This window comes from Rhipicephalus sanguineus, chromosome 8 (assembly GCF_013339695.2).
Source record: "Rhipicephalus sanguineus isolate Rsan-2018 chromosome 8, BIME_Rsan_1.4, whole genome shotgun sequence".
Taxonomy (NCBI): Eukaryota; Metazoa; Arthropoda; class Arachnida; order Ixodida; family Ixodidae; genus Rhipicephalus; species Rhipicephalus sanguineus.
This window is the reverse complement of record NC_051183.1, coordinates 54,366,597-54,437,494: the sequence shown is the minus strand read 5'-3', so window position 1 is coordinate 54,437,494 and position 70,898 is coordinate 54,366,597. Positions and strand designations below refer to the sequence as shown.

General features: G+C 47.6%; 3 protein-coding genes across 10 annotated transcripts in view; all 3 read left to right on the top strand.

The window, feature by feature from the left end:
• The first annotated feature begins 15,047 nt into the window (after window positions 1-15,047).
• LOC119401914 (uncharacterized) lies at window positions 15,048-35,236 on the top strand. 3 transcript variants are annotated; one of them, XR_007417115.1, is made up of 8 exons: window positions 15,048-15,683; window positions 20,235-20,552; window positions 22,640-22,877; window positions 25,097-25,182; window positions 26,442-26,679; window positions 29,913-29,998; window positions 31,371-31,577; window positions 34,438-34,651. XR_007417115.1 is itself a non-coding variant. In XM_037668926.2 (7 exons), the coding sequence occupies exons 1-7, from the start codon at window positions 15,528-15,530 to the stop codon at window positions 34,998-35,000; spliced, it is 1,806 nt and encodes a 601-aa protein (XP_037524854.2). In that variant the 5' UTR covers window positions 15,048-15,527; the 3' UTR covers window positions 35,001-35,234. The 3 variants fall into 3 exon arrangements, 2 of the variants coding, with proteins under 2 accessions (XP_037524854.2, XP_049274382.1); XM_037668926.2 differs by lacking the exon at window positions 29,913-29,998 and having other exon boundaries at window positions 34,438-35,234; XM_049418425.1 differs by lacking the exons at window positions 22,640-22,877; window positions 25,097-25,182; window positions 29,913-29,998 and having other exon boundaries at window positions 34,438-35,236.
• A 3,760-nt stretch (window positions 35,237-38,996) lies between these two features.
• LOC119401916 (zinc finger protein 2) lies at window positions 38,997-64,630 on the top strand. 6 transcript variants are annotated; one of them, XM_037668930.2, is made up of 7 exons: window positions 38,997-39,437; window positions 52,263-52,422; window positions 53,867-54,101; window positions 56,585-56,670; window positions 56,832-57,072; window positions 59,679-59,758; window positions 62,051-64,630. In XM_037668930.2, exons 1-7 carry the CDS (start codon window positions 39,217-39,219, stop codon window positions 62,780-62,782), a joined length of 1,755 nt encoding a protein of 584 aa, XP_037524858.1. In that variant the 5' UTR covers window positions 38,997-39,216; the 3' UTR covers window positions 62,783-64,630. The 6 variants fall into 6 exon arrangements, with proteins under 6 accessions (XP_037524858.1, XP_037524859.1, XP_037524856.1 ...); XM_037668931.2 differs by lacking the exon at window positions 38,997-39,437 and adding an exon at window positions 40,465-41,072 and having other exon boundaries at window positions 62,051-64,629; XM_037668928.2 differs by lacking the exon at window positions 38,997-39,437 and adding an exon at window positions 47,975-48,344.
• Window positions 64,631-69,805: 5,175 nt separating this feature from the next.
• The window catches only part of LOC119401917 (zinc finger protein 19), a 75,097-nt gene continuing 74,004 nt past the window's right edge, over window positions 69,806-70,898 (top strand). Inside the window, exon 1 of the mRNA XM_037668937.2 lies at window positions 69,806-70,443. Coding sequence (XP_037524865.1) covers window positions 69,985-70,443 — 459 coding nt within the window. The 5' untranslated portion in view covers window positions 69,806-69,984. The remainder of the gene's footprint in view (window positions 70,444-70,898) is intronic.

Genomic DNA, 70,898 nt, shown 5'->3' with positions numbered 1-70,898 from the left:
AGGTCGTTATAGTGAAAGCCCAAAAATTTACCATAACAATAGAATTTCAGTAACGCAAACGGCCTACCTTTGCAACGGTACGCCCTTGAACTCGTTTCTCACAGCAATGCACACGTGAACGTCAGACAAGGCACGTTTATTTGAAATAGTCCGTGATCGTTTTTTTTGACGGGTGCAGCACAAACTCTGCGTCACGAACGATTCTAGACCGTCCGCATTTTTATCCGCCGCTTCGGTCGCTGTTCCGCTTTTTTCTATGAATATGCGGAGTTTCCTCAAGTAGGCCAACGCATCTGTGGCCGACACGGACTCGTCGCGATCTTCGGGTGCTACCGTGACATCGTCGTCCATGTCATCGCTGCAATCCTTTAAGGCCCAACTGCATGCACGCGAGTTTTGAGCGACGGCGACAGGATTTGCTGTCGCGGAGGGCCATCCATCGCCGTCGCTTGTCGCAGGGGTGCAATCGCGAAACGATGCTATTTCCGATTCCACACGGCTGGCTCAGAGCCTGTGCTGGCTGATCGCGCTGATAACGCGGACGGACCGTCGTTCTGACCACTGGCCAAGCGCGAAAAGCACGAAAGGCATTGGAATCTGAAATAGAATCGTTCCGCGATAGCATCCCAGGGGTGCTATCGCGGAACGATTCTATTTTTTATTCCAATGCTTTTCGTGCTTTTCGCGCTTGGCCATTGGTCAGAACGACGGTCCGTCCGCGTTATCAACGCGATCAGCCAGCCACGAGTGGTGGATGATAAGAATAGCATAGAATATGGCATTGGAATCGGGAATAGCATCGTTCCGCGATTGCACCCCAGGTTTCTGGAAAGCCAGAAAACATCGCTTGTCGCCCGGAAGTGAGCATGACGATATCCAACAACATGGCAGCATCTCTGACCCTTGCTTCGGTTGCAATTTGCTCGTGATGCTTCCAATCGGCGCGTACTTCAAGGAATGCAAGTTATAGACTACCTTATTTACAGCCCCATCTCACGCGGAGAGCGAGGCAGCGGCCGTATTTTGTCGTTATTTATGATCGACGGTTCGTTTTGATGTTTCGGTGGTAGCTTGCTGCAGTGGTGGTAGCTTGCTGCAATGTCAACATCGTCGTCGTGTCAGATAGCCCTTCTCCCTGCGAAGCAACGATGTGAGGCGCTGCGGCTTTTCTTAAACGTTCTATGACAGCAAGAGGAAACGTTGTCGAAATGCGCCTCGTGGACTAACCCCAACATAACGCAGTTTGCAAAGTGCGACGTAGCGTAGGCAGCGTACGCTTCCGGGCGCCCCATGGGATCACAGCAGATACTTGCCGCGGTTAAACATAAGATTGCGAAAAAAGGAAGTCCCGAAACGCTTTTATGGCATCTTTATCTCAAACAAGACAATAATAAATTTTGCATGTTGTCATTCATCTACTCTGTAATTCTTTTTCGTAATTTGCCTGCGTGCGCGCAATAGTTTTCAATCGAGCAGCGCGACGGAGCCCGTTTGTCGCAGTCGCCTTCGCTCGAAAGTCGCGTGCTATGCATCAACGTTCTATAAACGTTGCTATGCATGCGGTTGGGCCTTTACAAAACCTGATGCGTTGTCGCCTCCGCAACGAAGGGAAAAAAAAAAAGTTCTCCGCCCGCGTCTTTCTCCTCCTGTGCCATCTCAGGTTTTAGCGGAAGGGCGTCCGCTCTTCGCACTGCGTCGTCTGCTACCTTACAGCTCCGACTGCCATGACCGATACACTGAAATCTAAGAATCCTCGCATTTCGGGATATAAGTTCGTAGTACTGAGGCGTTGTTAAGATTACACGGGAATTAAATAACGATCGTTATTCTGAAATGTTCGTTAATCTGAAGTTCGTAGTAGTGAAATATTTTTACATTGAAACTATAAGCAGTCGGCACGGGATTTCTTAAAAGTTCGTTAATTTGAAATGTTCGTTAATGTGGTGTTCGTTGTAACGAGATTTGACTGTAGTTTCTTCCTCGTAACAATATGTACCGATCGGATCAATAATTTCTCTTTACCAAACCCAGTCTCATTACTTTACAGACAGACCCTGTATTTCTGCAATTTCCACCATTCACGCCCATATATTACCATGGGAAAGACTAAGGCACTTACCAGACATATTGTAGCAGCACGGAATATCATTCATATTGTGTGTTTTGACAGTACTCTAGATCACTCATTTACTGAGCAAGCACTTCGGCGTGAACCCTGCCCAGCCTCCAATTTGCATGCTAGCTGCCCAAGTTTGTGTTAGCTCAAGTCGATTTTACAGTCAATGTTTTAAGCAATGCGAAAAAGAAAAAGAACCCGAGTACTTTTGAGCTATAGATGAGTTGGCATACAGTTTCGAAAATCCCGTGGACTTTCAAATGAACGAACATCTCAGTCGCAAAGGATGTTTATTCCAAAGTTTCAACGCAACAGTGCAAACTAAATTAATTATTTCGGTCACATCACGAACAGTACTATACAGTTGGGCACAACTTTAGAAGGCAGTGGCGTTTCCTCCTAAAAGGCAGATAAATATGAGCGTGCGCCTATGGGCGCACACTCCAGACTGACGTCATGAGCCAGACGGCCCATGACTCCGCTGCCATTGGGGAACATGGCTGAGAACGTCAGCGGGACCATTTATTTAGTTGCGGAGGCAATCGGTCGATGAGCTCCAGTCATCTGGGATATGCCTCCCTCGCCATCTTACGCTGCACCGGACTATAGTTCAATGGAGTCAAAATTTGTGCTAGCAAAAATGGAAGGGAAGAGAAAATAAGGTCACTGTGCATGAGATAATCAGATAGTATAGCAGCGATGCGCCCCGCAGAGAAGCGGTTGGAGATGATGGAATAACAGCCGATTTGATTAAAAATGGAGGAGATTTTATATGAACAAAACTCGCTACACTTTACACTCGGTGCCTCGAAACACCAAAAGTTCCAGAGAGCTGGGACAATGCCAATATCATATTCATACACAAGAAAGGAGACATAAAAGACTCGAACTATAGGCCCATCGGCTTACTTTCCGTGATGTACGAAATATTTACGGAGGTAATTTCAAACAGGATAAAATAAACACTTGACTTTAACCAAGCTAGAAAGCAAGTCAGTTTCAGGAAGGGATACTCTATGATGAATGCTATATGAACCACGAAATTGTGAAATCTGCCTAACAAACCCCTATAATTTAGCTTTCATAGACTACGGAAGGGCCTTCAACTCAGTAGAGACACCAGCAGTCATGAAAGCACTTGGTCAACAAGGAGTACTTGTAACATAAGGTATATAAATGTCCTAGTGAACATCTACAAGAACTCTACAGCCAGCTTACTGCTTCACAAAAAGAGCATAAAATTTAGATTAAAAAAGGAGTTAACCAAGGAGATACAATCTCTTCAATGTTGTTTACGGCATGCTTATATGAAGTAATTAAACTTGATTCGAAAGAAACGGGAATAATTAGCGGAGATTATCTCCACACTCTACGATTTGCAGATGACGTAGTATTACTGTCCAGCAATGATGCTGACGAATTGCAAAAAAATAGGGGTGTGCGAATAGTCAAATTTCATCTCGAATCGAATAGTGCCGAATAGTAGCCAAAAATGCCGAATGTCGAATACAAAGGATTTTGTTGAAAATTCAAAGATAGAAGAACGGTAATGCTGCGCTTCATCGCCATGAGTGCTCCGGGCCCAAAAATCTTTGGCCGCCCGTTCACAGGAGCATTTTAACTGCGCGCCGGAACGATGGGAGTTTCTGAACGAGTGGTGAGGTGCAGCAGTGGCGACTGCACAGCATCAGCAAATTTTCACGTCAAGCCAATCACCGAGGGTTTCGCGGGTCAAATTCGGGACGTTTTATGGCGTTTGCGGCATACGCGACCGAACTTCGCAAGAAGTCCATGTCTTCGTTTCGGAAGCGAAGTTGTGAATGACTCGACAGTTTTCTCTTTTCTTTTTGCTTACGGAAATGGCACAATCTCCTGTAAAAGAAAGGCATACTGTAAAGGCGTTAGCGTTAGTTTTAGCTACCCCACCCTAACCAAGTTGCACCGTTGGCCTTTGTCGCGTTTTAGATATTATTCATGTCGAATTATTCGAAACTTCGAATATGTACTAGCTATTCGACAGTCGAATCGAATTATTCAATTAGGTATTATTTGATTCGAATTCGACACTCGAATATTCGCACACCCCTACAAAAAAATAATTGAGGACTTAAACCGAGAAAGAATTAAAGTAGGGCTAATAAATGAAAATGCTGAAGACAAAGATAATGCACAATAACCTGGCAAAAAATAGAGATGACGATTGGAAGCCAGCAATCAGAGTCTGTACAAGAATGTGCAATACCTAGATTAATTACTCGCAAAAGGGAAATTCATCAAAGGATGGGCTGGACCACACACCGCAGGCACTCGCAGCTGATGACCGGCAATCTGGCGCCGTCTTTTTAGAGTGAGAGGTACTACAATCACTGCATTACTGCCACTTCTAACATAACCTCTTCAGCGGCGGTGTGTACACTTGTACATATCAACTACGGAGGCGTGTCACGCATAGCATATTTTTCAAACAGCTTGAAACACAGTGTGAACATTTGTACAGGCTTCTTGAGTGGACAAATAGCGGTCATTTATCAATTGTGCTGCGTTTTGCTGCAGAAGATCACTTTGCTGGAGACACTACCGTGTTCAACAATCGTTCGACATGCCGCGTTCCAGGACCAACGTAAACTGGGCATGCATTTCGAGCCTAATATTTTATTCTTTTTATGCTTTAATGGAAGCGAACTGATGACACAATAATTAGATATATAATTACATGTTAATTAACATTATTTGCTGCACAGAACAACATATTGCCTCATTTTCTTTATTGCAATCTAATATCGAGTTCCTTGGAATTATGTTGTGTGAATAGGACACATGTCTAGACAGTCCATCATAATTCGCACCTGAAGGGAATAAGGGGCTCGAATATGGAGGGTAACAATGAAACTAGAGAAGTTAAAGACCATGCAGCATGCAATGGAATGAAAAATGATAGGCGTATCATTGAGAGATCGGAAGACAGCCAAATGGATCAGGGAACAGACAGAGGAAACGGATATTCTAGCTGACATCACAAGAAAGAAATGGACCTGGGCCAGTCCCGTAATGCATAGGCAGACAATCGGTGGGCATTTATAGCAATGGAACGGCCCGAAAAATGCACTCCAACAGTTTGGTTTGGGTGGTGTGCACTGGAACTCCCTATCCTGCAGATAAAGGCGGACCTGTAAAGTCCTTAGATAGGGAATATAGGCACAACGTGCACAGTCTTTTCATGCAAAGTTGGTATTGCTTCGCAAGTGTCGCTAAACATATTCGAAAAACAGCACAAACACAACATGAACAGAGAAGAAGAAGGGACAAACCACAGTGCTTTCTAGGAAGGGTTGACACTTCTGTTCAAGATAGTCTTAACGGTTTAGCTTTTAAAGTAATTAGGTATGTAGACGACTTTGTTTTTGTTAAGACTTGTAATTTTCAACAAAAAGTGCTTGATATATATGTTAACCAGGTTCCGTGTGCTACCAAAGAACAACCACCTAAAGAATTCCTACAGTGCTGTGGTTCGTTCCTTCTTCTGTGTTGGCGCTGTTTTTCGAATATGTTCAAGAACCATCACCAACTGGCCCTACTTTCGATTCCTAATTCTATCGGTGTCGTTGTAGGTGTGACCCAAAACCCCCGTCTCGCATAGGCGAGTGAAATGGGAGAGAGAGGGCTAAGAACATGTTAAGGATAGTTGGCGACTCATACGGAATGTCCTCGACGCGCGGCCAGCCAGACATGTGACAGGAACAGCCAATCAGAAGAGGGCGTGGCCTGTTTGGGCTAGTTGGTGATTAAGGCAATTAAGCATCGACATTTTCAGCACAAAATGAACGAGGACCGATGAGGGAAAAGGGCTTCGCGCACTTAATTCGCGTCACGTCTCCTTCAGTGCGCGCTCGGCAAACGGATGGGAAGGCCCCGCGTTGTTCGTTCAGCGGCGGAACAGGCAGCTTTTGACAGACAGCGCCAGTGTCGCAGTGATCCGGCTCGATCGCGCTCGAGGTGCCGATCCCGCGTTTGAGGCAGCCCAAGCCCAGGCTAAGGTACCTAGATAAAACAAGTTTAACTATAGGACCTTAGCCGAGGCTCGGCTACGGCGGCACGCAGCGGATCCCAGAATAAAAGCCTGTCTTACCAAAGCCCAGTGTCAACGAAGGGCGTCGAACCCGGGCTCAGGGGCCAGCTAGGGAATGCGACACTCAATTGCAATGCCAGCGAAGGGCAGCCAACCGCGAGCATCGCGCGTCCCACTGCTCCCGGTATTAGATGCGAAAGCATCTTATGCTTGGTGCAGTGTCCGTTCTGTGGCGTCCGCACCCATACTGCGCATGCGCAACTCTCCCTCAATTTCCTCTCCTACGCAGGTGTGCGCTCTCCTCTCCCCCTCTCCGCCACAGCTGGTGCGGCGCAGCAAACCATTGCATATAACTCTCTCTCGTACTCTCCCCTCTAAGGGTACGCCGGTAGGCGGCGTAAGTGTCGCGGCGCTGTACAAAGCGCGCGTTCGCTGTGCTTCAGTCATTCTCTCTCTGTGCAACGGTGTGAGAAACGCCATGAACAACGTCAACGTAGGCGCTAGTTGCAGCGGCAGCGCCACCGCCGCGGAGCAGAGGAAGGCTCGGGAAGCCGAACGTAAACGTCAGCGTCGGCAAGCGGACCCCGAACTTCGGGCCAGGGAAGCCGAACGTAAACGTCAACGTCGGCAGGAAACTTCTACGGAAGCAACACGGGCTCGGCACGCCGAAGTGCAACGTCAGCGTTATCAAGCCGACCCCGAATTCCGGGCACGGAAAGTCGAAGCGCAACGGCAGCGTCGAGCGGTAGCTCCCGATCCCGAAGCGACGAGGCAACGCGAGTCTGCGGCCAGAGCAGCAAGACGTTCGAGACTACGCCCGGGCTTCGACGGTGCTGACGCGCGGTTAAAGCGCGGCTTCCTCGATCGGAGCTTCGGGCACAGCGAGTTCAGCAACAACACCGGCGACTTCCTGCAGTTGGCGGTGTGCGTCTCCTTTCTTCTTTCATTTGGGAAGTGCACTGGTTGTGTTGAGATAACTGATATTTATTCTCCAACCAAAGTTACGAAGACACGTAAAAACCCGACGTTTCGGAACCAGCTCGGTTCCTTCCTCAGGGGGGACTGCGGCGGCTTGGCAGCGGCCTCTTTAAGGCACTCTCGCGGCGGTTAACGACCCCACGCATTATCGAGGAGCGTAGCCCATGCGCATACACCGGGGGGAGAGTTCCGAGTGAACGGTTGATATTTTGAGTGGTCCTCTGTATATGCCACGACTCCAGTAGTAACCTCCTCCTCCACTTGGTTTCACTTTCGAGGATGGCGGTTCCGTTGAAGTCTATTCTGTGGTCAAACGTCTCTGCGTGCTCGGCGACGGCGCTGCGTTCTTTGTTGAGTTTACGGACGTCGTTGACGTGTTGCCTAATCCGTTCGGGGAAGTTTTTGGTCTCGCCGATGTATGACGAGGGGCAGTCGGCACACGGTATTTTGTAAACGACGCCGGGCGCCCTGTCTTTTGTTGGTCGGTCTTTCGGGCGGGGAAGGAAGCGGCCCAGCGTGCATGAAGGCACGTGCGCGATGTGCACGCCTTCTTTCCTAAAAATCCGAGCCAACGCCTCGCTGGCTCCCTGGACGTATGGGACCGACACGCGTTTTGGAGAGCTGTTCGTCAATGCTGGCTGGGAGTCGCGTAACCTCTTTTTCTCTGCGCGGCGGGCGACGGATCGAATGAAATTTCTGGGATAACCGTTTTTTCTGAGGTCCGCAATTACGCGGGCCTCTTCTTTCCGGCGTTCCGTGTCAGTGGAACATATCTTTTTGGCTCTCTGAAGTAATGTGGACACAACGGAGGCCTTGTGGGTGGAGGGATGGGACGAATCGTATTGAAGGTACCGGCCGGTGTGCGTCGGCTTCCTGTAAACGGAGAACTCCAAGTCACTGCCCCTTCTTGCCACCTGGACGTCGAGAAAGGGGAGGGTGCGGTCGCGTTCACACTCGACCGTGAACTGTATGGCTGGGTGAACGGAATTTAGGTGCAGTCTGAAGTTTTCAATTTCAGATGTCTTCATGACACAAAAGCAATCGTCCACGTAGCGAAGAAAGAGCTTGGGTCGCGGCGAGAAGGAGCCAAGTGCTTCCCTTTCTATATGTTCCATGGTCAGGTTTGCCATTGTGACGGAGATGGAGGCTCCCATTGCGGTTCCACTGTTTTGCCTGAAGATTGTTCCTTTGTAGGAAAAATACGTGCTGGACAGGCAGAATTCCAGTAGGCGGCAGAGTTCGTCAACAGTGAGTGGGGTCCTTTGACTCAAGCCATCGTCACCCTCAAGAGCAGCACGGGCACAGGATACAGATAAGGGTACCGGCACATTGGTGAACAAAGATACGACGTCGAACGAGACCAGGCTCTCGTCTTCGTCGATGCTCACCTCTGATGCTAGCTGCACGAAATGGCTGGAGTCGCGGACATGAGTTGGGGTATTCCGGGTGAGAGGGGCGATGATTCGGTGCAGGAAGCTTGAAAGGGCTCGGCATGGAGAGGAAGTGAAGTCGACGATCGGTCGGAGGGGGGCGCCAGGCTTGTGAATTTTGGGTAGTCCGTAGAAACCCGGTGCGGAGCCGTTGCGGCAGATTAGACTTAGGTAGAGTGCTTTTAATTGTGGGTGGTGCTTGAAAATTTCGGAGAGTAGCTTGTTTAGCTGAGTCTGAGTTTGCTTCGTCGGATCCTTTTTTAGCTGCGTATATGCGTCACCCTCTAAAAGGGCCGAAATCTTCCGGTCATAGTCCCGGCTGTCCAGCACCACCGTTGAGTTGCCCTTGTCAGCGGGGAGGATGACAATGCTCTGATCTTGTCGGAGTTCCCGAAGGGCTTTGCTCTCTTCTGCGGTCAAGTTCTTTTTCCCTTGTGACGGCAATTTCGAAAGGATTCCAATTGATTTTAGTCTAATTTCTTCTCTGGCGCTTGGCCTCACACTCTGGACGGCTTCCTCTACAGCCGCGACGACTTTCGATAAACGGGGCGTCGTTGACACGTTATACCCGTGTCCCTTTGCCAGAACAGAAGTTTCCCGATTAGTGAGTGGGCGGGATGACAAATTGGTCACAAACCTGGGATTTGGGTTGCCTTGGGGCGAACCCCGGTCCAACAGGTGAGAAAGTTTCCTATCCTGCGCGGTCCGATGCCTGTCTGCAGACGACGCCGCCACGGAGTCCGCGAATGCGTCGATCGGAGGCATCAATCCAGGAATGCGGTGCTGAAGTTTACGCTTGGCGAAGAACAGGTCTAATTCCTTTTTCCGTAGAGAGGCGTTGATTTCGTGCAGGCGGGCGTTGACCAGCCGTTGTTCTGCTCTCATGACGATTTCCATACCTTCGGGGGTCGAGACAGGGCGTTTCAGGCGTAGGCTTTGAGGGACGACTTTCCTATCTTTGCAGGTGCGATTGAAGTCCAGATGAGTTTTGAAGACTGATATTCCCTCCTTGATGCGTATGTAGCGCTTGACTAGCTGCATGGTATCGCGGCCGAAGTCCTGGCTGATTGAATTGAAGGTAAACATTAGACAGAAGTCTGTCTGGTTGGGTAAGTAAACTGAGATAACTGATATTTATTCTCCAACCAAAGTTACGAAGACACGTAAAAACCCGACGTTTCGGAACCAGCTCGGTTCCTTCCTCAGGGGGGACTGCGGCGGCTTGGCAGCGGCCTCTTTAAGGCACTCTCGCGGCGGTTAACGACCCCACGCATTATCGAGGAGCGTAGCCCATGCGCATACACCGGGGGGAGAGTTCCGAGTGAACGGTTGATATTTTGAGTGGTCCTCTGTATATGCCACGACTCCAGTAGTAACCTCCTCCTCCACTTGGTTTCACTTTCGAGGATGGCGGTTCCGTTGAAGTCTATTCTGTGGTCAAACGTCTCTGCGTGCTCGGCGACGGCGCTGCGTTCTTTGTTGAGTTTACGGACGTCGTTGACGTGTTGCCTAATCCGTTCGGGGAAGTTTTTGGTCTCGCCGATGTATGACGAGGGGCAGTCGGCACACGGTATTTTGTAAACGACGCCGGGCGCCCTGTCTTTTGTTGGTCGGTCTTTCGGGCGGGGAAGGAAGCGGCCCAGCGTGCATGAAGGCACGTGCGCGATGTGCACGCCTTCTTTCCTAAAAATCCGAGCCAACGCCTCGCTGGCTCCCTGGACGTATGGGACCGACACGCGTTTTGGAGAGCTGTTCGTCAATGCTGGCTGGGAGTCGCGTAACCTCTTTTTCTCTGCGCGGCGGGCGACGGATCGAATGAAATTTCTGGGATAACCGTTTTTTCTGAGGTCCGCAATTACGCGGGCCTCTTCTTTCCGGCGTTCCGTGTCAGTGGAACATATCTTTTTGGCTCTCTGAAGTAATGTGGACACAACGGAGGCCTTGTGGGTGGAGGGATGGGACGAATCGTATTGAAGGTACCGGCCGGTGTGCGTCGGCTTCCTGTAAACGGAGAACTCCAAGTCACTGCCCCTTCTTGCCACCTGGACGTCGAGAAAGGGGAGGGTGCGGTCGCGTTCACACTCGACCGTGAACTGTATGGCTGGGTGAACGGAATTTAGGTGCAGTCTGAAGTTTTCAATTTCAGATGTCTTCATGACACAAAAGCAATCGTCCACGTAGCGAAGAAAGAGCTTGGGTCGCGGCGAGAAGGAGCCAAGTGCTTCCCTTTCTATATGTTCCATGGTCAGGTTTGCCATTGTGACGGAGATGGAGGCTCCCATTGCGGTTCCACTGTTTTGCCTGAAGATTGTTCCTTTGTAGGAAAAATACGTGCTGGACAGGCAGAATTCCAGTAGGCGGCAGAGTTCGTCAACAGTGAGTGGGGTCCTTTGACTCAAGCCATCGTCACCCTCAAGAGCAGCACGGGCACAGGATACAGATAAGGGTACCGGCACATTGGTGAACAAAGATACGACGTCGAACGAGACCAGGCTCTCGTCTTCGTCGATGCTCACCTCTGATGCTAGCTGCACGAAATGGCTGGAGTCGCGGACATGAGTTGGGGTATTCCGGGTGAGAGGAACCGAGCTGGTTCCGAAACGTCGGGTTTTTACGTGTCTTCGTAACTTTGGTTGGAGAATAAATATCAGTTATCTCAGTTTACTTACCCAACCAGACAGACTTCTGTCTAATGTTTACCTTCACTGGTTGTGTTGCCTAGTGAAACGAAACGGAAACATCGATGCGCACCCCACGCGATGCTATCGCATTCCACCATGGTTGCCCGTAGGGGGAGATGATGTGTAATTGGTGTAATTTCGAAGATGAGCCATGCATGTTCGCGGAATGACCATACATTGCTCAGTAGTGGGAACAAAGCTCGCGCCTTCAAGTCACACACTTGTTTTTTTTTTTTTTTTTTAAGGCCGCACTGGCGGTTATGCACCGTACGTGCCCCTCGAGAAGAAAAAAGAACCCCTCGATTATTTGTAAGCTTACTTAATTTTGCAAAGTTTTTCGTTGTCAGCTGATCACGCTGAAGAATGCTGATATATAAGCAACCTCGCACAAACATTTGGTTAGCTCATACTACCGCCCTCCCGCACGGAGTTCTTTCCTTCCTCCGTGTACTACCACAACCGGCAGATGCCTCCATGGGTCGATGGCCGCTAACTTAGTAATGGCCGCTAGAGTTACTGTAATGGCCGCCAAAGCGATTCCGAAAGCGAAAGTATCTAGCGAAAGTAGTCTCCCGCTGGTTTATGGTGGTTGATGTTTTGGTGCGCGAGTCGTACGTTGACGGTATGTCTAGTGCGAGATGCTTCGCCGCTAGCTGTGTTCGATGAAGAAGCGCCTGTGGAAGATTTTGTTTAGGTCTGTGGTACAGTCTCTTCTCAATGAATGAGTTTCAGTGTTCAGTTATTGCACTGCGGATCTGTGGACGCGTGTATAGAGCGCGCACCGAAGAACAACATGCGTGAAAAGAGCATCGGCGTGAGCAACAGCGCGAGTGGACGTGAAGGCAAGCCGCTACTGACCAACGCGCGTCGTCCGAAGCATACGGAGCGTCGGATAGCCGCTCTGTGAGAAACCGTGCTCGTCGATCGAAAACCTCACCCAGCATCGCCATGGCAACCAGGCCAACTGCGAATCGCCTACGACCTTCGCCAAGCTCCGCCCACGCGCCTGTAATTTAAACACGGCGCACGACATGGCACGACTGGCACGACCGTTCCGCCGGAGCGCGTGCTGCGCCTTTACTTCGCCATGGGAAGGCCTAAACGAACTCTGGAAGAAGAATCCGCGTACAAAGAGCGCCAACGTGCCGCCAAGCTGGAATATGCTCGGAAACGTCGATCCGATCCTGACCTTAGAGCCGAAGAGGCTGCTGCCAAGCGTCGCCTGCAAGCAGAAGAGTCAGCTGGATATGCCGCTCGGCGAATCCGTGTCCGGTCTGCGTGTGGTCGAGAACTTCCAGCGCAGAGTCCGGCAGAGTACCGCTTCAGCAGATAACAATTAGTTTCATCATTCTTTTAACCGAAACAAAAGCCAAAACAATAAAATCCACAAGTGCATTCAAAGATACAAGCACGAAGAATAGGCAAATTCATATACTACCCATCATTCCCATACTGAGCTGTGTTCCCAACTGGGAGACAGAAATAAGTGCCTTATTCTTCCTCCAACAATCACATTATATTCCCATAGTGGCTGAACAACTGCTGCGCCGCAGTTGCAGGAAACTCTGACAGGCACTTGTCACTACGCAGAGGGCACGACATTTACACACCTGCCACCTCGCTAAGATGTCAGCAGGACACATAGACGCGCTCAAGCGCCTCCCCTCTATGTTCCTTTCTTATGATGGCTTTCTGGATGCCGCCGTAACATCCCCTCTCGGCGGCTGTAAATATGCGTGACTCCACCAAAAGAATCCACTGACGGCACTGATTGTGCTGCTTCTGCTCACTAGGCTAGTTCTGGCGCTACTGTCGCACCTCGAGAACTGCACTGATGGTTGCAGTGAGGGCGGCCATGAGTGTTACATGCGAAGCAGCTCTTTGACTCACGTGTGTAACGCCGTACGTTACGTGCGTCCGTACGAATGCGCCGCAACGCGTTCCCCTCGCCGTAGGTGTTGGAGCGTTGCCAAGTAGGTCACGCCACAGCTCGGCGTTGACGTCACGCCGGTCACGCTCCCCTCGCACGCTTTCCTCGCAGGTGCGCGCTGACGTCACTCTCTCCCTCACCCGCAGCAAGGCGCTGCCCGCAGCTGCCGGCTAGAGTTACTGTATATGCTACCTTATATACAGTAACTCTACTGCCGGCTGCTCCGCCCGCTCGCAACACCTCTGAACGTGTCATTTCTCTCTCGCTTCACCCTCTCCACCGCCCGCAACGCTCGACCGCACGTCGAGTGGAAACACTCTATCGGCACTTTCGGCTCGTTCATAAGTTATCTGCTATGGAGAGGACGCCGGAAGACGACGCTCCTTCGCCCGCTGAAACATCCGCCGATGCGATTAGGCCTAACCCGGCCGTCGCCGGCGTTGCTAGGATTAGCGAAGCCGAGCGCGTTCGCGAATGGCGACGTCGCTTCTGCAACACCGACGAGGCGCGAGCCAGGGAAGCCGAACGCAAGCGTCGGTCGCGAAAGGCCAACGACACCGACGAAGCGCGAGCCAAGAACGCCGAGCGCGTTCGAGAATGGAGACGGCGCGTGACCAGCACCGACGAGACGCGAGCCAAGGAAGTCGAGCGCGTTCGAGAGTGGAGACGGCGCACCGGCAACACCGACGAGAAGCGAGCCAAGGAAGCCGCGCGCGTTCGAGAGTGGCGCAAGACCAACAAACCCTCGACCTCGTCCGCAACGTCTCGAAAGCGTCGCGCGCCCTCCGCCGAATCGTCCGCCGAAACCGTTCTTCCAGCACCCGCGTCGACGCCCGTTTCAACCGGGTCAACGCCGTGCGCACCGCTGCTGCTTCGCATCCCATCAGGGTTCCCTTCGGAGAGATGGTCCAAGTTTTTTTTCTGCTTCCTAAGTTAAACTTGGTGCTGCAGTGCAAAAAAGCAGAATTCTTGAGATTTGCGGCTGGTACTTAAATTGTTGCACGGGGCCAAAAAGAAAAAAAAGGAAATCTCTAGGGCAGTTTCCAAAATTTGGCGGTCTTCACACTGAGACTGTAAGGGCATGCTTTTGTGTGAACTGAAAGTGGTGTGCACGAAAGCCAGGAACGCATTCAGGGCCAATTATGTCCTTCGAGATCATGTCCTTGTGTGGCCTTTTTTTACAACTGGGGTCACTGGAATGTGAGCTTTGGAAATGTGTTCTAGCTTTGCAAACTTTACCTTTGGACACCACGAGCAGTAACAAAAACAATAATTATTATTCGTAGCTTTGTTTAAAAGATTGTTTCATTCAGTAATGCGATGAAAACAATAATATATGTAAGCAACGCCCTGTGCACATCCTGCCGAGCATGTTGATTGGCCATGTGTCAAGTCCGGTCTGCAATAGGTCCCACACTGGATCTTGTGTTTAAAATCTGTCGTGGGCATTGTGCTGCGGACATGCATAATTCGCCCCACAACAAGATAGGACGTTCAGATCTTTCCCGGACAGATGTTTCGCATTGTCTGGGAACGTGCAGAAAGTTGGGTTTGTGAATTTAGAGAATTTTACGCTTGTGGAGCCTCCAAGATAGTGCAGTGTGTTCGAAAAGGCGTAGAACACAAGATCCTCAGTGCATAGCGATGCATGGAGGCCATGAACAACCCTTACCAGGCACGTAGGCAAGGGGGGGGCCCGGGGGGCCCGCGCCCCCCCCCGAAATTCGTCCGGCCTTCTATATTCCCGGGCAACTTTTGTTTTATTTTGCATGGAAATACTTTCTTTCGAACAATTAGGCCTTGGGCCCCCCCCCGAAAAAAAATCCTGGCTACGTGCCTGACCCTTACAGTAAGGCGTATCTGTTGTTTCTAAAGTTTTTCTCTAAAGATTATCACCATTTCTAATCCACTCTTCAGAAAAGTGTAAATATTCGTGTTCCTGTGTATGTTTTCCTGCAGGGAGGTTAGTGGGGTTTTTCTGAGAATCTCGAGGGCAAAAATAGAAAATTTTTGGTGTTGAGAATGGCAATTCAAGCTACTTAGTAGGGAATGTCACTACTTGTTAGCCGATGGTTGCGTGCCCGTTCAAGTTTTGGCTGTGTTGTTCTTCCTTGAAATGTTGTCATGTTTTGTGCAGCATGTGTGCAGTGTGCAGATTGCATGAAAAATCAGTCAACTAGAGGAGTAGCAATGTGCCGAGCTTTTCAAACGACGTTGATACTGCAGGGATCGTGATGCTGGCAGCCAGTGCCTGCATTCTGCAACATCAGTATCTGCAACGCCGACTGGCGAGGTCTCTGCATCGCTGCCTTCATCGAGAGAAGCCATGGGTCGCTGTTGCATTCCCTACTGCCGTGGGAACTACGATAACGGCCCTAAAGTCCGAGTGTTTTCCTTGCCACGCGACGCTGCCCGCAGAATCGTCTGGCAAAGAGTGATCCCTCGTCGCGACGTTGACATCAACACATTACGTGATCCCAAGGTACACTACATTCTTACGTTCTTAAAGCTGAACATTTTGACAGGATTGCCTGTCTGGTTGGGTCAACTCATCAAGACTTTGTAAAGGCTGCAATAAAAAAATGGGTTTATTTCTCGACATTTAGGAATCAACTCTATTTCTTCTTCAGGCCAAGTGACGTTGGAGATGTTGAGGTGCAACTTTAAACAAAAATGGCGTAAGGACGTTTTCAAGACAATGAAACCCCCTTGTAGAACACTCGGAAGATGCAGACCAGAAGATTGCCTTAAAAAAACCTAAATCCTAACGACAGAAACTAACCAACAAAAACGACTGTCACAGGAGTCGTGGTTCCTTAAAAACACCTTGAACTCTTGCAGAGGAACTTACATGCACGGCTTAACCGCAGCAAGAAAACCAAGGGAAACTGAGCCTAGAGTTAACTCGGTCGTCTCCAGCCGCCCCAGCTCATCGATCCCAATTGTAGAAAGCACAATCCCCTCAACGCATCACCACCAAAGAAGACGCGCCTTCCCTCCTCCTCCCCACCTGGTCCGTGAAAGAAGTCATAGTTGCACCACGACATGTCCAGTGTCACTCCCCCTGAAGAAGGAATCAAGCTGATTCCACAATGTCGGTAAATATACCTCGTTTTTGGTTGGAGCCTCTTGAAAAAATCTTGGTTCCGATGTTCTCTTCTGTACGTGCAAATGCTTAACGACAGTTGGTGCACTTCATTCTTTGAAAAAGTGCAGATTTTTTTTTGCGTGAAGGGGGGTGGGTGTGGTGTTTACCGTTTCACAAGGGAAACGTTTCACAAGGTAAACTTTCTCAAAGTAACTTGCTAGCATCACAGTGCATGCGAGTTCACGAGTTGTAATGCTATCATAACTTCTGGGGTTTTACGTGCTAAAACCACAATATGAGGCTCACCATAGTGGAGGGGTTCTGGAAACTTCAACCACCTTTGTGCAATTACATCACACAGACAGGTGCCTAGCGTTACGCTGCCATCGAAACACAACTGCCGTGGTCGGGGTGAAACCTGCGTCCTTTGCGTCAGCAGCCAAGCACTGTAACCACTGCACTACCTCGGTGAACATGTTAGTTTCGTGCTACTCAAATAATAACTGGCATCTTAAAGTTTTTTGGTGAGCCGGTTCAGTGGGCAGTTGTGCTCTCTGTACTCATTTTTAGCGTAGTGGTGCATTGTTGGGTTCCTTGCTGCTGCTGCTCTACTCAGATTTGATATCTGATTTAGCCCTGCTTGACTGCTTAATTTTTTAGATGCGAAGCAGCCCATGAACGAGGCCTGTCCTCCCGGCGTGACCAGTGCCCCGCGTGCCACTAGATGTATGGAAGAAAGAAGAGAATGAAGTGCTGGAACGAGAGGAGAGCTTGGGCATGGTGTGCAGAAAGGAATGTTTGCCTAAGTAAACGGTGCCACTAGATATATGGAAGAAAGAAGAGAACGAAGTTTTCGCACGAGCGGAGAGCTCGCGCATCGTGTGCAGAAAGGAATGTTTGCCTGAGAAAACTGTGCCACTAGATATATGGAAGAAAGAAGAGAACGAAGTTTTCGCACGAGCGGAGAGCTCGCGCATGGTGTGCAGAAAGGAATGTTTGCCTGAGAAAACGGTGCCACTAGATATATGGAAGAAAGAAGAGAACGAAGTTTTCGCACGAGCGGAGAGCTCGCGCATTGTGTGCAGAAAGGAATGTTTGCCTGACATATGGACGTGTGATAGAGCGCTCGCTCCACTGCGGCACGTGCTCTAGTATAAATCATGCAAGGTACCCACTATGCCGTAAATCATGCAAGGTACCCACTACACCATAAATCATGCAAGGTACCCACTACGCCATAAATCATGCAAAGTACCCTTAGATGCGAAGCAGCTTATGAACGAGGCCTGTCTCCCCGGTGTCGCGTCGACATAGCCAGTGCCCCAGGCGATCTGAAGCGGCGGGCTCGCGAAGCCGAAGCGAAACGGGCGCGTTGACATCACATTCTCAAACTTCAAGCTGCAACCTTTGCAGCAAGAGCCAATAACTTTATGCTTTACGGACCACAAGGCCGTTATACTCAAGGGAAAACGTTCCTCTGAGCAGTCATATATGACGAGTAACAACATCAGGGGAACCGTTCCCCTGAGCTTAAAGTCATATATGACGAGTAACAGCATCAGGGGAACCTCGCATAGAAGGACCATGAACAGTGATGAAGAAAATAAGACATTTACAGAAATCTAAGTTGGCTCATGGCTGCTTCGCATACTACTCAGGGTTCCCTTTACGGGGAGATGGCGAGATTTTTTGCTGATGTGTGGATGTGGCGTACTTACATAAGAAAAAATGCAGCTGGAGAAACCCTATTATTGATAGTTTTATAGCGAAGGTGTGTATGGCTTGGCAAAACCACAATTCGTCTGTCCTATGTATGCAAAAACTCCTAGCACGTACGTGCCACAGAAATTGGGCAAGCCTCACTACTCGCCACTGGCCCCCTAAAAATAAGAATAGCAGGTTTGAATGTGGAGCAAGCGCAAAAATAATAAAAGAGAGAGAGAGGTACGCCATTGGCTGCTCCGTCAGTGACTTTGTTCTCTTCATAAGAAACACAAAAACTTTAACCCTTTCCCTACCAAGTTTTTCGGCCAAGAATGATACAAGAATACCGATGTTTTTTTATTTTGCTGTTTGATTCTACGTGTCTTCAAACAACTCAAAAACTATTTGAAACCACTTTATTTGCAAGATACAAGCAAAATAATTTTTGGAAATATGCAGTGCATTGCCCTCATTGCACTGCACCATGGAAAGTGCCCTAATGTCTCCAGTTTTCGGTGCAGAAAATTTCGAAATTTACTAAATAAAGCGCAGTGACAAGCGAAAAAAAGCCTTGGATGCGCTGGTAAGGGTTCGTTTACAACTATCGGCATCCACTGCCGATACGTTGAGACGCAGACGTCATCCGAATCTGCATGCAATTTAAAGAGAAAATATGCTGCTATGTGTAGTCACTGTCACACTCGCAAAAGAACTGAAATTCTTCATTCCACAAAACTTCGCAAGCAAGCGTTTTTTTTTTCTTTTATTTTTCTGAACAGAGCTGTTGGCACGCGCGTGCCACTCACGCACAAGGGAGGATGCCATTTTCCAATTCTGGTTACCGAACTGAAGTCCTTTCTCGACCAAAATGCATGCTTTGAGAGCAGTTTTAGGTTTTTACAGCGAAAGCTGTTATGAGATCATTTCACCGGCCGTTTTTGGCGCCGTAGTTGTCCGCCGCCGCCGCCGGTGTCCGTAACCAGTATCGCTCGAAATAAGAAAAAAAACTAAATAAGAAAAAAGTTCCAGGATGGAACGAGGTTCGAACCTGGGCCCTCTGCGTGGGAGCCCAGTATTCAACCTCTGAGCCATGCCGGTGCTTGAAACCGCTTTGCAAAAAGGTCCTATACAAGCTTCATGTCGGGAAGGAACCACATTAGCATATGCAATATAGCGTGGTAGAAGAGTAAAATAAACACCAAGCGTCGCACAACGCGAATTCTGTAACCAGGCATCACACAATGCGAATTGCGCAACGAGTAGGTTGTTGAATGCTTCCAACCCATTACAAAGGGCTCTGCCATAATTCTTCATCGTCATCAGGCACAGCATCAAGAAAGTGCGCATAATGCCTCACATGCGTTTAGCAGGTACCAACCCTCTCCGTAGAATTACGAAAAATGGCACAGTGCCTGCTGCCCTACTTCTCAAAAATTACAATGATTTATAGCGTAGTGGGTTTCTCGCAAGTGCACTTGTATTGGTTGCCAAGGAAGCCCATAAGCGCATGATCCATTTCCTCGGTGTCTCAGTAAAATTCTTCACCCCCCCCCCCCCCCCCCCGTCTCTCTCCCACGTCAACGTATGTTATACAGCATGACGGGAGAGGGAAATAGCAACTGGGCGTCACCCAATGCAAATTACATAACTGGTGGGCCGTTTAAAGTTTCCAACCCATTACAAAGAGCTGAGCCATAATTCTTCATCGTCGTTAGTCGTCGCGTCAACAAAGTTCACATAATGCCTTACAGACGTGTAGCATGGTGCCACGCTTCTCCGCAGAATGACAAATAATGGCTTAGAAGGTGCTTCCCAACTTCACAAAAATTGTGATTTATGGCGTAGTGGGTACCTTTCTAGTGTACTTGTATTGTAGCCCCAAGAGAGCTTACAACGGGCTCTAGAAACGCTGCTCTTCCAGCTTTCGCTGTGACTGTGCTGCGGTTTCAGCGCAGGCCTGGCGTTTTTTACTGCATCACCTGTTCAAGCCGTAGAGAGCTCAGCAAAATGAATCAGGGTAGCTTAACTGCGGTGCCCCGAAACGCTTCTTTCGGCGTGAACGAGCCCAGCTTGTCTTCGGTGGGAGCGGTACAAACCGTGTGGACGAGCTCAGCTCGCCTTCGGTAGGGAAAGGGTTAATCAACCCAGTGATAAACAACGGGGACGCACGTTAACAGCTTCAGCGGTTAGCCATCTGTATGGAGTGCTTGAGCTGTGATGTTCATTCCTCGTGCTTTGCAGGTTTGCGAACTTCATTTCAAGCCAGAATACCTCAGGACCACGTCCAGATACACATCGTCTGATGGGATAACGGTGGAGGCACCAATGCGAGCTACGCGTCTGACGGAAGACGCCGTGCCTACAATCTTCCCTAACAGCCCTGCCTACGTGCATGACCGTGCACCAGCGCGCAATGCATCGGCACGAAAACGAAGGAGGTTTAAAGCATCACATCTAGAAGAAGCAGCGCAGCTGTCACTGTCAACACACGCTGAAGAGCAGCGCAAGGACGAACCCTCATCGTACGACGGCCTATTTTTATGGCTGCCAGACATTCAGGTGTGTGTGATTTTTCGATGGTGAGAAAGGCTGGAAAGGCCATGTTTTCTTTGTGCTTATTGAGGGTGATTCAGGGCAGCCAAGCTTTATTATCATAGTCAGTGACATTACAAAGGAAGTTAAAGTTTTGTTCTGATTTTATGACTATGCCTTCCTAGCTGGACAATCTCCGCACTCTTGAATCTCATTTAAGCACTGTAAAAATAAAGAACACCGGGCCTGCGCGGACGACACAGCATACTTAAAGCGCAAGCTGGTGAAGTGGCCATCATAGAGCCCCCTTCAAGTACAATTGTGAGGTACCCACTGCACTATAAATGCACTACTTTATGAAGTAGTGATGCACTCACTACGTGCTCCTAAGGCAATGTGCACACCTGTGTAGCTGCACACTTTGTTGTTGCTGTGGGGGTGGATGATGTGGATGATAAAAAATTATTGCTGAGCTGCTTGTAAGGGGTGGGGAGCGTCAAACTACCCACTCATTGCGAAATTCACATTGCAATTTTGCTCTTCTGCCATGCAATATTGCATCTCTTAACGCGTTTCATTGCCATGCATGACGGTGGTATAGGGTCTTCTAAAAAAAGATTCAAGCACTGGCGTGGCTCTGTGGTAGAACACTTGCTTGCCACGCAGAGTGCCTGTGTTTGAATCTGCCTTGAACCCTGTCTCTATTTCTTCTCAATGTGCACATGGCTGTGACAGACATTGGAGGTAGCGGCGGACAACTACACCACCAGAATTGACTGCTGTGAGCTCATAACGGCTTACGTTGTAAAAGAAAGTCACTTGCGTATGTATTGTATGCAGTACTAAATCATGCTAATGACTGCCATCGGAAACTTCTCACCTACCTTGATCAAGTCAGGTGCCATGGCACACAGTGGCAGTTCACAATTCTCTGCGAATTCTGCAGTTAGGTTTGATGAATCAGTTCTGTAACATCCCGCAAGTTGAGGAAAGGTTCATGAAAGGGAAAAATGGTCGTCCACCCATTCGTCTGCGAAGCTACAAAGGAAAGTGCGACAACTGTGTCGACAGAAACTGTTCCTTTTCATGCAGTTGGGGGTTTCATTTTCAAGCACTACAATGTTCTCAGCGGCAATTTAATGGTACGCTCCGCTGGGCGCCATCGCACTCAGATTGCAACAATTAATGCAAAGCCCGCTCTTGATCCAAGCCAGATGACACACATCCGAGCCAAACGTGCAGCTGCTCGCCAGATTAATCGAAGGCCGGAAGAGGAAACATGTTACCGCGTCTTCTGTTGCAGACAGACGAGGCGCAGGAGCCATGTGATTGTCGCATAACGTGACTTATGGGCTGACTGTTAGTTCTGAATAACGTTGTGCCTAACAAAGAAGAATGAGCCCTTAAATTCCCCTTCTTTCAGTCATTCATAGAGGGGGTCCCGTTCTGGCAGGCGTCATGGCTTCATGTAGTATGCGAGGGATTTTTGGTCAGCTGCGGGCTCGTAAAGATATCGCATGCTACACGGTGCCAGCAGACAAAAAAAAAAAAGAGCATTCCACACTCGCCATTGTGGCTATAAGTGGCGCTGACTGACACTCCCAGGTTTAAATGCACAGATACCCCCGATAAAGTGGAGAGCAGGACGATCGCTGCCGTGGCTCAATTGGTTGAGCATTGGATGCGTTATTCCAAGGTTGCAGGTTCGGTCCCTGATGGCGGCAAGTTGTCTTTTCATCGCATTTATTTCAAAATTACTACAAATAACGTCCCCTATACTTTCCTTGGCTGATTGTCTGTTAGGTCTCATTAACATTGTGTCTAACAAAGGAAAATGAGCTCTTGAATTCCTCTTCTTTTGTGATCACACATCAACCACTCTAAGGTTTAAAGTGAGAGCCTGCCTTAGAGTGCTCTGAGTTGTAGCGTGGTGCTCTGAAAGAACCAGCTGAACGAATTCAGAGCACTCGATTTCGACCAGCCGCGTCACCGGAGCTCTTGGAAATGACCGTTCGAATGTACCATAAATCTGCACATTTATGAGCTCTTACATGCAAGGTATGGTAGAAGGGTTAATCCAGTTTCTCACTATGTGCACGCATTTGTTCATTTAGGCTGGAAAGAAGGAGCCCACCTGTTGCCACAGCCATGGCGTATTAATGAAAAATGTGGGGACGGAGGTCTCGTGGCCGTCCATCAAGAAGGTGGATGCCAGAGTTGGCGCGTCAACATCCATTTGCATGACCAAGTCGACCCAGGCATCGCTTCCCGCTGTCAAAGTGCACAGATGGACGGAAACCGCCAACCTTGGTGATTTTGGAGACAGCGACACTGACGCGCAAGAGTGTTTGGGTGAGCTCGCTCAGATTTATCTTAAATCCTTAACACTCCGCAACGTGGGGTCCTCATTTGGAGACGTGACTTACTTTTTTCCATTTCTTTCACTATCGGCAAGGGAGAGACGAGATACACTGAGCTGATGGTAAATTAAGCATTCTCATTGCCTAAAGTTTCCTAATATCACTTCTGGTTGAAATATTCTGCTCCACACGATCCTACACCTTGGTGAAGGCCCTGTTTAACGGAACATTGGACGTGAGTGTTATGGCACAAATTTCAGAATAATTTTTTACTTTCCAGGAATGCTCGCAGCTAGCAGGTAACTATCACGTGTAATTCGAGTTGGTCGTTGAATTCGGTTTACGCAGAAATATCGACTGCATCTAACACGATTGGTTTCACACTTGGATTCTGTCCCCCTGTCCATCTCTCAGTAAACGGAACTCCTGTTAAACGGAATACATTTTCCTGGTCCCTTCAGGTTCCGTTTACTGAGAGTCTACTGTAATTTATTCTAACACTTGCACCCGCTCTAAATTTGGTCTCCAGAGCGTTGGCATCAATTTATGTAAATTTCACGCATTTGTAGACAGTCGATCATAACGAGCAAAGGGTTAAAGGGTCCCTGAAATGTTTTTTTCTTTAAATCATGTAAGCAGCCAGGCAAACACCAGACTAAATCACTCACATTATAATCTAAGCAAAGCACTTTGTATCAAGGGAGCTACGGGTTATTAATGGTGATCTTCCTCCCAAATGGTGCTTTTTCTCCTCAACTTTGTCGAGCAGTCAGGGCCAAGCTGGAGCGTCTGCGACCTCCCGCATGCATGGCAGATCGCTAACTGAAATTTGGGCACTAACTTCAAACTGAATTTGAAGGTTTGGATCAGACGAGTGTTAACATCAAACTGAGTTTGAAATTAGCGCTCCTCTGGTCTTCTTGTTCCTTCTTATGTCATTGTTTTGTTAGACTCCTTGTTCAAGTATGACGTCACGAACGCCACGCTGTGTGTTTGTCCGGTTGCTCGATGCGTCACCAGGTGCCGCCACCCGGAGCCATCAGATGGCTCACGTGAGTGACCGGCTTGTCCCAAAACAATGTTGGCTAAAAATACGTGACAGTGGGCTGCAATCTATAGCATTGTGAATGTTTAAAAACTTGTAGACTAATATACACCTTACGCAGAGCACTCGAATCAATCTTTTTACGCTTCCAAAGTGTATATACGATACCGACACAGTAGGTTTGTGAAAAAAATCGTCAGAAGTCCTTGAAGGTCCCATTGAATAAACATTTGCACATCCACAATCACGACCAAACAGAAGCATCACGGAAAAGCGTTTCTTTAAGGGGATGCTTTATCTCGGTATACTTTGTTGAAATACAGGGAAATGGGAGAGTTGTATTCTTTTTTTGTTTTCTTTTTACATTTAACTGACCTTAACAATGATGTTAGTTGCATTTTAAAGCATTCTGGATGATTTTTTCTGATGTAACAAATTATTTCAGGCAAGCAAAGTGCCTCCCTGAAGTGTACACCCAACAGCAAAAGCTTGCGGGACAAGAAATGTTCAACAAAGCTATTCACTCTGTCTAAAAACATAACTTCCAAATAAATGTTCTAGCTTGTAGTTGGCACTGCAAGCTGTAGAGTCACTAGCCTGATTAGAAGCATTACACACTAACAGAGCAGAACTTCACATTTGTTGTGGAGAAAACGTACCGTAAACTTTTGCTGTATTGAATACATTGCCGAAATAAATTTTAAGAAAGATGTATAAGAACATATTACATGTGTTATGTTTTTTCCCATCGTTTAACTCACTACATTTCAAAGCAACATGCTAGGCCACTGCATTTCATTCCATTCGAATGGGTGTGTCCATGTGGGAGTAGAAAACTTTAGTGCTTGGAAATGAGCAACTCTGATTTGATATCAAAACTCGGATGTTTGGCTACCACACCTTGTTTAGGTAACCTAGTTAGTTAACATGCACCGTTACTGCTGAAAAGCAGCACACCGATTGAAACATGCTGCCTGGAGATTTAAGCCTCTGTTGGAAAATGGCAGCCCCTCTCTGGGGATCTTGCTAAGTGACGTCAAAAAGTGATTGGTGGCAGCTAGCCCACTGCTTCACTTGAAAAAAAAAAAAAAAGAGGGCGTTTTGACATTGCGCAGTTCAGTGTGCAGACAGATGTTGTAGCCTAGTGTCCTTCTCCGTTAATACAGATCCAAGTGTGAGCGGAATGTCGAGGCTTTCGAGTGGCGATCAGATTATAGGAGGGTACAAACTGCACAGCAGTGAACTAGATGAAGTAAGTATCTGTTTTGTTTTTCAAATGAAGCTTGTATTGCCTCACAAGTGTCGTTTTTGTTATAGGTGTGACCGAAAAAAAAAAAACCTGACACCCGTGAGCGCAAACAAATGCATCCCTCGAAAGTGTGCTGGTCGCGTTCGTATTTGCATGTGCTGTTTTCAAACAGTTGACACTCTCTCGATCATGAGCTTGTTGGTGATCAGTCGTTTCTGATATGGCAATCTTGATTTTTTATCGAAGTGACTTGTCATTTCACGCTGCCACATTTCACTGTTGCCTGGATATGAATGCATGACCGTCGTTGTTGCCTGTAGCAACTGAAGTGTTATGCTGATAAGCACATGAATAACAATCCAATTCCCGGCATGCAGGAAGGAAACAGTCAGGAGGCAGCATTCCACATTGTGATAGAAAGAAAGAGGAAACATGTTACCGCGTCTTCTGTTGCAGACAGACGAGGTGCAGGAGCCATGTGAATGTCGCATAACGTGACTTATGGGCTGACAGTTAGTTCTGATTAATGTTGTGCCTAACAAAGAAGAATGAGCCCTTAAATTCCCCTTCTTTCACTCATTCATAGAGAGGGTCCCGTTGTGGCAGGCATCATGCCTTCATGTAGTATGCGAGGGATTTTTGGTCAGCTGCGGGCTCGTAAAGATATCACATGCTACACGATGCCAGCAGACAAAAAAAGAGCGTTCCACACTCGCCATTGTCGCTATAAGTGGCGCTGACTGACACTCCCAGGTTTAAATGCACAGATACCCCCGATAAAGTGGACAGCAGGACGATCACTGCCGTGGCTCAATTGGTTGAGCATTGGATGCGTTATTCCAAGGTTGCAGGTTCGGTCCCTGATGGCAGCAAGTTGTCTTTTCATCGCATTTATTTCATAATTACTACAAATAACGTCCCCTATACTTTCCTTGGCTGATTGTCTGTTAGGTCTCATTAACATTGTGTCTAACAAAGAAACATGAGCTCTTGAATTCCCCTTCTTTTGTGATCACACATCAACCACTCTAAGGTTTAAAGTGAGAGCCTGCCTTAGAGTGCTCTGAGTTGTAGCGTGGTGCTCTGAAAGAACCAGCTGAACGAATTCAGAGCGCTCGATTTCGACCAGCCGCGTCACCAGAGCTCTCGGAAATGACCAGTCGAATGTACCATAAATCTGCACATTTATGAGCTCTTACATGCAAGGTATGGTAGAAGGGTTAATCCAGTTTCTCACTATGTGCACGCATTTGTTCATTTAGGCTGGAAAGAAGGAGCCCACCTGTTGCCACAGCCATGGCGTATTAATGAAAAATGTGGGGACGGAGGTCTCGTGGCCGTCCATCAAGAAGGTGGATGCCAGAGTTGGCGCATCAACATCCATTTGCATGACCAAGTCGACCCACGCATCGCTTCCCGCTGTCAAAGTGCACAGATGGACGGAAACCGTCGACCTTGGTGATTTCGGAGACAGCGACACTGACGCGCAAGGGTGTTTGGGTGAGCTGGCTCAGATTTATCTTGGATCCTTAAAGGAGCACTGACACAAAGCTTTTTCACCTTGTTTTTTTTGTTGCAATAGATAGCTTATGATCCACTTATCACGGCTGCAAACCTCGTTTGCGCGAGTGCGCGACAGTTATTTATTTAGAGATGTTTTTAGAGCCACCAGTCGGAGTTTCGGTTTCAAAGAGCACCGAGCTAGGCAGCATCCTCTGGAGGACGGGAAAACACAGCTGGCCACTTGAACATGCGAAATTGTGACGTAGGCGGCGTGCGAGCATGGTGCGGTGGGCGCCGAACCAGGTCAAGTGGCGCCAGCTATGGAGGATTAGAAACAACTAACAAACGCGTAATCTATGTCCTCCGAGCATTCGGAAGCACCCATCTCGACTCGCTAAGCTTACAGCATCGATTATTTGACTATGGCTCTCAAAAACGGCGCCAAATCGGGACGAATACATTGCTGTCAAAGCTTAAGGACATGAATCTAAAGCAAATGGAAGCATCAGTTCGGAACTTACACGTTACAGAGCGCACGGCGGCCACTTGATAGATTCGAAGTGGAAGACAACCGCTTTTGGCAGTGCTGCCATGTTTTCTGGAGGCGCGAAAGCCTCGCCGGCGAAGCTTGCCGTGCAAGTTGGACAGCTCTCGCGCGTGCGGCGACGGCCGACGTTCTGCGGCACCGCGCCGTTGCGGCAGGCTTGCCGCTAGCGTGAGCGGGCCATAACATCTGCCAACGGGCACAACGAGCGAACAGCAGAAGAGAGCACAACCAGCACACGAAAAGCCGCAGGCACGGAGGAAGAAATACGGCAGGATGCACACACAAGCGCAAGGTCACAACCAGCCACCAGCCAACACAAACTCGTGACGTAGGTTTGTTTACACATCTGCCGCGTTGATGTCGGCGTCGCGAAGCGCTCGCATCTCGCTCAGTCGCGCGGCATGCACTTTAACATTGATTTTAAATATGTTCTAGGCTATATTGGCCCTTAATATTTTGTAGACGTTGTGTACGGCTCCACATACATCTATTTCACTCATTATCTCGCCTTCGAAATTTTGTATCAGTGCTCCTTTAACCCTCTGCAACGTGGCGTCCTCATTTGGAGACGTGACTTACTTTTTTCCATTTCTTTCACTATCGGCAAGGGAGAGACGAGATACACTGAGCTGATGGTAAATTAAGCATTCTCGTTGCCTAAAGTTTCCCAATATCACTTCTGGTTGAAATATTCTGCTCCACACGATCCTACACCTTGGTGAAGGTGGTACCCTGTTTAACGGGACATTGGACGTGATGTGTTATGGCACGAATATCAGAATAATTTTTAAACTTTTCAGGAATGCTCGCAGCTAGCAGGTAACTATCGCGTGTAACTTGAGTTGATCGTTGAATTCAGTTGACGAAGAAATATCAACTGACCGACCGTACAATAATTAGATAATTATTTACATTTTAATTACAGTCAATTGCTGTAATGTGCACTATAATTTATTCTAACACTACCACCCGCTTTATATTTGGTCTCCAGACCCTCGAAATCGAATTATTTAAATTTCATGCATTTGTAGACAGTCGATCGTAATGCACGTCACAAAGTGTCCCTGAAATGTTTTTTTCTTTAAATCATGTAAGCAGTCAGGCTACAACCAGACTAAATCATTCCCATTATAACCTAAGCGAAGCACATTGTATCAAGGGAGCTACGGGTTATTAATGGTGATCTTCCTCCCAAACGGTGCTTTTTCTCCTAAGCTTTGTCGAGCACTCAGGGCCACGCCCGAGCGTCTCCCACATGCATGGCAGATCGCTAACTGAAATTTGGGCGCTAACTTCAAAATGAATTTGAAGGTTTGGATCAGACAAGCGTTAACATCAAACTGAGTTTGAAGATAGCGCTTGTCTCGTCTTCTTGTTCCTTCTCGTGTCATTGTTTTGTTACACTCCTTGTTCAAGTATGACGTCACGAACGCCACACTGTGTGTTTGTCTGTTTGCTCGATGCGTCACCAGGTGCCGCCACCAGGAGCCATGAGATGGCTCACGTGAGTGACTGGCTTGTCCCAAAGTGATGTTGGCTAAAAATGCAACGTGACAGTGGGCTGCAATCTGTAGCATTGTGAATGTTTAAAAACTTGTAGACTAATAAATTACACACTTTACGCAGAGCACTCAGATCAGTCTGTTTGTTTCCAAAGTGTATATATATGATACCGACACAGTAGGTTTCTGAAAAAATTCGTCAGAAGTCCTTGAAGGTCCCACTGAATAAACATTTGCACATCCACAATCACGATTGAACAGAAGCATCACAGAAAAGCGTTTCTTTAAGGGGATGCTTTATCTCAGGATACTTTGTCGAAATACAGGGAAACGGGCGAGTTGTTCTTTTTTTTTTTACATTTAACCGACCTTAACAATGATGTCAATTGCATTTTAAAGCATTCTGGATGATTTTATCTAGTGTAACAAATTATTTAAGGCAAGCAAAGTGCCCCCCTGAAGTGTACACCCAACAGCAAAAGCTTGCGGGACAAGAAATGTTCAACAAAGCTATTCGCTCTGTCTAAAAACATAACTTCCGAATAAGTGTTCTAGCTTGTAGTTGGCACTGCAAGCTATACAGTCACCAGCCTGATTAGAAGCATACACTAACATAGCAGAACTTCACATTTGTTGTGGAGAAAATGTACCATAAACTTTGGCTGTTTTGAATACATTGCCAAAGTAAATTTTAAGAAAGATGTATAAGAACAGATTACATGTGTTATGTTTTTTTCCCATTCTTTAACTCACTACATTTCAAAGCATCATGCTAGGCCACTGCATTTCATTCCATTCGAATGGGTGTGTCCATGTGGGAGTAGAAAACTTTAGTGCTTGGAAATGAGCGACTCTGATTCGATATCGAAACTCGGATGTTTGGCTACCACACCTTGTTTAGGTAACCTAGTTAGTTAACATGCACCGTTGCTGCTGAAAAGCAGCACACCGATTGAAACATGCTGCCTGGAGGTTTAAGCCTCTGTTGGAAAATGGCAGCCCTCTCTGGGGATCTTGCTAAGTGACGTCAAAAAGTGATTGGTGGCAGCTAGCCCACTGCTCCGTTTGAAAAAAAAAAAAAAAAAAAAAAAAGAGGGCGTTTTGACATTGCACAGTTCAGTGTGCAGACAGATGTTAAGCAAACAAAACAATAAGCCTAGTGTCCTTCTCCGTTAATACAGATCCAAGTGTGAGCGGAATGTCGAGGCTTTCGAGTGTCGATCAGATTACAGGAGTGTACAAACCGCACAGCAGTGAACTAGATGAAGTAAGTATCTGTTTTTTTTTTTTTTCAAGTGAAGCTTGTATTGTCTCACAAGTGTCGTTTTTGTTATAGGTGTGACCGAAAAAAAAAACCTGACACCCGTGAGCGCAAACAAATGCATCCCTCGAAAGTGTGCTGGTCGCGTGCGTATTTGTATGTGCTGTTTTCAAACAGTTGAAACTCTCTCGATCATGGGCTTGTTGGCGATCAGTCGTTTCTGATATGGCAATCTTGATTTTTCATCGAAGCGACTTGTCATTTCACGCTGCCACATTTCATTGTTGCCTGGATATGAATGCGTGACCGTCGTTGTTGCCTGTAGCAACTGAAGTGTTGCGCTGATAAGCACATGGATAACGAACCAATTCCCGGCATGGAGGAAGGAAACAAGTCAGGAGGCAGCATTCCACATTGTGATAGAAAGAAAGAAAAGTAGTGTGTCAGGCACGTATACATCGAACTTCGCTTGCCCCAATTTTCCCGATAGGGCAAGTGCTCCTGAATTATTTTTTAATGGTGTATACTTTATTAAATGGAACCTGTCTAGCCAGGGGCTTCACAGTAACAGGGATATCCAATGCCGTGGTGACATGTAAGATGGCTTAATCGATGAATGTGCCGGCAGTTTGAGCACAAGCAGCAGCGACAGTGGTAGTGAAGACATATTTTTGACTGAGGGGCACGTATAAATTTATTAATGAAGTCATTACTAAAAGGATAGCGTTTGCTTTTGCGAAGGTGTGCGATCGCAGAAGAATATGGGGCATTATGGGTCTTTCCTTAGTTGGGGAAAAATACACCAGATGTCTTCATCCCAAGTGAGGACCCACATGTCAAAATTTGATTGCAAGCAAAAAAAAGTGCAGCTCTTAACATAAGTTTATATGGTACACGTAAAGAAGTTCTTCCTGACAAAATATCAGAATTCTGGAATGTCTCACCAACCTTGATGAGCACAATTGCCCATGGGCGTAGGCAGGGGGGTGCAAAAGGGGCACTTGCCCCCCTCAAGCCACACCGGCACTTAAGCTATGCCAGCTCTCTCTCCCAGCCGCGATGTAACACGGGTTTGCACCCCGCAAGGCAAAATCCTGCCGACGCCCATGCAATTGCCTTCGTTCTACCCGTGCTTCTCTCCCTCTGCACTTGTGTCCATAGAGTATGACAACTGTCCAGTCACACTGACATTTTGTGTGGGCATTTTTTTTTTCATGCTTATTTCATGATAACTGAGCACATTAAATATTTAAAGAAGCTGCAACCATGATGGTACACATGTATATCTTGCTGTGCCCTTGCTATCCTTATGTTAACGATGTGTGATGGCTGGTCTTTAGGACACTGCCAAATGCTTGCTTTCGTTCTCTCTGCCTAGGCTTTGGAGCAAGAGCCCGCAGCAATAGTCACACACCAGTGTCTACTGCACCTTCCACTGTCACTGCAAGTACAGAGGGCGCCACTCAGCAGGACCAAACAGCTTCAGATACCACCCAGTTGACTCGGAGAGTACCCCCTGAACCAAGAGTATTCAGGAAGATGCAGCCAGAGAACGCGACGTTAAGCAACACAGCTCCTCAGTTCAGTAAGCAGCATTTTAGCCAACCATTGACTGAGATACGTGTGACATCTGTGTGCGTTTCCATGCAGAATCTCTTGCTTTTTTTTTGTCATTGTAAATTGCTGGCCGGTAAGGAAGCAGCAAAGCCTTGTGAGGGTTAGGCTGGTTGGTACATAATTGAAGTTGAATAACCAGCTACAGCACAGCGTCACTGCATCTGAATAACCGGCCAAAACACAGCATTATTAAAGGTGGAATAAGCAGCCAAAACACAGCGTGACTGAACATAAATGAGCAGCTAAAACACAGTGTAGTTGAAGATAATAACCGGTCAAAACATAATATTATTGAAGGTAAATAACTAGCTACAACACAACATGACTGAAAATGAATAAGCAGTTACAGCACAGCATCATTGAAGGTGAATACCAGGTTATAACCATTTATAACGTAAAGGGATTTAAAGTCACTGTAGAGAGTTTTATAGAATCACACTACTTCACGTTTCATAATTACTCTTACATAACTAATCATACATAGCGGGGGGAAAAACGAAAACTGGCTTAAGCTGCGTCAAATAAAATGTGGGACCATGTAGAAGTGCTGACCACATCGGATATGGGAATTTCAGTTTTGCTGCACAGTTAACCGGGTATTCAGACAGGGCATTTAAAGGAACACTTGGCGAGTTACTATCACATGACCACAGATTGATGTACACTCTCTATAAGTCAGACATATTAAGTATGCTATACCACTTGTTTAAAGGTATATGAGCTACACTTTATAGGCACTTGCGCTATTTTTTTATAGGTACTTGCACTTTTTCTTGCCTTTTTAGCAGGAAGAGGACTGGCAGAAGGGCAACATCTTTTATTGCACTGTGCTGCCACGAAAGTGCTTTCATGTGCATTCGAGTGAATTAATTCATGTGAACCCCTAAACAGAGGCTTATGCTTATGTACACTTTGCCGCACGGTAGCTAGTTATTCCCACTATTAGTTCGCCTCGCTGCATCACAGGACAGCACCTCAATAAAGCACACTGAAGCAAGAAATCTGTCATTAAGGAGCACAAATAAAACCCCTGCTGGACAAGCCACACATGTTCGACTACACACCTTGATCATTTTTCCATTGCGGTAGTTTTTATCCAGCATCTTGCGCCTTAGTTGACAGCGTAGATATCTCCAGTGGTGAGTAGCGGTCAGGTTATGATGAGGAGGGGCATGGTTGCTGTGGTGGCAGCGTTCAGTGTATTAAAAATAGTGAGGAACGTTATTGTATGCACGCACTGCTTTACGTTGTGTGTGGTTCAAACGGGATGGTTACAAATGTTCCATATGTAGTCAAAAAGAAGGGAAACTGATCAAGGGCTCGTTTTTGTTTCTTAGGCACAGACAATGAAGCCAGGGAAGATATAGGGAACATTATTTATAATGTTTGGGTTTAGTGCGGCAGTAATTATGGCATAAATGTAAAGAAATATGATAATTGTTGGGGTTTAACGTCCCAAAAAATGTAAAGAAATTGAAGTGGACAGAAAGACAACTAGCCGCCGATAAGGACTGAACTTACAACTAGAGGTGTGCGAATATTCGAAATTTCGAATATTTTTCGAATAGTGTTTGCTATTCGATTTGATTCGCACTGAAACTTTACTATTCGAACTTCCCAAAAACAAATGCAGTCAACGTCCGGTTGAAAGTGACCCCTGCAGATTTTCAATATGCTTTACCTCATTACACTCTCGTATTGCGTCAAAGCTGCCTTTCAAGCTCCGTTACGGTCGAACTTAGCCAAGAGACAGTCAACGTCCGATTGGAAGTGGTCTTTAGATTTTCAATATGCTTCACCTCCTCACATCCCCGTATTGCGGCAAAGCTGCCTTTCAAGGTCCGTTACGGTCGAACTTAGCCAAGAGACAGTCAACGTCCGTTTGGAAGTGGTCCCTAAATATGCTTCACCTCATCACATCCCCGTATTGCAGCAAAGCTGCCTTTCAAGCTCCGCTACGGTCGCAAATGTATTAACTCAAGAAAACGCTGGTTCTAATATGGAGATGAAAGATGTGGCAGAGCTGGGGGCTCATTTAATGCTGTTTTGGACCTGAAATTTGGGCAGGAAGTCCGAAAAATCAGACGCCGAAGCTTTTTAGCATTCAAAATTTCAGATGTTCTTATATATCGACGTCTACGAGGCAGATTTGGAACTTGAAGGGAGCACACCCTTGTCCGCCACATCAGTTGGCCTTCCACAGCAGTTGAAAGAGGAGGAGAGGCTGAGGAAATGGCATCTCTGCCTATCACGTGTCAAGTGTTGTCGGCAGCACTTTGGTTGCAACAAATCATGTACATAAATACAATTCAGCCTCTACATTGCCTCACTCTTGATAAGGAAGACAACTATGAAATATGACCCCACCAGCGCTTCATCAACCTAGCGAAAAGAAACACTTTCATGTTGCTATCTCACAAGAACATACTTAGGGATTCTCTGCAACTTTTTCTGTAATTTCACTTCGAATTATTCGAAAAATGTTTGAGAAATATTCGAAAATTATTCGAAATTATTCGATTCGATTCGCACTCAATCTTTATTATTCGAATTCGCTTCGCACCCAAAATTTTCCTATTCGCACAGCTCTACTTACAACCTTTGGATAGCGCATCCGATGCATGCTCTACCGATTTAGCTACAGAGGCAGTCGTCCTCCCATCCACTTTATTGGGCATTTCTGTGCATGTAATTCGAGAGTGTTAGCCAGCGCCGCTTATGTAGACAATATAATTTGGTATATGAGTTAGCACTGTATACTAAAACTAGCAACTTCGCAGCACGAGGCACTGTAACTTATACTTTTGTTTCACTGGCATTTGTTCCAGTTCCCGCAGAGTTGGCGAGCACCAATCATCAAGTGGCGCAGCGTCTCGCAGCCAATGATTTTGCAAGAGGCGACAGTGCAGTGCCATTGGGAACCGGCACCGTCCTCGGCGAAGAGGCATGCTCTGCCGCTTCAGCGGCGGCTTCAACGAGAATCACCTACAGCTGCAGTTACTGTTCGCAAGAGTTTCTGGAGACACAGGACCTCACCTCCCACGTGGGAACGTGTCCATGGCCGCAGCCACACAAGTGCCCCTTGTGTTCAAACGTGTGCTCAAACTGGACCTCGATGCAGGACCACATCGTCACACATGTCAAGGAGCTAGGAATGAAGTGCCCCTTGTGCGAGCGCGCAGTCGCCGGTGGGAAGTCGGACATGTTGAGACACGTAATGCGACACCTCACTTTTAAGCCGTTCGTGTGCAGCGTCTGCAAGTCGTCCTTCTTGAACGGGTACGACATCGCCGCGCATGTGTGTCGTCGTGCTGGCCAGCGGGGACGTTGGGCGTTTCCTCTCAGGACTACACCCACAAGTCCAGCATCAATGTGTCGCAACAGTTGTTGAGTAAGAGCAGTATAAAAGAGTGTTTGTGAGCGTTGATGAAATTGTGAATTCTGGACATGAAGCAGCATGAAAACGTTTGCCTTCATTCATTCATTCATTCATTTTATTATACTGTCAGCCTCATTTGGGCGATTACAGGTGTGGAAGAAAAAAAAAACACTCAAAGACTAAGGCACTTGCTATACAAACAGTGTATAAATAACATACAGTAGACTCTCGTTACATGGAACCTGAAGGCACCAGGAAAATGTTTCATTTAACAGGAGTTCCATTTAGTGAGAGACTAACAGGGGTGCAGAATTCAAATGTGAGGCCAATCATGTTAAAGGCAGTTGTTCCATTTAAGCAGCAATTCCGATTCGGAGATTTCCGTTTACCGAGAGTCTACTGTATAACAAGCATTAAGTAATGAGAGGACAGCCAATACACTTTCCTCGGGAGCACAGCAAACAATCATAATATGAAACTATAGAACATCCTGAAACACTGCATCATTCAAGAGGATGCCACACATTGAGAGTAATTGAGGGCCGTGTGTATGCATGTAGACAGCAGTTTCACCAAACCTGAACTGGTATATTGGGCAGGGTCTCAGCTTGAACCCTGACCAAGCCTCCTTTTGCATGCAAACCACCCATGCAAAGCATCTATGTATGACCACAAGTCTACTGTACATCGGCATTCTAGGGTGTTGCACAAAGTGGAAGCACCAGGTGTGTATGCCCATCTCGTATGGGAAAACACCAAGCATAATTTCCTTTGGTAGTCGAAAATGAGGTGGTGGCACCCATGACAAAGCGTTGCGGATTAGTTTGATAAATAAAGGATATCGTACATGCCATCGACGAAACAAAAGTAAGCAAAGTTTCATTCTGCGAAAGTAAAGCTTGCTACTGTTGTCCTTATTTCCAGAAATGGAGATACGCTACGCATTTCTTGACAAAAAAGAATTTAGAATGGGCGCGCCTTTGATAACTACATAGGTTATGTACAATTTCAGGATGCGTTGCAATGGAGGCGACTACTGCCGAATAAGCCGGCAGTGCATCTCGGTTCTTGTGCCTCTTGTTCATCGACCCGCTGGATAACATGAGGGTCACAACTGTCATGCCATGTTTCGCTGCATATGTGCAACATCAAATTTCAAGATGCATGTTCACACCTTTCATGCGTGACACTCCACTTTTTAGCCGTAAATGCGAGCACCAAGTCCTGGCATTTGTATACAGCATTGCCTTGTGTACAGAACTGGCTTGTGTGTTTGCCTCAAGAATGCTTACCACAGTACAGTGTCATAGAACATTGATGAAAATTTTGACAGACGCCGACCAAGGTGAACATATATTTGCTGAGATTGATTCATTGTGAACAAGGCTCCCGTGTTAGAGCCGAGAGGCCAATAAATGAATTTTCACCTTTCTCACTGTCAGTTGAAGTTTTCGCCAGGTTGATTGTGAACGAGGTCAGAAAATATACTTTCACCTTGGTTTTGTACGCGTTCTGTCACAGAAGGGACCAAACGTCATGGAAGAATGAGAGGGAGCAAACAGCCAATAGAAGTGTAGAGGGAATTGAGAAATGTTTTGAACGCATAAAGAAGTATAGAAGTAATATAGCTGAAGATCAATATTGGCAGGCATTGTTTTTCAAAGCTTGATATTGAAGAGTGCAATGACTTTAATTATTTATTTGGGTTAACCCTTTGCGGTCCGAAACCTTTTCCTGGCTTCCATCGGTTTTGGTCCTAAATCAAAGAAAGCAATGCTCGAGTAAAAGAAGTGTACCTACTGTCTTAGAAATTATGCATAATGCAGTGAGAAAACATGAGCGGGAATGAATCACGAAAGAACTTGTCGAGCAGTGCCCGACTACGGACCACCGTGACTGTGTTGCGTTGTAGGACAGGGGCAGACAACGGACTGCAAAGGGTTAATGCCTTGAGTGGACGCTAGGTGGTGTCGCAATTTGACGACTCGTTCGGTGGTGGGGGGGCTGGTTACGATTTTCGCAAACAGTCAGCAAGGTATTGGAGTAAGCCAAACACAAAGCAGGCTGACTCGATTCTCCAGCCCTAGCACTTGGGTTTTCATTCAATCCAAGCCATCTGGAGACAGTTATATGTATATCTGTTCTATCGGACGGAACGGTGCCTCCGTCCATTCTGTGCCCGTTATTTGGCGAAGTGATTGAGAGCACTGCCATTTCTTGTTGCTATGGCAATGTAAGCGCCGCCCGTAGCCATGACACCGAGTGTGGAACACTCTTTTGACCGCCGTCGTGGATCAATTGGTAAAGCATCGGGTGCGTTATTCGAAGATTGCAGGCTCGGTCCCTGCCGGCGGCAAGTTGTCTTTTCGTCCACTTTACTTTCTTTACATTGATGTCGTAATTACTACAATATTGCTAAAACAGTCCAATTAATGTTCTCTATACATTCCTTGGCTTCATTGTCTGTTCATTTTCATTAAAGTTGTGTCTAACTAGAACTAGCTACTTTAATGCAGAACTTGGCACAATTCACAACCAAGAGGGCCACAGTCAGGAAAACTTCTCTGGGAGTCACACGGGGCACACTTTAGGTGATATATTGCTTGTTATAACTTGCAGATTTCGGTGGTACGCAAAAAACCTGGTGCCAGTGAGCGTACAGATACGCAGCCTTCAAAGGTACACCGGTCACGCGCGTGCTTGTATGCGCTGTTTTGCAATAATTGGTGCTTTCTCGATCGTGGGCTTATCGGCGATCATTGGCTTCTGATATGCCAGTCTGATCTTTTATCAAGGTGACTTGCCTTTCACGTTGCCACAATTCATTGTTGCCTGGATGCAAACGCATGATTGTCGTCGTTGCCTGTAGCAAACAGATGTGTTGCACTGCTAAGCATGTGGATGAAGGTCAAATTTTCAGCATGGAGGAAGGAAACAGTTAAAAGGGAGTATTGCACAATGGCCTTCCTTGTACCTGGCTGTCTTATTCTGCGCTGTGTTCCTTCCAATGTTTCACCAACATGCCCAAGCTCCGAAGGCAACTTCTACAAGCGAGCAGCGGCGCTGTGGAGAGGGAACAAGTGGTGCCTGCTTGGGTGCCATTTATCTTTTATAGTGAAGCTGTATACGACTAGGTTCTGAAGGATGGCGTCCACGGACAAAATGACTCGTAGAACAACAACTTTCGCCCTTCACCACTGCCAATGCCTCTTTTACAAGTGTCGCGATACTCGGCGGTGGCACTTCCCACTGCTCGTTGTTACTCTTTGTCTCGTGACGTAGTGATCACACTAGCGCTGTTATCAACAGTTGCCCTTTGGACTCTTACGACGGACGCTTGTCGTTCGCTCATAGTAAGAAGAGAGACAATTGAAGGAGCGGCAACACGCGCAGAAGCGCGAATGGGCGCGAAAACAACATGAAGCCGCAGCTTCATGTTCCACCACGTTGAGTAGCTGCGACTACGTTGAGTAGTGCCGACGTAAGCAAAAGCGTCGGTGCAACCAGCGCTGGCGGGCAAATGCCACCGACGAATTGGTCCTTACAAACGTGCAATGCAAGTGCAATGTGCGCCACCGCGACTGCACATCAGAACGTTGCCACAGGGTGATGGTTTCAACTCACCAGCATTCATTATACCATAGTCACAGACTCACATGTTTCCCTGGCTTCCATCTTGACTGTAGTGGAATACGGCTGCAGTATGCGTAGCCAGAATTTTTTTTTTTGGGGGGGGGGGGGGAGGGGGAGGGCTTACTTATACTTTATGTATGTTCTTGCTTGCATTTAATTGTATGTGTGCGTGTATGTATACACATGCAAAATAAAAAAATTCGGTGGGAGGCTTCAACACCCCCCCCCCTTCCTGGCTGCGCCAGTGAAGGGATCTGCATTTCTCCGTCGGCGTTGTAGTAGTCACGCTGAAATACCAGTTGCTTCCATAGCAGAGCATGTGTGGGGAATGTGCTATAAATAGACCTCTTTGACCCACTGCCGCCGCTCCGGCTCTCTTGACGAGCGCTGAGGGAAAGGTAAGGGGACTCGCGCGCGCTCGGCATGCAGGGCTTCTAGCTCTCACCTCAGTCCGAGTAATTAGGATGGGAAGGCCCCGCATCGTGCGTTCCGCCGCGGAGCAGGCGGCGTTTAATCAACGTAAGCGCGAACTAGCCCGGGAAGGGCTCGTCGTCGGCGAGCAGACCCCCTCGTGAGGGCTGCCCAAGCCGAAGCCATGCGTCAACGAAGAGCTGCGAATCCCGAGTTGAGGGAACGGGAAGCTGAGGTCATGCGTCAACGAAGAGCGGCGGATCCAAAGTTGAGGAAAAGGGAAGCCGAGGCTGCACGTCGACGAAGAGCTGCGGAGCCCGAGCTGCGGGAAGCACACGCCAAACATCAGCGAACTGCTGCAGACCCTGCGTTTCGAGCAAGTGAAGCTGGAGACTCGCGCAGAAGGTAAGCACGCCCCGTCTATAACATGAATAGGTAAGCCAAATGTGCGCCTACAACAAGCTTTCTTGCGGCTTTCCCTCCTTTTCTCGACAGGGGAATAGCTTGTAATGCATGTAATCATCCAAACGAAACTTGCTTTATCACAGAACACGCAAACAAATTCTAGAATAGAGAAACTTGGTGGCGTTGTGCACTAAAATAAACGACCGAGGGATGGCGCTGCAAAAACTATCATCATCATTTTTACGTAAGGAAATATTACCACAGAACAGCACAGGATCTACATCTACATCTACATATGGCCGCTGCAGTGGCGTGTGCTCGCCCGCTGGTTCTCAGATGAGGTCGTAAGGCGGTCAGGCGCTGGACCTAGCCAACACCCTCTAGAAAAGAAGAGTGTGTCGTTCTAGCCGTTTAGCTGTTTTTTTCGGCACGCGCACACAACGTTTCCATAATGTCGCCCCGAGAGGCCTCAACTCGCAAAAAAACACTTCATGCAAGTGAGCTTACATTGTTAAACAACGCTCTCTGTCGTAGTGTTGAGCATGTAAGAAACAGAAACAGCCACCTGTTTAATGAAAGTGCTAGCTGAAATCGAGCAAGTTTATCTTTGCTCGTTCAGCATAGTTCTAAGTACCCAGAACGAAGCTTGTATTGGCTGACTTGCGAGGTCGGGTGAAGCCGGCGTCGTACCAAAAAAATCCAGTCTCGCTCAGAGGCGACAGGTTCTCTTCCTCACTCGCAGCCACCTCGCAGCTGGCGACTGGAAACCCTCCGCTGTCGCAAGTGTTGCGCCGCATCACGACACTCTCCCAGCCAATCACAATTAAGCGCTAGCTCCCTCTCTCCGAAGAAGGGGAAGAAGGATTCGCTGGCTGCGCGCGCGCCGTTTCTCCCAAGTTCAAGGCGCTGAGCCGTGCTCCCAATTAGGGTTGCAGAAGTTGCGCCTTTTCCTTTCCTCAACCTCTCCTCCTCCTCCTCCAAGTTCAAGGCCAGCTGCGCTATGGGTAGGCCGCGCTTGCACCGCTCTGCCGAAGAAGAGGCAGCCGTGAAAGAACGACAACGGGAGCTGGCCCGCGAACGTGCGCGAGCTCGACGTAGTAATCCCGAGCTTCGGCAAGCCGAAACAGACGCTCAACGGCAGCGGAGGGCTAAGGAAGGAGTTCGAAAAGCAGAAGCGGAAGCTAGGAGACAACGTCGGGCAAGCAAGGAAGGCCTTCGCGAAGCCGAAGCGCAATGGCAGGCCCAGCCTGAGATTAGGGCCAGGCGTGCCAAAGCACAAAAAGAACGAAGGGCGAAAGCCAGGCAGCGAGCAACAACAAGTGTGCAAGTAGCAGAAGCAGATGGTGGTGTAGATGCATGTGACCGCAGGTTACCCTTTCCTGGTGCGACGACCGAATTCCATCACAAGTTCCTCAATAGGAACTTGGGTGCATCGTGTGCCGTATGCGACCGGCTGTGCTTTGATAGTCAAGTCACGCCGGTTGCAAGTATATGTTCAAAAGAACAGCGAGGCAACGCGTTCATGGTGCTGAAAAAATACTACCCAGAAGTGAACCACTCAACGGTGCAAGTGTGCAGTACCTGCAAAGATTCTCTTATCCATTCAGCGCTCCCCTCGTGCAGTACAGTGAATGGGTATGTATCCCCTCCATTACCTACGGGCTTGCCAAAGTTGAATCCGGTTGAGGAACGGTTAATAGCTCCTCGCCTCCTGTTCATCTGTAACCATCATTTAAAGGGGTCATGAACCACTTTTCCAGATAATCACCGAATGACCTCAGTATCTGAGTTTATTCGTCACAAATTGGTTTTCGCAAAAATTTCTCTGAACGCCGTCGAGAATGAGCGGAGTTACAGGGGTTTGTTGCACTCTCTTCTCTCGTCCCAACGAGCGTGCTAGAAGCTAAGCAGGGAGGGATGACACATATGGGAAAGAAAGAATTTAACATCAGTACATATCATGACCTAGAGCATGTGTGATGAAACACGATCGCTCTCTCCCATTGTTATTTTTGTGTGCGAGTGTGGCTGACTGTGTAATGTTAGCAGACTGTGGAGCACTGCGCCGGCATGTGGCGGTACCCCGTGGCAAGAAGTGCATCTGATCCAAATGCCGCTCTTGGTTTATGTCAGCTATTGGCCAATAGCATGCTACCCGCCGTTCAACGTCGAGCAGCAGGTGCCGGCAGCTCCGAAGAGAGCGAGGACAGGCCTCTGTATGAAAAGAGGGCTCCTGAGAAAAAGGCAACTTCGCGCTCCGCTTGTATGCTCTCCTTGCTGCGCACGACTGCAAGAACTGGCTGAGGTGTTCATAGCAGCTAGTGTCTGCTATCTGCAGGGTGTGCTTTCTCACCAAGCCCGAGGGGTGGTTCATGACCACATTAACACACGACAGCGGACGCCTTGGGATAAATGGACAAGTAGTCAACATGCATTCCCGTAAGTATCGAGACCATTGTGTGCTTTCTGCCAAGAAACATTATTGACGAGGCCACAGTTGGGGTCCATATAAAGAGACGATTCTTCGCTGACCTAGCTTAGCTGCAAGAGAGGAATCGTTAACAAATGCTTTACAGGGTTTGACAAGCTTCAAATGCACCCCTGTTCCCAGTTGGGAAGGGGCTGACAATCTTTTTTAATATGGGCGAGCCTCTCACCGTACATGCAAACACTGTTTGCAAGTACGGTGAGAGGCTCGCCCATATTAAAAAAGATCGTGTTTCTCACTACACATCTGCGCTCGATCATTTGTGTTTTGATAAACAAACAGCATCAAAACTGCTTGCCGAAGATGTGTCAGTAAGATTAGCCTGAGCAGCAATGTGCTATTTTGACAACACATTGGCGAGAGGTACATGGCATTGAAAAAAATCACAGCATATCCACGAGGTGAATGATGACGAGTGGGGCGAAGCTCCGGAGGGAATCATCGGTAAACCTTGAAACTCTTCCGTGAAATTCACCCAGTACATCATATAAAGAGTGTGAAGCACCGTGTACATATTAAACATCAAACTTTTATTGTACTGTTGGTTTACATGGTCCCTTCATTATCACCGCTTTGTGATCGGTGAAATGCAGGGAAAGTGTCCGCTCCCGAGCGAAAGAGAAAGCGCGCCAAGAGCGAGCGCCTTGTCTGCCTCCATCCGGCGACGAGCGAAAGAGAAAGCGCGCCAAGAGTGAGCGCCTTGTCTGCCTCCATCTGGCGACTCCGAGCGAAAGAGAAAGCGCCCCAAGAGCGAGCGCCTTGTCTGCCTCCATCCGGTGATTCCGAGCGAAAGAGAAAGCGCGCCAAGAGCGAGCGCCTTGTCTGCCTCCATCTGGCTACTCCGAGCGAAAGAGAAAGCACCCCAAGAGCGAGCGCCTTGTCTGCCTCCATCCGGCGACTCCGAGCGAAATAGAAAGCGCGCCAAGAGCGAGCGCCTTTTACGATCGCAGGCATCCAATGACATGCGCCATTCGCATTATACAAGCGCCATCTGTCATCTTTAAACAGCAACTCTAAGAAATACAGCAAACGCCATCTAGTGAGCAATTCATTAAACTAGAGCTGGCTACATACATACTACTACTACTACAGAGGAGCGAATGACCCACACCCTAAGGAGCTTCGCCCCTAAAAGAAGTGAAACCACTGAAACCACTTTTCAGTAAGCATGTACCAACTAGCCCAACAAAAAGTTCTATTAAGTGAAACCACCATGCTATGCGAAACTTTCCTGTACATAATGTGTTCTCGATATTGTGCTCTATTTCCATTTTCTTGTGTTCGTGTCTGCATGGCTATCTTTCTTACGATAAATTCCTGCGAACATGCTCAACCCTCAGTCGTTCTATGCTTGTGTATCTACGGAAAACACGATTTACGGTGTCACATTGCAAAGGAATTTTGGTTTATGTTTCAAAAGAGGTTGCAGTGACAAGCTCTTTAATATAGTAACAGTTGGCAAACAAGGAAAGCCTTAACCTGAAGCCAACATTTCAGCAAGTGAACGCTTTTGTGACAGTAGTCAGGGAAGACAAGTTTCAAGGATTGAGCTACCTTTTGCTCGCTCGCTGTTGATCAGCTGACACATGTGAAAGGAGGATGCCTGCGCGTGTTCTTATAAGTACTAGTTTGTAAAAACAAGTGATCTGGACAGCATAGGTCGGAAAAAAATGTGGAGCTCACTCAGACTCACTCATGGAATATATTTTGCGTTTAGGGCTCACTCGGACTCGGACTCACCAAAATTTTTCTCAACCGGACTCACTTGGACTCAAGCTCACTTAATTACTACTCACTCGGACTCATGAGTCCGTTAGCATGTAATTAGCTTTTTTGATCAAGATGTTAATGCACTTACATGCCAATATTTCACATAATCGGTGCTCTTCGATGCTCATTTTGATGTGGTACCTTCACATACGAATTATCAGAGATTGCAATCCAGTAAGGATGACATTATTGAAAGATATGCCTCACACGAGATATTTTTATCAAGAAATTCTTTTGAAAAATATTGTGGGGGAGGGGGGGGGGGTCAAGGCACGTCTGATTAAATACATATTGAGTTGGCGTATGGACACTAGTGCGTTGAACTATATGTGAGTAGAAAGTACCAACCTGAGCCGTCATAAGGCTGATAGTAATGCTGAAGTTGAGTAGTTATGACCATAGGTCGGCAAAAAAATTTGAAGCTCACGCATAGTCACTCAAGAAATATATCGTGCTTAGGGCTCACTCGGACTCAGACTCACCAAAATTTTCCTCAACGGGGCTCACTCGGACTCAGACTCCCTAAAATTTTTCTCAACCGAACTCACTCAGACTCAAACCCGCTGAAATATTACTCACCCGGGCTCACTCAGACTCACGGCTCGATCCGAGTCTGAGTGAGTTTGCCGACCTATGCTGGACAGCACTACTTGCATACACTGCACATACAATAGGGACATTTGGAAGAGCAGTACACTAGACAGCTAGGAAGTGCTGCACATCGTGGTAGCAATTCTGGAAAAATAGGGAGTAATCATTTTTCGTCAAAGTTGCTGGCCAAACGACGGACAAAAGCAGAGTTTACATTTTCATTCTTGACTATTTCCTTTAACTATTTGCCTCACTTTTATTTGAAAATAGCAGACAGTACACATCCATAGCAAGAAAATAGCAGACAGTGCACATTCAAATCCTGAACATATGCAAACACTGGCAAACTCTAATTAAATATGATTTTGTGCTCCCATTTATTGCCCTGTTAAAGATAAACATACTTTTCAAAACTCCATGTCATGCTTCAGGCGGCCTGTTATCTAGGTGGTTCAACTTGACATATGCACCGGTGCCACCCGCTTTGTGGACAGTGTCTGTCTGGTTTCTGTTCATTGAAGAGAGCTAAAAACTAAACTTTCAAATGCTTTACAAATTCCATAGTCTGTTTCACAAAACACCAGTCTTATGCACACATTTTCATTCTCCTACTGTCATCATGCAGCCAATAAATTATCAAAATAGTTTGAATCTTTTCTGAAAAGTATTCCAAATAAACATCAAACCTTCTTCGCTCGTCTATCATGCGTAAAAACACCCGTGTTTGATTTACATTCCCACGATTACTAGCCTTGCATAGCGCTAATTATAGCCGTTCTGTAAATAGCTGCACTGGCAACAATGACAACGGTAGGTTAATGGCGTTGCTCTTGGAGTCGGCGCTCTTTTCCTCTAGAGTGTGTACTAACTCTGGTTTAGGCTAGTTTAGGTAGGTGGTTAAAGGCCAACTCCGGCGATTTTTTGGCCATGTCAAAGTAATGGTGCTTTTATGTTCCCGAGACGCTCCTGTTACGGGCCCGATAGCAGAAATACTCGGCAAATTGGAGAATAATTTTAAATAAGCAAAAAAGCACAAAACCGAAACCGAAACGCAACCGAGTGTACTGTCTACGTATGACGTAGACGTTGTTACGAACGAACCGGAAGTCGTGCAAGGCATGCCGATCACGCCGGCGCGGAGTATGAAAACTGTGACAGCCGGGACGACCAGCGAAGCGCCGGCCAAACCAACGCTGTTTGTCGCCTTGTGCACAGCAGACGCTCGCTGTAGCGGCCGAAGTTAGCGGTGCCCTCGGCTGCGTCACTTCCGCCGCCTTCCCAATACTGACGTCACAGACGCAATGTTGCCAATAATTGTGGGAAGCCAGGAGGCCGTTTGCAGACAATCTTTAAAATTCATTTGCAAACAATCTGCGCATGTCTCAAGCCTGTAATTTGGCATAAATGACAAAAACGTGCAAAGGAACGTACCCAGCGAATTTGATTGAGATCCATCGACCTCGAAAAATCGCCGGAGTTGGCCTCAAACAATCTGCGCATGTCTCAAGCCTGTAATTTGGCATAAATGACGAAAACGTGCAAAGGAACGTACCCAGCGAATTTCATTGAGATCCATCGACCTCGAAAAATCGCCGGAGTTGGCCTTTAAAAGATTGTTTGCAAATGAATTTTAAAGATTGTCTGCAAACGGCCTCCTGGCTTCCCACAATTATTGGCAACATTGCGTCTGTGACGTCAGTATTGGGAAAGCGGCGGAAGTGACGCAGCCGAGGGCACCGCTAACTTCGGCGCTTCGGCCGCTACAGCGAGCGTCTGCCGTGCACAAGGCGACAGACAGCGTTGGTTTGGCCGGCGCTTCGCTGGTCGTCCCGGCTGTCACAGTTTTCATACTCCGCGCCGGCGTGACCGGCATGCCTTGCACGACTTCCGGTTCGTTCGTAAGAACGTCTACGTCATACGTAGACAGTACACTCGGTTGTGTTTCGGTTTCGGTGTTGCGCTTTTTTGCTTATTTAAAATTATTCTCCAGTTTGCCGAGTATTTCTGCTATCGGGCCCGTAACAGGAGCGTCTCAGGAACATAAAAGCACCATTACTTTGACATGGCCAAAAAATCGCCGGAGTTGGCCTTTAAAGGGCCCCTCACCAGGTTTGACAATTTTTAGCTAACGAGTGCAATGCATACACTGGGCGTTCACGATCATGTCTGCCAAAATTTGCAACGCTACGCGCCGCGGAAATGGGTCAAATTTCAAGGTGAACGCTGCTTGCCCTTCCTCTCGCGGGCGCGCGCTTTAGAGAATGAGGGGATGACGATGAGAAAATGGCCCTACGTAGATGGTAGTGCTGTGACGTCGCTCGTCTACGTAGACGACTGTGCTCTGACGTCGCCAACAGTAGCACGTGACATTGCGATAATTATTTGACACGACATGTGTAGTTTGTGTAATTTGTTGCTTGAATAGATTAATAAAACTTGAGAGAAATAATGAGACACACAAAGGGAATGTGTGCGTCTTTTTCATTTTTTTTTTCGTGAATTGCAGCGAGATGCGGGGCTAATGTGCCTCCCTTTCCCATGCGTTCGTGTCCCCGCGGTTAGCGCATCGAGCAGACGCCAGCCCTGGAAACGAAAGTAATTTTCTGGCGCCTTCAAGCACTCATTATGCTCATTTATTCTACCGCGTCCAAGTAAATGTTAATGCGGCACTGGCTCATGATACCGCCACTCTCGTGCCTGTACAAATGTCTCAACTTTCATGCCCGTCCCGCAGAAACAGGCAGTACACCACAGAGAACGCCGACAAAACGCCCACGACCACTACATTTAAAAAGAAAGGTAGCGGCCGTGCAACGCCGCTCGCGTGCTCGGGCTGCCTCGGGCACGCCATGCGCACGTGACCATGCTTGCACATGACGTGTTCATGCGTATGTGTCAAGTGAAGAGGGCAGGGAAGGGATTTGGCCGAAGCCATGCGCAAGCGGCGGGCAGCAGATCCCGAGCTCCGAGCGAGAGAAGCTAAAGCCAAGCGCGAAAGGATTGCGAAGAAGAACGCAGAGTCGAAAGCGAGGCAGGTCGAAGCACTGCGCCGTTACGAGGGCGCTATAATCGAGACGAGAGGAATGAAGCTAAGCGACGACGAAGGAACGCTGATCCCGGTCTCCGAGTGCTGGAAGCCTTTCAGTGCCGTCAGCGACGTTCTACCAGCGGTACCGACGGGCGGTTCAAGCAGGAGTTCCTTGACGGGAAAATTGGGCAGTTGTAAAATGTGTGATCGACTGTTGCTCGAATAATAACGTTCAGCCCAGTCACATCAAAGCTTGTGCAAATTGATATGCTCGCTTTGACAACTTCCATGAAACCTTGTGATTCAAGAACGCTTCGCTGTTATCCGCACTGGCGGGGAGGCCCAAGCCCCCCAAGTTCTTGACATTTGCATATGTATATATATACACGCACACATACAAACACACGTACGCACGAGCATACATAAGGTATGTTTGAACCCTCCCCTAAAAAAAATTTCTGGCATCGCTGCTGAACATCAGCGTTCGCGACGTTACTTAAGCTGGGCTAATTTTAACGTGGGGGCTGTTTGGGGCCGAGGTTGAACCGTGCGGAGCGTTGATCAGTTTTGCGAAGCGGGAGAAGGGGAGGCCTAGCATAGCGGAGCAGGGCAATTGCTGAGAGAGGGAAGAGCGGAGGCGCAGCTCATGGGGGCGTAGCCAAGGAGACGGTGACGAGCGGCGCCACAGAGCATTCCGATGTTCTGCTACGAGCATGGTGAGGCCGAAGAAGCAACTGTCTCCCGAAGAAGAAGCGGCGCGGCAGGAGAAACGGCGGGAAGCTGCTAGGCTAGCGGCCCAACAACGACGTGCCGATCCCGAGTACCGAGCAAAGCAAGCCGGGGCTAAGCGACAGCGAAGAGCCGAAGACCCCGAGTTTCGGTCTCGGGAGGTGGCGTCACGACTGCGCTACGACAGGGCTCATCGGGAACAGATACGTTTGGCCGCGCAGCGGCGAAGAGGCTCCAACCCTGGCTTGCGAGTCCTAGAAAACCTCCGTCGCCGAGTGGCTACAGCCGGACCCGACGAACGGTTTAGTGGCATCACGTTTTTGTAGCTAAAATTATTAGAGCAGGTGACTCGACTCACGCCAGATCGCCGTGGCACTTTGTAAAAGAGACGCTAAAGCTGAACAAAAACCATCAGCAGCTACGCTGTTTAATCAGTTTTCAGTGACGCTGTGCTGAATTTTTCTCTGCGGCGATTACGCTTCACCGGAAGCGGTACTAAAGAGTTCTAATACTTTGGCCACTTTGGCCGCTTTGGCTTCACTAGTTCACTAGCATATACACCACGTGATGTAAACATCCGGCCGCCAATTCACAATGGCGGCCATGCAGTCGACTATATTATTATTCCCATTGACGCAATCGTAACATATGCCTGTGCTGCACGGCAAGGACGCGTTCCTCAAGAGCCTGATTTGAATAAACACTCAATCAGGCTCTTGGCACATCGCTTTTGCACAGCACGGGGAAACATCGCCGCGGCTATCGGTGTGTCCGTTTTGCGTAATTTCTGCTGTCGTATCTTCTGAAAGCAACAGCTGGAAAAAGTTCAAGAGCTATTTCTTATGTTCTGCCTGCGTGACTAAAATGCGGGGAGAAGTAAAACGCTCGGGAAACTGGCAGAGTGGCGCACGCCTTCACTTCGTTTGCTAACGAAGAGCAAGGTAGGAGTGGCGGCGGCAGAACAAATGAGATCGTAGCTGAACATGCGCGGAAAAGAATTCCCGCCTTCTTTGTCGTTTTCGCTTTACCACTGCGTCCCTAATGTGCCCGCGTCTACCAGGCACGCAAAACAGATTTCGAATGTTACCATGAAGGCGAAAGCCTCCAAACGCGCCGTGACGGGAAAAAAAAAAAAAAATCCGGGAATGCGTGCGGAAACAGCTGTGAGCGAGTAAAAAAAAAAATGCATACGCGCGCAGCCGACGTTTCCTCTCGGCTTTACGCTAAATCGGCGCATGCACACTGCGTGCTTGCATTGACGTCACTGAAACCGCCGTGTTGGAGCACCGGCATGTGGGGACTCGACGTTTGCGATGTCACATGTTATCAAAACATCGCGCATTCAGGTTCTTTCGTTATTCATGCACGGGGACGTTCCTGTCACGTCGTTTTCACATTGACGCGACCTGTTTGTCATCAAAGACGCCATCGTGGAGTGCCAGTTCGTCACCTCACTTATCATTCACTAACACTGAAGCAGAAACCGTGTTTCTAGGCTGTCCCAGAGTAAGGAAAGTCTCCTTTTATGCTTTCAGATAAAAGAAGGGCGTATAAAATTCAGGAGTACCTCTTGTAATCTTGTGTATAGCTTAGAAGAATATTTGAGATATTTGACTAAACAAACAGAGAAAAGTGTTGAAAGTCTGCGAGCTACTCGGCACGGCTTTTCTTCCCTGCCAATGCTAGTATGCTACGTCGGTGGGCAAAACAGGAAGCCATTCATGGCATGTGCTTGTAAACGCTGAAATCATGGTTGTTGCCGGCGGCGGCTGATGAAGACTGCATGCCCTCGCGGGGACGGCTGTGCAAGTATGCCACAGAGGAAGAAACAAGTCGCTGCTCGTGCTGTTGCGACTGAATGTGCATGGCTCCGAAGGTGCGGGTATCCCAAACTGCGGAAATGGGAAGCGAAACAACAAGCGCGATGAGAAGTGGCTGAATGGCGTTGCGTGCAAGAAGAAACTGCCCACAGAAGATGCCTGGAACAAGAGGAAGCAGCCAAACGCTGCTTACAAGAAGATAGCAGTAAAGCGCTTGAAGGACAGGCACACAGGAAGAACACAACATGAGTGCTTTACTGTTATTATGTCACACCAACAAGGCCGAACATCAACACTGGAAAAAAAGCCAGAAAATGAGGCTCGAAGAACTGTGCGTCTTCAGATGCATGCGTCGGCTGCGAAGCTTCTGCGGCGAATCGGTTCGCTGCATGTAGCATGCTTAACCAATTGCGTTTTGCGAACGATCCGACTCTAGTTGAAGCATGGAGTTACGTGCTGCCCGGTGAATATTTTCCGTTGGAAAATGTGGCAGGTGTTTCATGTCTGTCGTACCTGTGCTGCCTTGCATACAGAGATGCCCAACCATGCTACGACCAATGGGTATGCACATCCTCCTACGCTGGCCCACTTGCCGCAGTTGAACTTGGTCGCTGACTGGTTAATTTCGCCCTGTGTGCCATTTATGCGGATTCAGTGCTTGCTCTTACCACTGATTGCAGCTCATCTTGTCTTATGACAGTGCATCATGGCTTTTGCCTTCTTGTGTTACGAGGGTGTAACACCTGCCAAACTTTTGTTCTGTTATGTGCTCCGTTTTGGGAATTGTCCCTGTATGAAATCTGTCTCGCAACATAGCGATTACGTGGTTTGGAACTCGTGCAATTCAGCACTGGTCGGTTGCATCCTGTATTGATGTAAAATGCAAGGGCATTCATGTCTGTATACGACTCATCAGCTTTTTCCCGGAGATACGCGTTACGAAAAAGCAATTAAGATGCATTTAAGATGGCAGTACTCTTGCTGTTTTAACCAGCTGCCTTAGTTTTCCTTCACTGAGAAGGATAACTGTGTTGCGTTATAATGACCATCAGGATTTCAGTTCCTTAGGCAACATGTGAAGATTGCGCACGTCAGCGTCATAAGAGTGCACACATACGTCCTGCCTTGAGTGAAATGGCGGATCATCCAGAATTTTGTTGCTTGTTGGCATGCTGTTATGGAATGCCCGAAGGAACTGCTCACCCATGAGAGGAGGCGTCGCACTGTAGTGAGGAAATGTCGACTATATGCAAACCTTTATGAGAAGCAGTTAGAATGCAGTTGTACGTGGAAGCATTTTTGTGTGATAAAAGCACAGGCAGTGAGACAGAGAAGTGCCAGGGGAAAGCCACACTGAAATCAGGCGAAAGGAACGCATAGGCAGGCGCATGACAACAGCTGAAACTCGCTTCGTGAGACACATGTGTGCTTTCGGGTAAAACTATAGCTCATTGGTGTATTGTCATACTGTGCGCGGTGCTCCTAGTGGTGACAAGGGGCACACTCACATCGTTTCTAGCGTCACTGTTTTCATCACTTCATTCCAATGTTGCTGTTAGGGTTAATCAATAACAATAAGCTTAAAAAATTTATGCGCAGCTTCAGCTGAACGTCACGAAGGCTTAACAGGAGCTAGTGGCATCAGCGCGCCTTTCCTCCGCTTTCGCCAATTGTTGGCGCAACCTTCCTCCTCCGTCACCAGCACCACTTGTGCTTAAGCACACGCTGCCATTGGTCGACTCCTTTCACCAGCACAGCCAATTGCGCTTCTGCTCTCTCCTCCTCTCCACACCACCACTTCCACCGTAGCCTCACTTCCCGGCTCCTCTCTACCCGGCTTCACCCTCTCCACGTCGCTACCCTTTCTTTATCAGGCTCATCTCGCTACACTAGTGTTGTGTAGGGCAGGAGCGCGGCGTAACCCGCGGCGGGCCGACGGAGAGGCCGAACGACGGGAGGGCGCTCGGAGTGACGACGCAGAGACCAAGCTTCGGCGAGACTGACGGGAGACTGCCCTACACAACAACTAGGCTTTCTTTTCACAGACTTAGCTTTACCCATGCTCTCCCTCTCATCAGGCTTCACTCTCGCAGCTAGGCTAGAAAGTGCGGATGACAAATCCCCGGAGATTTACTTCAGCTTTAAACAGCTCCGTTGTTAGAATAGCCAAGTAGGGCGTAGAAGTGCCACAAGAGACTAACGATGCTCGGCAAGATTTCAGACCACCGAAAAGTATTGAACTTTTTGTGAAAAGTTTTTGGAGATGCGCCATTAGGCCAAAAATTTAGTGCACTAGAAAGGCCTAAGCAAACTGGCTATCGTACGGGAAATGACAGAGATGTTATACTAGGCGTCTTAGGGACGTGACTCGCAAGAATCAGTGGCCTTCTTGTTCGCAGGCTGCAACAGACCCACCATTCTGCAAAGAGTGCCACAGCATCGACAAGGGAAAGCAATGTGTCAGATGAAGGCGGTGTGAGCATCGCCACGACGAGGCCTACAGACATCTGCTCCAAGCGAGCCGACAGTGCGAGTGAGATGCTGGTGGTGCCAGCGACGGTAAATATATGTGCGATTGCTTCAGTTGTGGTGAACCAGGTGCCCGATGCGTTGTATACTACGGGACAACTTTTCTTGGCAATGAAGGGAAGGCTATAGAGCTGAACTACGTGTGTGCTACCACTGAAGAATATAATCCCACAATTGCGTCCGTGTTTTCTGTGTGAGAAAAAAAAACATTACTTTATTTTCTACGGGACGCTGTTTGAAAAGAGGGTCAGCACGCACAAAGGAGATGTTTATATTTGTTTGACTTTATGCAGCTTCATTTTATATTTTTGCGCGTGTGAAAATATCGCACCTTTTACGTGCACCTCACTGTCAAAATGGCGTCGTTGTCCTCAGGTGAGTGCTCATCACCCTCCAACTCTTCCATCTACTCGCCAAAGGAGCTTGTGACGAATTTCACTATAAAATGGCTGCCTGAGCCTGTGACAGCCACTCGAATAATCAAACGGCCGTTATAAAAGATACGGAAGGTTCACAAACCAAAACTAAATTCAAAATGTGCGCCTAAACGGACTACTTCATGGAGCATTACATGCACAGTAGCTCCACCCCCGTAGCCTTTCCTTCATTGCCAAGAAAAGTTGTCCGTGAGTATAGCTAAGCTTGAGTGTAATCAAGGAGTACAAGGTACATGTGCTGCTCCATGTTGTGCCTGAAAGGGAAAGCATGCAAAACATAAAAAGATATATGTGTGATTGCACTCCAAGAGAGGCTTACTCTAAGGAACTGAACACTTTGGTGAATGGGCCAGTACTTTGCCAAGTCCCGACTGAAGCAGTGTGTAGCCTTGCTTTTCGTATGAAACGCGCTGCAGTAGCTTCTGTCATGATGTACCAAGAACGCACATTTATTTTTTGTGTCACAATACCTTTTGTACAGCGATTTCATTGGTTTTGTCCCTAGATGAACGATGGGAGTGGTGTGCACTTTAAAAACAGCGTGCACACACTTTAGAAAGTGTTTTTGTCCCAAAACCATAATCACTATCTGGTTTGCTTGCATTTAAACTCTGCACTCACTGCTTTCTTGTGAGAATGTTATGTAACGGTGATAGCAAGCATGCTATTTGTGACCTGAATTTGCGAGGTGTGTGGCCAGAAAAGCAAGTGAAAGGTTTGCATGTTGCACGAGGCTCGAACAAGAGGGCTATGTCATATATTGAAGCTAAAACAATGTATACCCAGGAGCAGTTCACGTGGGGGGCAAGTTTAGTGTGCACTGTGTTTGATTGACTGGTATTTTTGTTGTGGCGACCCAACACTACTGGCACCCACAAGTTTATGTTGAGCCAGGCATTTGCCGACAAGAATGTTCCCAGCATTGTTGGGTGGTCTATACTTGCTTAATGGTTGCTAGACAGAAACAGTATTCTTCATAAAACATTCAGGAAAAAAAAAAACGTTTGTTCCCCTTATTCGTTTTCGCGCCTGACCAGGAATGGCCAACCTACTGCAGTGTGTGCAAGAAATCGACAAGAAATGCACAGACAGCAACGATACCACCATTAAAAGGGGGCGTGGACGTTGCATTTGGGACCAAAAGAAGTGCCGACCGCGAGTTATGCAAGACAACACAGGCATCGCTCAAACCTTTCATGGTGGACTGGTCGACGGACACGGCGGATCTTGAAGATTCGCAGGACACCAACGCGCTTAGAGGAGAGAGTCCAGGTAAATGTTCAGACTTGTCAAAGACGACCTTCTTGGTGTTGCCATTGAGCTGCTCTCAAGGTGAAAACGACAAAGCTGAACAGTGTTTAGTAATGAACTTGGGTCAAACACGGTGGGCTAGTTGGTTAACGTCCACGATAGAGTGAGTAAGCGCAACTTCACGAGAGTGAAGACAGGACAAAGTCTCTGTGTGTTTTCATTCTTCGTCCTCGTGAAGTTACGACATACCACAGTTGTGAAACAGAGAAAGTTCGATGAAATGCCCGCAACTGGCATTGAGTTGGTGATTAAGATGTAATTTGTGATCTCGGCAATTATGTCACAGACAACTGTGTCCCACTGGCATTTTTCACTTGAAATTTCCCACTCAGCACCCGCAGATTTTGTAACATCCATTTCATCTATGCCGTCACGAAATGCAATTGCTTCTTCTTGGCTCTAAGCCTTGCAGTCTTAGCCATCACAGCGCCACATTTCAGAGTGCACCTCTTAGGTGCTTGTTCCTGTGTTGAGCATCTGCGTGCCTCGTCCCTTGGCATATCTGAGCGAATGAGCACAATGAAAGATTAAAGACTGAGAAGGAACGCGTCGTGTCCGCGTCCTCCAATCAAAGTTCAGAACGCAGTCTCGTGATGTGGTGTTTTGGTTCCTTCCGATGCCACCAGATGGCCCTGTTTTCCACGAATCTCAGTGTAACTTTTTCTTGGCGGAATCAGCGTGCACATTGAAACCTTTCAACGAAAAAACATACTACTGGTGCTATCATACGTTCAATCATCGTGTTCATCTTTTGCATCTCACTGTTACAGTATGGTTCAATATCGATAAAGCGACGTTAGATCATTACACAACAATCATTCTTATTGTAGTACAAGGCAATTTTAAGAGTATATTACCTGTGCAGAAACACACAATTCATGTCATTTGGATTTGTGTTGTCTGGCAAACTGAAAAACACCCGTAGAGCTGCACTCAAATTTTGCTTTAGGCAGTATGGTGATAGTCGATATTTTTTTCATTCGGTTTGAGTGCTTGCTTGTTACTGTTACACAAGACAGGTCTGAGTTTCAGTCGAAATCGAAGACAATCACAAGTGCCTTTTGTCCACTTTACTTTCTTCACATCTATATCCCAATTATTACAGATAACATCTCCTATACTTTCCTTGGCATTATTGTCTGTTAGTTCTCATTAATATTGTGTATAACAAAGGAAAACGAGCCCTTAAAAGCAATCTGCTTTCCTTCATTCATAGCAAGGGTCTCGTTCTGGCAGACTTGATGCCTTCAGGTAGTTTGCAAGGGATTATTGTTCAGCTGCCAGCTTGTAAAAAGATCACGTGCTACGTGACGCCAAAAGGCAGAACAAGTGTTCCACACTCGCCGCCATGGCTGTGAACAACGCTGACTAACACTCCTAGGTTTAAAGGGACACTAAAGGCAAATATTAAGTCGATGTTGATTGTTTAAATAACGGTCCAGAAACCTCGTAGTGCTACTTTTGTGCGAAGGAAGTGCTTATCTTGAAATAAAATCACGTTTTAGTGGTCCGCATCGCGTTAGCGCACTTCAAATCACCCGCCTGAAAGCGGTGTTTCTCACGTCACTGCTGCCGTGCCCAACTTGCCCGTCTTTACTGCGCGGTGGTGCGCACTGGCGGCGTGCGCCATTCGGGCATCTGGCAACATCACATGCATGCGGCATTTTGTTGAACTTTCTGTCAGAGTGACTTTCACGAGTGCGCAAAACACACGCGGCAGTACGCGATACCGAAACTACGACTGAGACGCGACCGCGTGAGCGAAGCAGGGTGCCGGGCGAAGCGTAGTTCGGCGAAAACGGAACCTTTGAACCACGCACGCCGTTCCCCATGGCATTGCCAAAGAGGTTCTTTTTTCCATGAATCATACAGAAACGAACAAGCAGCATTTTATTACGTCTTTTGATGCACGGAAGGTTCTTTTTTATTGCAGCTAGTTTGATTACGAGTGATTAATTGTAGGCGAACTCTCTCGCGTCATCGGGATCATTTCCAAAATGTGCCGCTCGTGGCACTCATCGTGTAATACATTTAGCTTAATTTCTCGGTAAGTGGGGCACTGCTGTTGATAATATTGCCGTTTTAGACGTTGTCATACATTGAGCTTTCACTCTGACATAAATTGTTATTTGCCTTTAGTGTCCCTTTAAACATATATACCCTTTAAAGTGGACAGGGGGATGACCGCCGCCATAGCTCAGTGGTAGAGCATCGGATGCGTTATTCGAAGGTCGCAGGTTCCGTCCCTGCCGGCGGCAAGTTATCTTTTCGTCCACTTTACTTTCTTCACATTTATATCCCAATTATTACAAATAACATCTCCTATACTTTCCTTGGCATTATTGTCTGTTAGTTCTCATTAATATTTTGTCGTCTTTGTAGCTTTCCCACACAATCTCAGTAATAGACCAGAGAAATGGTGTTTGTTTTTTTTTCGCCCACAGTACTATCTCTGTATGGGTCATCATGGCTTCCTGAAAGGGATCAGAGCTGTGGAGCTGCCACAGTACAGGACAGTCAACCAGGTGGGGTAAGTGCTGGCTGGTACTTGTGTGGTCACTGTAGATTTTTAAGCGAAGCATTTATAACTCCCAGATTTCGGTGTCATAGTTGAAAAGTCAAACTATCCGTATGTATCATATCCTCAATACTTTCTTCCCCTTTTGTTTCCTTTATCTCTCATCCGACCAGGTCAGAATCAGCGAATCTACGTACAGCAGCACGTGCCCAGAGTCAGACAAAGAAGCTTGGGCAGAGACCTTGCTGCCGTCAAGACGGGGCGTGGACGTCGCGGTCGGGACATCAAGAATCTCCGACCAAAATTTGTGCAAGTCCTCCCAAGCATCGGTTGTTCCCATCAGGATCCACAGGTGGACCGAAACCTCCGATCTTGATCTACAGGACACTGCTGAAGTCACTGGAGAGCATCAAGGTAAAAGCTCTTTCACACTTTCAACTAGCACTGATCGCGCGACCATTCGCGACTGGAGACCAAAAAGAGACTCAGTGCGACCGATGTTCACACCTGCGTGCAACTTATGCCTGCCGCCACACAGAATTCACGTCTGTTCGCATTGCCATTGCCCCATAAAATAAGCTGGCGTCCTGTTCCTGCACATCGGATTGTTCCAGACATTTGCGAATGCAGTTGTGTGACTGAAAAATTGAGCAGCGAGCGACTGAGCCGAAACAGTCGCTTTGCGACCAACGCGGCCATTTGAAACCATTCGCTTTGCGACTAACTTGGTCACGCGACCGGTGCTAGTCGCAGGTGCGAACGAGCCTTAAATGTTTGGAACTATCAAGGGTGACCTACCTCGCTGCTTACATACCGCTGAGTCACTCTCAACTCCAGGAGTTAAAGAGCTACTGATACCAATTTTCGAAGTTGAGATTAAAGAAAATCGACGGTGGCCTTTTAACAGTGAAGCTGTTTAAGCTAGCCGTCATTTGTGTGTGCGGCCTATCAGAAAACTGTCATCATGAGTGGGTATGTGCCACAGAAATTGGGCAAATCCCACTACTCACCCTGGTTCACTAAGAGAGAGAGAGAAAGCTATAAAAAGAAAGAGAGAGAAAATTGAGAAAAATAATGGGAGTAAAAACAAAAAGATAGACAGAGAAAGAGAAACACAGAGACAAAGAGATAGAAAAAAAATAAAGATCAAGAGAGAAAAAAGATGAAAGAAAGGAAGGGAAGAAGTAGAAATAAAGATAAAAAGAGCAAGGAAGAGAAAAAAATAGAAAGACACAGATACGAAATAGGTACAAGAAAGAGAAGAAAGGAAAAATGAGAAACAAAGAAGGCTACCCAGCTGCGCTCTTCCTTCAGGCATGGCATGACTAGTGCGATGCTGCCATACAAGGGAACGGGAAATGCAATGGCAGCTGCGAGAAGAGCCCGAAGTGATGGAAGCCCTACGCCAACGACGACGTGCCCGTACAACTATGAGAGGTGCAAACGTTCGGTTCTGGAGTTTGGATATCCGTGCGGATGTCCAAACTAACCTAGCTAAAGCCTTGCAACAACCTGGAAGCAACCAGTTTAGACTTCTGAATCGTCCAGTTTTGCTGTTTCATGCCTTGCGCAATGTAGTGCAAGCTTCGCTATTTCTTTTTTTTTTTAATTGATTTTCAAAATATTTCATTTTTAGGGGCATGCCCTTACTTAAGCATTTTTTTATTTCAGTTTAACATTATGCTCGACAATTATATTTAGTACCATTGCTGACCTAATGTGTGGCAACTCTCTGGGAAATTTTGAACATTCTGGCTATTGTAGAAGCAGAGCAAATAAATCAAATTTGAGCATTATTGAACAATATGCCATATTTTCGTTTTTTTTTTTCTTATGATAAGATCCCCAAAACTGCAGTGTAATAACTCTATTTAAACTGGTGCTATTCAAGAAAAATTACGGGACCCGCAGCTAGAATAGTTTTCTTGTAGGAATTCATCAACATCCCATTTTCACACAATTTGCAAAAAGCGGTTGTGGCTCAGTAAAGGCTTCCAAATTTTTTCGGCAAAGTTTTTTTTTTTTTCACAACACAGATTGGTGTAGTGGTCCTGGGGACTTGAACAGAAAAATATTTTTTTTTCTAGCGAAATTAAAGAGGATCGGCAAACATGCACCAGCGTTCATCTCTGAACACATCCTGGAGATGTTGTGGCAAGTGAGAGGGGATATGTGTAAGAAAAAACCTAAAACTGTGGAGAGTGAGTTATTGGTTTGGCTATGGCAATGCCTCGGCTCGCACTACTGTCGCTGTGGTGTCGACTTATACCCCTGTTACACGGACCAACTTAAGTGCGCTTTGAGAGAGTGCACTCCACTGCCAGTGTCATTCATATGCTGTCACACAGGAAGGCTTAGTGAAACTCGCCGCAATGCTCACTTGATGTCGAGAGAGTTCACCAAACTCACTTTGCAGCTTCGGAATGTCTAGCCTCAGTAACGGTGGCTCGAAAATAAGTTATCACTAGCTGAGCTCATAGTACTTTTTGAATTATTGTTTTCATTATTAAGAATATTGTTATGCATTAAAACATACTATACCACAAAAAACTAGATTTCTATTCTCACTCTTGGGCAGTTTACGGCCGCAGCCGCCAGGGGCATGCCCAGCACACGCCATACGATGGCAGCATTCGCCGTGTTTGTACCTGAAGCTTATTCAAAGGGCTGCTTATAGCTGTAACAAATTATCACATAAGAAACATTGCCTGAAATAATATCTGTCGTGCTACTTAATTACCCGTCATCATTGCCATCATTTCCAAAGTACACTTCTCTTTTCCACACAGCAGCGTGCCACCAAAGTGACGTTCTAGAGGCGTAAGTGCACATGCCAAAAATGACACTACATTTGCCAGTGTGACAGGGGTATTAGCGTTCCAAAAGAGGGGTCGCCTAAAATCTTTAGCCTTCCAAAAGGCAGGGCACCTAAAATCTTAGAATTTAGTTTCTAGCTTTACCACACATCTCGTAGTGATAGAATGGAGAAGCAGCATCTTTTTCCTTTTCTTCTCATGCAGTACCATTTGCACAAGGGTCACTACGGCTTGCCAACGAGGGCCCTGGAATTGCCACATCGCAGAGCGGTCAAGAAGACGGGGTAAGTGCTTCCAGAAAGATAAGTTGAATGAGTAAGTGTGTTAAAGGGGTACCGACACAGAAATTTTCAGCTGATTTTTTTTTTCTTCGAATGAAATGCCAATCCCTCAAGAGCCTAGCAAATCTACTGGTAAGCATGAGTGTACCCTGAAGTCATGGCATGGTACCAGCTTCTCGTCACGTTCTCGTGCAAGATATCACAACATTTCCACGGCCGTGGCTCTGTCGATGTTGCACAAGCGGCCATTTTAAATGTTTTTGGAGACGTGCAAGCAGCCATTTTGTATGTTTTGGTAACTGACGTCATCACAACTAGCAATATTGGTGCACGGAGTCACCAGAATTGATAATATAGCCTGACGTCACGCTAGTGTCGATGTCGGTAGGTGTGCCGTTCAAAAATTGACTCGTATCAAAATAAAATATCTTGTCAGCGTTTACCGAGCTTCACAATTGCTTAGAGCAGTCTCTGTATACAGGAGATTTGCATGATGGAGTAAACTTGTATTTTAGTAAATTACACCTTCCACAATACCAAAAGCACCACTCTTGGGGGGTTAAGAGATGCTTGGTAAGCACCCGAAGGTCGCGGGATTGAATCCCGGCTGCGGCGGCTGCATTTTCGATGGAGGCAAAAATGTTTGAGGCCCGTGTACTTAGATTTAGGTGCAAGTTAAAAAACCCCAGGTGGTCGAAATTTCCGGAGCCCTCCACTACGGCGCCCCTCTTTTGGGACGTTAAACCCCAGATATTACTAGATGCTAAGCAGCTTTTGCTCGGGGCTGTGTCCGGCGGTGGCATCCACACTCCACTGCGCATGCGCCTACTCTCTCTCCCACTCTCCTCCTTTACGCAGGTGTTCGGTCGCCTTCTCTCCTCTCCTCCCCCACGCTGCAGCCGCGCCGCAGCCTCTCCTCCAACGTGATGCAGCCGCGCCGCAGCCAAATACAGCCTGTAACCCACTCTCTCCTCTCCCTCCCCCATTTCACGTGTATATAAGCTCGTGCGGTTGGTCGGCTTCCGTCATTCCGTCATTCTCGCTTCGCTCCCGTCCAGATGAGTTGTAACGTCAACGTCAGTGCCAGCTGCAACAGCACTCCAACCTATGCTGAGATCATCACGGAGCAGCAGCACAGGGCTCGCGATGCCGAACGCAAACGGCTGCGCAGGCAAGGTGATCCCGAGCTCCGGGCCAGGGAAGCGCAAGCGAAACGGCAACGTCGAGCTGCAAACCCCGAGGTCCGGAACGCCGACATTGAAGCCAAGCGTCAGCGTCGAGCTGCAAACCCCGAGGTCCGGAACACCGACATCGAAGCCAAACGTCAGCGTCGAGCTACCGCTTCCACTACAGAGAGACAACGCGAGTCCGCGGCGAGGGCAGCGAGGCGTTCTAGGCAACTGCAACGACCGGGAACCGACGGAGCAACCGCACGATTCAAGCGAGACTTCCTTGACCGGAGCTTCAAGCCCAGCTTCAATGTGTGCGACCGACTTTGGCTCAACAGCAACCTGAGCAAGGTCGGTAGCATCCAGAACGAACAACACTGTAACGCCGCCGTTGGCGTTACGTTGGTGTCACTCGGTGCTAACGGAAAGCACCGCACAAACACAATGTAATGATAACACAAACACTAAATGCAAACCTTACACACTAACGGAAACACCAAGTGAATGTAACGGAAACTTGGTGTGTGCCCCCAATGCTGCTTCGCATCCTCTCATGGTTCCCTTGAGTGGGAGATGGTGTAATTTTTTATTAGGTGCTTGGTAAGCAAGTGTATGGAAATTTGGCCGATGCGATTATGGGCAAAATATGGGCAAGAAAGAGTCGGAAATCCACGTCACACTGGTGTCATAACATCAGGCTGGAGTTTCAGCTCTCAGAAATGAAACTTTACCTTATTTTTCTCTTCGAATAACCTATTATAGCAGAGTTAATGATAATACAGTGCTAATAATAATATCTGGAGTTTATTGTGCGAATACCACGATATGATTATGAGGCATGTCGTAGTGGACGGCTCCGGAAGTTTCGACCATCTGATGTTCTTCAACATGCATAGACGTTGCACAGTGCACGGGCCTCTGGCATTTCGCCTCCATCAAAATGCAACCGCTGCAGCCAAGATCAAACCCATGACTTTCGAGTCAGCATCCGAGCACTGTACCACTGCGGTAGATGAATGATAATACATTTCTCACAAAATAATTTATCAGTGTAAACAGATTTAGAGTTTTGCTTTAAGTGTCCCTTTAAGCTTACTGCCAAAATGCTTGTTCTTATTCTTTCTAGATTCGACAGCCTGCATCGAGCAGTGGCGGCGGGTCGCCGGACTCTGCAGCTTTGTCTGGACAAGCCAGACATCTCGGAACACTTCGGACTGCTGTTGAGTGGGCAAAGTATTGGAAAAGCGAGTCCAGGCTTGAAGAGGCAAGGCGGGTCCCCTTCGCTTGCACCAATTGTTTGACGTCATTCGGGGGAGTGGATAAGCTTGCCTCCCACGTGGAGTCATGTCCGTGGCCGGAGCCGTACCTGTGCAGCATGTGCTCTCACCCGTGCCCCGACTGGGAGGCATTGAGGGACCACAATAGGACAGCCCACGTACGTGAGGACAACACGTGCGAGTTCTGCCTGTGCCGACATCGCAGGCGCGGGAATGCGATGCTGCACGTGATGCAGCACGTGCGCGTCCAACAGTTCATGTGCAACATGTGCCTGGTGGCGTTCAAGGCGAAATACTTGCTTGCGGATCATGTCAGACGGTCTTTCGTGGGGGGAATTTCGTGTACGCAGTGGCGTCGCCGAAGGCGGCAAGAGGGCAAAGTGTGGCTCCTGCCGAAAATGCCACAGGCTCAGCAGAGTGAGTCCGCCATCGAGCAGCCGTTCAAGTGCGACATGTGCTGCGCTGCACTTGCCGACGAGTCGTCCCTCCAAGAACACGTGCTCCATCACAAAGACGAGAGTCCGCCAATGCCAGAAACAGGACTAAGTTGTAGCCAGCAGCTGCAAGTGGAGGATGTTTGATGTGTGTTTGCATGTGATTGTGAAGTTCCATCTCTGGCAGCAGGTCTTAAGGCCAGCTGCGAAATTTTGTTTCCATTAAATTCATCGTGATCGAGTTGTACATGTCGCTGAAGCAATCTTGAGAAGACCACAAGGCTGATAGCCTAGCTTTCGTGTTGGCAGCCTTCAGGCAGCTCGTAAGCTGGTGACGGATTCACCTGGTGGTTGTCACCGTGATGTAGGTCCATGCACATTGCCTCCGAGATCTGTCAACACCCCCTCGTCTCTGAGGTCATGCCGAAAAGCTGCACCTTCTAGGTCATCCCCCTTGTTTCTTACTTCTGGCGAGCTGTAGTGGTAGTTTTCTGTTTTTGTTTTTTACAGCAAAAGCTGTTATAAGATCACAACAACAGCCAATTTTAGTGATGTAGTTGTCCGTCACCGGTGTCCGTAACCACTATCACGCGAAAGGAGAAAAAAAATATCCAGGATTTGATGGGATTTGAACTCAGGCCCTCTGCGTGGCAGTCGAATATTTTACCACAGAGCCATGCCGGTGCTTGAAACTTCTTCGCAAAAAAAGACCCTATACAGGTGTCATGTCAAGCAAGGAATCACGTTAACATATGTAATAGAGCGTGGTAGAAGAGTAAAGTAAGAACCAGGCATCACACAATGTGAATTGTGTAACTAGTGGATCATTTAAAGCTTACAACCCATTACAAAGGGCTCAGCCATAATTCTTCGTCATCAGCCACAGCATCAATGTGCAGCGGGTACCACGTTTCTCCGCAGAATGATGAATAATGGCATAGTGGGTGTGCCCCTTCTGCACGCGCAGCACGTACCTTGCAAGCATACTTGTAGTAGTTGCCCCAAGAGAGTTTGCAATGGGCTCTAGGAAAGCCACTCTTCCAGCTTTCACTGTGACTGTGCTGCGTGTTTTGCGCAGGCCTGGCGTTTTAACGCGATAGCGTTGAAGAGCTCGTTTCACAGAAATTCCGGTGTCAGCGTCATTGGTTGTGAGCAAAAAATCATCATCTTGTTTGTGACGGAAAAATCAAGAAAGCTGTAAATAAAATAAGTAATAAAAATGTTGGGCCCGAATGAGAATCGAACCCAGGCTGTCTACGTGGCAAGCAGATGTACCACACAGCCACGCCTCTGCTTGGAACTGCACTGAAAGTAACTTTGATGCTTCACAGACATACGCGTCCTGTATACAGGTGTCACAGTACGAGATGTAATATTGCAGTAATATTGCGTGGTACAAGCATAAATTGCCATCGGGTGTCACACCATGTGAATATCATAACGACTTTGTGGTTTAAGGCAGCCACCCATTACAAAATGCGCACACATTGCTGCATGTATTCCCTTAAGACGACGTAGTGGGTGCATCGCAACTTCTAAAAAGTTTCTCGCGCATAATTGCTCCTACCCATTACATACATAAGGCACACACCTTAGTGCGCGCATTCCGTTACATACAAGTAGTGGTCAAAGTACGCACTAGGGGCAGGATATCACCATCGCATTCAACTATTAAAGGCAAAGCTTAAGCGTTCCCCAATTTTTTTTTTTTTATAAAAGACTGCCATTTTTGCAAGCTTTATGTGGTGCTTCCTGTATTATATCAAACGCCAAATTTTCAAGGGTCTTCTGAATCTACTGTCTGGGACAAGGCCATTTACTCAAATGAAAATTCTGTTCCAGTGGGCCTCTGTAATAAAAGAGCAGAAAGTTGAGGTCTGTTCAATTTGCGTGCACCACCTGAACGAGTTCACGAGTGGTTTGTTGTGATGTGCTGGGCTTGTTTACGATTAAAAATGCAAAGCATGTGTTGGTGACCGAGGTGTACAGTACTCTCTGAATGAAACGCGAGATTAATTCTTAGCATAACCGCTGCTATGAGCAATTGCTTGCAATAACTGCATCACGTCACTGCAAATCTGTCCTCTAAAGGTAATTGTGGCTCTGATGCAAGTGTGCAAGTCAAAATTATGCCGATACCACACAAACTATAGATGCTGGAAACGAAAATATGGGCATTACTTAACCTTAATATTTTGCGTTTAAATCGGTGAGTGATGTGACCATATGTAGTATCTAGCTGCCCACACTTGGGTGTTCGCATGATCGTTGTCCTTGGTATATACTAAAATTGGCGTAGGATGACGCGAGTGTATGAAGAACATCAATAACAGGTCACGACATGAATAACATGACATGCCTGCCATGTACGTCGTCACTGCTCAGCCAAATGTAATATTTTAAAAGACGAACTTTTAATTGTTAATGTGCACAGTTTTACATTAGCAGCGAAGTACTCATTGTTAGAACGGAAACCGCCTATCACGACCCTCTTGCTCACATGACTGGTAGGCGTGCTGCAGTTCTGGGGGCGGACCTTGTATTTATTCTTGGGCAGACCTTCGCTATCTGCTTCGCATGACATCGATTCCCGCGGTGCATGAAATCTGCTGAAAATTTTCTGCACCCTCCCTGCCGACTTGGTGCAAACGCGTAGGTGCAGAGAAACTGCGTAGCAGACGACACAGCACAGGGGTGCATATGCCATTGGAACTCCCTCCACACACATCTGCTGTGTCTACACAACATGGTGTGCGTTTACACCACAAAACGTCCAACATTCGGTTGACAACTTCTCGAACTTCTGTGGACAGAGAACATTAAAGCGACTCTAAAGAGAAAAATAATTTTTCTAGTATTACTATTGAACAATCGCTATGCTTGCTGCGAGAAGAGCATGCTTGGCAAGCGAGAAAACACGCAAAAAGAAAATGGGGGTGACGCCACCTTGAAGTTCCCGCAAGAGTTTCCATGATGCTACAGATTTTGACGGCATCTCCTAGGGCCTATGCAGCTGCTAATCGTTAAATATGAAGTACATTGTCGTCTGAGGGGGCCAGAGACGTAACGTACAATTTTTCAGGGAATTTCATTGAGCCATTAATGTTGCCAAAATACGGAGAAAGAAAAACACACTTTGAAATGTGTGATGTTGCGTGCGGAGATTTCAGCTCTAAAGTTGAAAGTCAAACCGACTTTTCCTTTTGTATAAATAGACCTATGACAGTGAAATTAATTACTATAAGGTTTTCAGAGAATAATTTATCAGTCAAAACTGATTCGCTCTTGCACTTTAGTGTGCCTGTCTTCACCGTGTTGGCACCTTCTCGCGAACTTGCTGGTGTCGTGTTGTGCTTACTCCATGAAACTAGAGCTGCACAATTTCTAGACTTCTCATTCCCTGCTGTGAACTGGCTCAGAGTGGTGCAGGCCGATCTGCAGGCAAATCAAGTGGCGCTGCGGTCTGTGAGCCCATTTGATCAGGTTGGCAACACAGATGGCATCAACTGGACTATTTGCAACACGATCGAAGCATGTCAGCAGAAGGTATGTGCAAACCCGTACATTACCCGCACTGGTTCATTCACTGCTGCTCTAATAAATTAATAAATAAAGTTGTCCTTATTTTTCCCATACAATAACAAAGGGGAAAGGACGACGGGCCAAAAGCTACAAAACTAGCTTGAGTGCGCCTGAGGCCCAACATAATATATTATGTTTATACATACATGCTACATGTGTGGCAGAGAAACAGAAAAATGCAGTCAACAATAAAAATTGATTACATGATACATACCTACATGTACAAGATTATACTTAAAAAAAACTACAACTATGGAAGTTGCAACAAAAATGAAATACTCAATATACACACACACACGCAAAAAAGAGAAGCCCATACACTGCACCTTACAAAATATTTAAGGGTGAAGCTCCTTAAACCGTGGGCACGGTGCAAGATATATATTCTTTAGGTGAGGACACTCGCGAGACGCCATCGACCAGATAAAGTGACAACGCTGAGCACCCGTCTGTCCGCTGACGGCAGCGGATACCTATCGGCGGGATGACGCAACTTCAACAAAAACGCGTTCCCGTAGAAACTAGCGCTTCGCGGGAAATCTGAATTTCCTAGCCAGCGAACGCGGCCATGGCACGCCAGCAAGTAATGTTGGAAACGCATACCGCGTTTTTCGCGAACGAAAAACGAGACATGCGGCGGACGCCGGCGTTGCTGGCCGACCACGTTGGTTGCTATAGCAACGGTGAAGAAGCATTTTTTTCTCTTTAAGTTGCGTCTTCCCGCCGATAGATAGATACCAGCTGCGGTCACCGGACCAACAGACGCGCGCCGTTGTTACTTTATCTGGTCGAACGCGCTCTGCATGCAAGCCGAGGAGTGTCCCCACCTAAAGAGTATATATCTTACACCGTGGCCGTGGTTCGTGCGTCCCCGATGTATGTAGTAGCCACCTCTCGTTTAGTTCGTGGAGTGTCCGCTAGATGGCGGTACTTGTATATGATGAAAACACGGCTCAAGGCCGGCTAGATCAGGCTAGACCAGGCTAGAGGACGACGAAGATAACTGAGGACCTGCCATTGGACGCCTGCGAGCATAAAAGGCACTCGCTCTTGGTGCGCACTCGGAGTCGTCGGGGATAATGCTGCTGCGGAGCGGCGAGCGCGCAAGGCGGCGGCTGCTCGGCGACGCCGCCAAGATCCTGCCGTTCGAGAACGAGAGGCCCAGGCGGCACGGCAGCGGCGCCAAGATCCTGCCGTACGTGAAAGAGAGGCCGAAGCGTGTCGTCAGGCTGCACGGCAGCGTCGCCAAGATCCTGCCGTACGCGAAAGAGAGGCCCAAGCGTCACGGCAACGGCGCGAGGACCCTGCCGTACGCGAAGCAGCACGGATGCGGCGCGAAGCGGATCTCCAAAACGTCCGACAACGGGAAGCGGCGAGAAAGCGCGCGTATCGACAGGCGAACCCAGAGGTGAGAGATTTCTCACGTGTTTACTTTAGTGGGGCGAATTACTCGTATTCACGGTTTACCGATGACAGCTTCGCCCACTTATTCACCCCGTTGCTCCGATGATTTGTGTGGCTAGTTTCCTCCGGCTCCCCAAGGTTCCAAGGTGGCGGTGGACATACATGCTGAAGCATAAGTTAGTAGAAATCAGCAGCTGCCGAGCAGCACGTACCTTCCATTTTTGTTCCGCAGTTGCTATGATAAGGCCGCATATATTTAGGACCAAGGAGGTTTATTTTAATCTCCTTGTTTAGGACTCCCGGAGAGAAACGCACCTTCGAGGAAAGACGAAGGGAACAAAAGCAACGGGAATGTCAACAGCGCTGGCGGGCGTCGTACACCAACGAAGATTGTGCATGGAAACGCCAAGCACCACCGGCGAGCCAGACAAGAGGATGCATATGATAATGTGGAGAATGCGGCACATTGGCGCAGGTATTATATTCTGCTCAAATGCACGGGTGTACGTGACACTGGATAAAAATACATGATTTGTACATGGTGCACATGTACACGGCTACAGAAGAGGCGAGTTCGTGCCTTATTTCTGTGTCGTGTAATAAACTGCCTTGCTCGTCATCTCTGCACAGAGTAGAATGGCTCAATTTTAATGCAAAGGCTATATTTGAATGCTATATTTGAATGGTTGCGTTGTTAAGTACATGGCACATTCAGGTGGTCGTCTGAGATCAATCTGACTGCGTTGGAAAGTGGAGAATTCAACAGCTCTTAATAAACTAGCGCTAGCCTGTGAATCCTTGGGTTTGACTACGGTCCCAGTTATGTTTTTCCTTTTTTGTTCGTTTTCTCCTTGATGTGGATTGAAGTCCCGTCAAGGAGATGATCGACGTCGATGAAGCAGGAGGCAGGTTGGAGGTAATGAAAACTTGAAGGTATATTGCAGCGAAATATTTACAGTCATATGTACATCTTGCCGAAGCACACTGATGATAACATAGACATCAACAGCGTCTTACTCTTCTACTTAACTTTTCTTAAGTTAGAGCCTAGAACACTGTTACTACATACGAAGAACCGAGTCTCACTGTTCGACCACCAAGTGGTTACGGCCCAGACGAAAGTTGCATCGTACGGAGTCTTACTGATCGATCAGTTTAGTGATTACAGCCTAGACTGAAGGGAAACGAATTCCGTCCAGTCTTAAGTACCTTGCGGTAACAAAGAAAAAGGGGAGGTGGCCACTGGTGGTCCGCCTCGACATTCTGTTATCCAATCTGCTTATCCTCAGATTAAGCCGCTCCCTACTGGGCTGTCCCTAATCTCGACAGCAGCGCCTTTACATTTTAAACAGGCGTTTTGGCACTCTTTCCCATCATGGCTCTCTCTTTACCCCACGCTCTCAGGAGTTCCCACGGTTGCAATACATCTGTATTTTAGCCCTGGTGCATTCACGCCATTTTCCCCACGACCTCCTCTATATAGAGGAGGTCGTGATTTTCCCATACACATCGAGTTGAACTCGCGGCGCCAGTCGTTAAACCGTTCCGGGAAAGAAAAGGCGTCTGCGTGACCCTGCCTCCCACGCATTCGACCTTGCATTGTTGCAAAAGCACATCTTGGTCCGTGTTGGGGTCACGCATACTGTCGCCTCGAGCGACTGCTTAGAGCGGGGGATGTCCTCCTCATTTTCCCACACATTCAGGCCGCCGACCTCTGAGAACGGTCGCCTGACCGCAACCCATGCTGGCCATCGGGGCAGACAAGCTTGCTCAAAGGAAGCCGTTTGCTTTCTCTTGATAATTGCCCAGCGAAAAGACCAGGCAGGGGGAGAGCCGAGAAAGAAGCTTTGTACGACGTACCGTGCCGCGCCGTCCTGTCTGCAGGATCGACTTATGAGCGGCAAACATAACAGTCCCTGTAGTAGTTTTACGGACAACAGGTTTTGGTGGCGGGAAAGTAGGGATAAAGGACAAAACTAAATAGTGGGACAAATTACGTCAGTCTGCCGTAGGGCGCAGAGTTGGGCTGTGAATTTGGGATCAAGGCATTAGGCCGACCTAAAAAATAAAAAAAATAAAGTTCAAGCTTGGAGTTCATGCATCACCCTGACCATGGAGGAAGGAATACTCCATGACCCCCTGACTCTGTCATCCATCCATCTGCAACTGAGCCGAGTCAGTCAACAAGGAGGCATTTGCCGAGTGTGCGTAAACTTAAAAGCATGGTCTCCTAGAGACCCCGGCGTAAACTCTGCTGCGTGACCCAAAGCCAGCTCACGCAAAGCGCTTTGGAGGCCCTTATTCTAAAACTCCCTACTAGTAGCAGGGGAGTGTGTGGCAGGGGGACACAAATTTCCCCCGCCATGGATGCCGCTCGACTAGAGCGCAAACGCGCGCTCGCACGGGAACGGCAGCGTCGTCGACGGGAGGCTCACCCGGAGCTACGGAAGAAAGCAGCGGAGGTTGAGCGACAGAGAAGGCAAACAAATGCCGAGCTACGGAAGCAAGCAGCGGAGGCCAAGCGGCAGCGCAGGCGAGCCGATCCCGAGCTGAGACGCAGGGAAAGCGAAGCGAAACGACGGCGAAGGCTAGCTAACCCGGAAATTGGAAAGAAGGAAGTCGAAGCTCAACGGAAACGTCGGAAAGAGAACCGCGAACTTCGCGAGAAATTAGCGCAGGCGAAGAGCGCGTGGAGAGCTGCGAACCCGGACCTGTACCGCCGAGAACTGGAGCGAAATCGCGAGCGCCGGAGATTGAAAACACAGGAGTTGAACTGCAGCTCTTCCGCTCTTTGCACAGATTTCACCCTGGATGGAACTGGGGTAATTTTTTTTTTTTGCACTATTTGGCATTTCTTCATGTTGACGGTGTACGGCTACCGTGCCTACGACTCTCCTGCAATTATTATCTTTCTTTTTTTTAGTTTTATTCATTCAACGCTGCGCCTTCTCGCGCAGGCGACCCCACCTTTACAGCTACCAGTGATGTAAGCTGTGAACCCCAACAATGTTTAGAGGAATCTTCTAAATGTTTAAATAGCAGCTGTCCCTGTAGTTTAGTCGAGCCGATGAGTGCAAAGGAAGCGAGGCATGCTTTTGAAGGGACATTAAAGTGAAACAATAAATCGGTTTAGACAGATAAATTGTTCTTTCAAAACTCTACTGTCATTACTTTTTCCATCATGGGCTAATTATTAGAAGAGGAAATGAAGGTCAAACTTTCATATTTGAACTTTGCACCGAAACTTCAGACCGCTACGTCAGTGTGATGTCATGAA

Bases quoted from the DNA above. Each gene is read 5' to 3' on its own strand.
- LOC119401914 (XM_037668926.2), top strand. From the start codon at position 15,528: ATGGGTCGCTGTTGCATTCCCTACTGCCGTGGGAACTACGATAACGGC. The intron at 25,183-26,441 runs GTAAGTATCTGT...TTGTTCATTTAG, and splicing joins ACAGCAGTGAACTAGATGAA to GCTGGAAAGAAGGAGCCCAC. The intron at 31,578-34,437 runs GTAAGCAGCATT...CATTTGTTCCAG, and splicing joins CAACACAGCTCCTCAGTTCA to TTCCCGCAGAGTTGGCGAGC.
- LOC119401916 (XM_037668928.2), top strand. From the start codon at position 48,028: ATGGTGAGGCCGAAGAAGCAACTGTCTCCCGAAGAAGAAGCGGCGCGG. The intron at 52,423-53,866 runs GTAAATATATGT...GCGCCTGACCAG, and splicing joins TGCTGGTGGTGCCAGCGACG to GAATGGCCAACCTACTGCAG. The intron at 56,671-56,831 runs GTAAGTGCTGGC...TCATCCGACCAG, and splicing joins AGGACAGTCAACCAGGTGGG to GTCAGAATCAGCGAATCTAC.